The 72,089-nt window shown below is 36.2% G+C and overlaps 5 protein-coding genes across 8 annotated transcripts; 1 reads left to right on the top strand and 4 right to left on the bottom strand.

Annotated features, from left to right (window-relative positions):
• Nucleotides 1-22,483: 22,483 nt before the first annotated feature.
• On the top strand, nucleotides 22,484-31,379 carry LOC111397288 (50S ribosomal protein L4-like). 4 transcript variants are annotated; one of them, XM_023024137.1, is made up of 9 exons: nucleotides 22,484-22,595; nucleotides 22,740-22,925; nucleotides 23,123-23,184; nucleotides 25,335-25,455; nucleotides 28,415-28,563; nucleotides 28,807-28,914; nucleotides 29,004-29,123; nucleotides 30,402-30,575; nucleotides 31,078-31,379. In XM_023024137.1, the coding sequence occupies exons 2-9, from the start codon at nucleotides 22,835-22,837 to the stop codon at nucleotides 31,177-31,179; spliced, it is 927 nt and encodes a 308-aa protein (XP_022879905.1). In that variant the 5' UTR covers nucleotides 22,484-22,595; nucleotides 22,740-22,834; the 3' UTR covers nucleotides 31,180-31,379. The 4 variants fall into 4 exon arrangements, with proteins under 4 accessions (XP_022879905.1, XP_022879903.1, XP_022879904.1 ...); XM_023024135.1 differs by having other exon boundaries at nucleotides 23,120-23,184; XM_023024136.1 differs by lacking the exons at nucleotides 22,484-22,595; nucleotides 22,740-22,925; nucleotides 23,123-23,184 and adding exons at nucleotides 24,487-24,598; nucleotides 24,743-24,928; nucleotides 25,126-25,187.
• A 2,657-nt stretch (nucleotides 31,380-34,036) lies between these two features.
• On the bottom strand, nucleotides 34,037-36,622 carry LOC111397287 (subtilisin-like protease SBT1.9). Its single transcript, XM_023024133.1, has one exon. The coding sequence runs from the start codon at nucleotides 36,507-36,509 to the stop codon at nucleotides 34,224-34,226; it is 2,286 nt and encodes a 761-aa protein (XP_022879901.1). The 5' UTR covers nucleotides 36,510-36,622; the 3' UTR covers nucleotides 34,037-34,223.
• Nucleotides 36,623-38,339: 1,717 nt separating this feature from the next.
• LOC111397286 (subtilisin-like protease SBT1.9) lies at nucleotides 38,340-40,809 on the bottom strand. The gene has a single exon (XM_023024131.1). It carries the CDS (start codon nucleotides 40,791-40,793, stop codon nucleotides 38,448-38,450), a length of 2,346 nt encoding a protein of 781 aa, XP_022879899.1. The 5' UTR covers nucleotides 40,794-40,809; the 3' UTR covers nucleotides 38,340-38,447.
• A 3,005-nt stretch (nucleotides 40,810-43,814) lies between these two features.
• Nucleotides 43,815-46,306, bottom strand: LOC111397285 (subtilisin-like protease SBT1.9). Its single transcript, XM_023024130.1, has one exon. The coding sequence runs from the start codon at nucleotides 46,146-46,148 to the stop codon at nucleotides 43,875-43,877; it is 2,274 nt and encodes a 757-aa protein (XP_022879898.1). The 5' UTR covers nucleotides 46,149-46,306; the 3' UTR covers nucleotides 43,815-43,874.
• Nucleotides 46,307-61,711: 15,405 nt separating this feature from the next.
• On the bottom strand, nucleotides 61,712-65,128 carry LOC111397284 (probable serine/threonine-protein kinase At1g01540). Its single transcript, XM_023024129.1, has 7 exons — nucleotides 64,334-65,128; nucleotides 64,054-64,158; nucleotides 63,790-63,912; nucleotides 63,468-63,638; nucleotides 63,247-63,376; nucleotides 62,915-63,124; nucleotides 61,712-62,090 (listed from the first exon to the last, which is right to left on the bottom strand). Exons 1-7 carry the CDS (start codon nucleotides 64,963-64,965, stop codon nucleotides 61,926-61,928), a joined length of 1,536 nt encoding a protein of 511 aa, XP_022879897.1. The 5' UTR covers nucleotides 64,966-65,128; the 3' UTR covers nucleotides 61,712-61,925.
• Nucleotides 65,129-72,089: the final 6,961 nt, after the last annotated feature.

Raw genomic sequence — 72,089 nt, 5'->3', positions numbered from 1 at the left:
TGATCCTGCTGATCAATTCCTGCATTCAGGTAATTCTGTCCGATTGTTTTCGAAGGAGTGAATTCAAACTCTAGAAATAACAAATCTTTGCAAGTTCATCCAAAACAAAGCGAACGCCTTCTGATCAGGAGGATGTAGATAAAAGGCCAATAGCCTGATGTCCATTTCTACGATATAAGCTTTAATCAACATCTCTTTATGTCACTATAGGTTAAGAATTATTCTTCTTGTACAATCGGGATTGACAATGTACTCACAGGAAGGGGAATCCACGATTTTTTTATTCAACGTGGGCCTCCTCCAATGTGTCTAGTTGTCAACCGAGATTGTAGTGCAACTGATAGGTTAATCTATATATGATATTTTTTAAAAGGACTAACCTTATATAGTACAAGCTCCTCGCTACATAGATTAATATTGCTTGTGCTCATCTTAAACTTATTTTCAAGCTTAAATTTTAACTTGTCTTTATTTGACCTAATTTACTCGAGATGATAATTCCTTCTTGTAATCTTTAAACTATGAAATTATGAATAAGACGTAAAATGACTATTATACTACGATTTTGAGCAAAGTCCTTTGTGGTTAAACTAGTATGTCACCACCACCTTGGAATTAAGAAAAAAATTGACACCATTATTGATCTGAGTGGGATGAATAAAAAAGCCAAAAAAATCCTGCCCCATCCCCCCAATTACGGGGTTTGTCAGAAAGTGTGGCAGCATAGCAGAATTGTGGACTTAATCACCAACAAGGACGGTAATTGGACCTTCAACCACGTGCATTACTTTCCCGTTTTCAGGGTCAGAGATGGACAGGCAAACAGCAGGCTAAAATTCAAAAAACATTTTCAGAAAGTTTTTGAATTTAGGCCAGACCAAGTGAAAAAATTTTGAACTTTCGGCTAAAACAGGTAGCTTAAGGGAGGGGGGGGGGGCTTAAAGAGATCTTGAGAATTGATTTTTTGATCGTTAAAAAAAAAGTGGGATTCACCTGTGAGAGAAAAAATCAAAAATTACGATTGAAAAATTAATTTTTTTGGGTAAAAAATCTCTCCAAAGCAGAGTGTAATACTGCAAAAACAGTGAATAAATTTAAAAGTTCGAATTTTTTAACCAATCAACTAAAAAAACTGCAAAATTGGGACGTTAGTCTTCAAAGGTAGATTAAAATATTTCAGATTCTAATTTCACACAATTCATATAGACCACTCACAGCTGGAATGTGATGGATTTTTTTGACACTTTTTTATTCATATGGAATTCACATTCATATGAGATTTCTATATACTTTCTATGAAGGGGGGGGGGGGGGGGGGCTTAAAGAGATCTTGAGAATTGATTTTTTGATCGTTAAAAAAAAAGTGGGATTCACCTGTGAGAGAAAAAATCAAAAATTACGATTGAAAAATTAATTTTTTTGGGTAAAAAATCTCTCCAAAGCAGAGTGTAATACTGCAAAAACAGTGAATAAATTTAAAAGTTCGAATTTTTTAACCAATCAACTAAAAAAACTGCAAAATTGGGACGTTAGTCTTCAAAGGTAGATTAAAATATTTCAGATTCTAATTTCACACAATTCATATAGACCACTCACAGCTGGAATGTGATGGATTTTTTTGACACTTTTTTATTCATATGGAATTCACATTCATATGAGATTTCTATATACTTTCTATGAAATAAATTCTGTACATATGGAAAAACTCATTGGAACTTGCAAACACCCAAGAAATTCTATCAAATCAGGTAGAACTACAAGGAGGCCACCCGCTTGCTTATCTCACATCAAATAAAGATGATAATATAGATCGATTTATGGAACCCTAAGTTTTAATATGGTATCAGAGCCTATCAAACTCCAACGAACGAATTAATCTGATTAAAACTCAATAAATGAGCATATGGTTTTCAAGATTAATCTTGGAGTACTCCAAGTTTTAACATGCTTCACCACTGAGTTTCTATTGTCTTCTATTTTTTGGTCTGATGATCTCTTTAATGGAATCTGTTACTTTGAATGGACAACATTCTGATCAATCGTTATTGAATATGATATATTTCCCATAAAATTATCTTTAATGATCAGTGGACCAAAACGCATTATCAATTGTTACTGAATGTCATAAAATACTCAGCTGCATTATTTTCCTTCTGACGCTAGTCTAGAAGATTTCTGGAAGAGAAATTTCTTATTTGGATTAAATTAAATTAAATAAACACAACTCGAGTCAGTTGGGAATTCTTAATGGAAATATTTGAAGAGTTGTCTTCAATCAGAAATGGATTACTACGGTACGCATTGTATCAATAAATGTTAATTCTCAGTCCTCATAAATGGTGAATCGGATAGATTATTCAAATCAGAGTGACTGTCACATCAACGGGATCCGCTGTCTGTTTGAGGAATTCCCAGATTGAGATATCACCGTGATGGAAAAGCAACAATTCCCTTTGCTGTAACGCTGTTCAAAGATCCACTTGTTTGACGAGCTAATACAAAGAGAGATCTCCTTGCTTTAACGCTGTTCAATACCCTTGTGAACATGTGTCTTTTGCCAGAATGATCAACAAATCTCAGCCTACTCGAACGCCAATTCACTGAGCACAAAAGACAAGTAATTTACACTTCTTCATACACCGACATGCCTTGTTTTGGTAACCAATCGTACTGTATGCCTAAATCCTTACATAAGATGGTAAGTGTCTCTTTCCTAAGTCGAAAATCGAGTTAAAATTGCATTACATTTCTTTCCAATATCTCTAGAATAATATTAATAACAGTTCTCAAAGACGTTTGACATGGAGACGTCTCTAAATATTTTTAATATTAATGTTGTATATGAACCGTTGTTAGGCTACATTACTCCATCCGTATGTTATTGTCTTTTTCTACTGATCTTCATCATTTCCTTTATACTTTACATTATCTAGATTTAACGAAGTTTTATCTCATATTACTCAACTCTCTATTCTATAAATCTAAAATATTGTTTATAATAAGATTATCCTATTGTAATTGGACTTTGTCTCTTTTTCTTCTTAAAAAAAAAAAAAAAAAAATTCTTTTCTTTGTTGATTAGAATAAGATTTTTACTTTCTTTTATATTAGGATTTTAGTTTTCTTTCCTTTTAGGAGTTTAGTTATTTTTGTTTTCAGCAATCAATTAAATCAATTCAATTCAATACAATCAATCATTCTCTACAAATTTCGTGTTTGTTCGACTTTATTTTTATTTCAACAATTTCAGATTCGTTTTTGTAGGGAATTTATACCCAAAATCGAGAGAACACTACCAACACAAACGCAAAGTGCAAGAAAATAAAGGAACACAGAAAAATGTTCACCGAGTTTGGCCCGAATGGCTTAATCTGAGGGACTCAGAGTCAGCCCAATCCACTAGTGCAATTCTACCTTCCAGAGAGAGTATAGTACACAGAACCAAAGAGCACAACCAGATCAATCATCGATCCAAACGGATCTCAAATCTGGACACAACACACTGCTTCCTCACAAACCGGTCACAACTACACAAGTACAACAGATCACCTACACAAACTGTCTCCTAGTTATTGTAGCACACGAGATGAACAAGAATCTTACAAAAGAATAATAATCTCCAGATTCTAAGGGCTAAGAAGGATGAAGAAGAAAGTCTCCCAAAATAGAGAGAGAAAAACGAGAGATATTCAAACGCCAGTATGAAATCTGACTCTCCCAGCCGTGCACTCTAGAAACCAAGAGCCAACCATATTTTGATCTCCACCGTTCATTCAATCGAACGGTCCACACACGGCCAAAAGAAACACAGATCCAAGTTATATAGAATGAACGAATCAGGAGCTGCCACGTAACGTCCACTCACTTAAGGTGCCGAAAATGTCCAAATTACCCTCTCATAAGTTGCAATTTTGGAGAAACACGTTTTTCTCCTTCAATCTTCACCTAGGTTATCAAAATTGCACTTACTCTCTCAGTTGCTGAATTGCACATTTGTAGAAAGGCTTACCAACATCATTGCCCAAGGTACCTGCAAAGAAAATTACCCAGTATCAATATTAAGAAGCGACAGACAAGTTCTGAATTTACTTACAGGCAGAATTTTAGTGCCCATATTAGATGGATTAATGTCAGTATGAATTTTCCCAATAACCATTTCACCTAAAGAGAGTTTTTCTTTTATAAAATGGTACTTCATCTCAATGTGCTTAGACCTTTTATGGTAGACATGGTTCTTGCTTAATAATAAGGCACTTTGACTATCAGTAAGTATAACTGGTGAAGTTAACAAAAAATTCAGTTCACTTAAAATTCCTTTGAGCCATATACATTCTTTAACACATTCAGTAATAGCCACATATTCAACTTCAATACTGGATAAAGTGACGATAGGTTGAAGTCGAGACTTCCAAGTGATAAAATTATCACCAAGTGTAAAGAAATAAGCAGTGGTAGATTTTCTTTGATCTTTATCTCTCACAAAATCAGAATTCATGTACCTCTTAAGGGTTAATGATTCTGATCCCTTTTTGTACACTAAACCTACCTTTAGTGTCCCAGCTATATATCGTAATAGCCATTTTAAACCAGCTCAATGTGGTTTCCCAGGGCTAGCCATAAACCTGCTTAAAAACTGATTGAATATGCTCGATCGGGTCTAGTTGTGATCATAAAAAACATTACTGATCCTATTGCATTAGACTAAGGAATATTTTTCATGTCTTTAACTTCGGATTCAGTTTTAGGACATTGGGCTGAGGAGAGATTCATGTGAGCAGCAAGTGGAACATCAACAAACTTTGCCTCTTTCATGCCAAATTTTGATATGACTTTATGCAGGTAAGATTCTTGAGTTATTGTTAACCTGTCTTCTTGTCTATTTCTAGTTATCACCATTTCCAGTATTTTCTTGGCATTCCCTAAGTCTTTCATTTCAAATTCTGATTTTAGGAGGTTCTTCATTCTTGTCATTTCAGCCTTGCTTGAACTGGCCAACAGCATATCATCTACATAGAAGAATAGATATATCTCGCTGCCAGGTTTAGAGTTGTCGTAATATAAGCAATAATCATACTCGCTTCTCCTAAAACCAATTTTCACAACATATGCGTCAAACCAGACGTACCACTGTCTTGGACTTTGTTTGAGTCCATACAGGGATTTCTCTTTTTCTTCGAAACCTTGAGGTTGACACATGTAAATGTCCTCATACAATTCGCCATGCAAAAACGCTATTTTGACATCTAATTGTTCAAGTTTCCAATTAAACTGAACAACTAGAGCAAGCATTTGCCTTATAGTTTTATATTTGATCGCAGTTGAAAAAATTTCATTGTAATCAATTCCCTCCCTTTGGGTGAACCCCTTGGCCACTAGCCTTGCCTTATACCTCAAAGGGTCAGTGGTGAAAATGACTTCTTTGAGTTTATAAATCCACTTGCATTGAACCGCTCTCTGATTCTTTGGTTTCTTAACAAGTTTCTATGTTTTATTGTTAATCAGAGATTTCATTTCTTCTCTCATAGCCTCTTTCCAATTCTGAGACTTACAACTAACAATAGCTTCTTCATAAGATAAGGGTTCAACATGTTCTAAGTTTTCACCAGTGATAAGGGCAAAGTCAGTCAGATTGTTAGCTTCATATCTGGGATTAGGCTTAATCTGTCTCCTTTCCCTATCTCTCACAAATTGATAATCTTGGGTACTAGTTTCACTTACAGGATTATCTTGTGTCACAATTTCAGTTTCAGTTTTAGTTTGGGATGTAGTAGCTTCACCTTCATCTATGTTATCTGCTCCTTCATTTGGCTGTACATGTTCAGGTTCAGTTATATCAGTAGAATTGTGACCCATTCTTGCCAACTTCGCCTCATTCTGTGAAGTGCTATTTTCAATTGCATCCTGTTTATCCCTTTTATTCTTCAAGCATGGCATTTCAGATTCATTAAACACTACATTTCTACTATTAATGATCTTAATGCCTTTCTCACCTAGTACTCATAGCTTGTACCCTTTAACTCCTTCAGGGTATCCCAACATAACACATTTGGTAGCTCTGGGGTCTAATTTCCCTTCAACCTAATGTGCATATGCAACACATCTGAAGACCCTGATATTAGACAGATTAGGTGGCTTTCCAGTCCACAATTCCTAAGGGGTTTTAAACTTTACAGAACTACAGGGTGACCTATTTATAAGATAGGCTGCAATGCATAAAGCTTCTGCCCAAAAACCTTTTGTTAAATCAGAACTTATCAGCATACATCTAACTTTATTCATAAAAGTTTTGTTTATTCTTTTAGCTACCCCATTCTATTGGGGTGTATGCTTAACAGTTCTATGTCTAATTATTCCCTTTTGTTTGCAAAAGTTATCAAATTTTGTATTACAAAATTCCAACCCATTATCTGTCCTTAAGGTTTTCAATTTTCTGCCCAATTGATTTTCAACCATCGTTAACCACATTCTGAATTTTTGAAATGTTTCAAATTTTGCTTTTAAAGGGTATGTCTGGACCTTTCTAGAATAGTCATCAATTATAAAAAGAAAATATTTATTCCCACCAGAGGTTGAGTGGCTTTCTGGACCCCACAAATCTGAGTGGACATAATCTAATGGTCTATTTGTAGTGTGTGATCCCTTCTCAAAGCTGACTCTATGAAACTTTCCAAGTACACACATCTCACAGAAGTTAGGGGCTCTATCTTATCTTTTCCAAGCAATTTTTGACATTTAGATATTTTAAGCCCTTATTACCAATATTTCTCATCCTACAATGCCACAATTCAGATTTACTTTCAATAATGGTTAAGGATTTCGAATCCTGGGAATTGACAATCTCTCCCATCAACTAATACAAACCATTTCTTTTTGGTCTCTTCATAACTAAAAGAGATCCTTTGACAATTTTCAAAGTATTATTTTCAGATTTAAAAGTATGTCCTTCATCTTCGAGAATTCCTAGTGAGATGAGATTTCTTTTTAGATTTGGGACATGCCTTATAATCAATTAATGGAATTATGTAGAATCATCTACTTTTATGTAGAAGAATTGCCACCACGAACTTACCTCTATAAATAGGTGATGGTGCATGGTGAAATGAGAGTGAAGAGAGTGACAGCAAAGAGAATAAGTGGAAAATAGAGACATAGTAAGGTAGTGTAGTGTGTTAGTGAGGAGTGTCTCCATATAATCAAAGTGTGTCTAAAAGTGTGGAAAATCTATTTCATAAATAAAATATTATCTTTCTTTAAGTCCTAAATTCTACAAGTGATATCAAAGTGAGGCGGCCAGGGAAGGATTTTTGAGCTTCTTGAGTTCAAGCACAAAAGTAGTTTGTGAAACTTTTATAAAAACTTGCTTGATTACGATGAGGTAAATCGAGTCACGATGGACCACCTACAAGTCGTAGGCGGTGTAAAGAAGCTAAACAATCATAACTACACCACTTGGTAAACTTATATGGAGTCATATATCCAAGGGCAAGACTTGTGGGAAGTAATTGACAAAAGTGACGTGACTCCACCAGACGATGCCAGAGCTCTAAAGAAGTGGAGAATCAAAGCGGGCAAGACTTTATTTGTAATAAGACGACGATCGGGGAAGAATTATTGAAACACATAAGAGACAAGACCACACCAAATAAAGCATGAGACACTTTAGCCTCGCTAATCTCAAAGAAAAATTATCCGAGGTTGCAGCTTTTGAAGAATGAGCTTCTCTCGATTACTCAAGGAGAGTTGACGGTAAATCAATATTTTACTAAAGTTAAATATTTTTGTCGTGAAATTTCTGAGTTAGAAGCTTCAATTAACATTCCAGAGTCTCAAATGAGAAGAATAATTATACATGGATTAAGACATGAATTTAGAAGTTTTATTACTGCAATACAAGGTTGGCCAAAGCAACCTTCATTAGTTAATCTTGAAAATTTATTGTTCCACCAAGTAGCGCTGGCGAGGTAATGCGAACCCCGTAGCAACGGTGACTATGAAACCCATAACTAGATTAATGCGGAACCCAAGAATGCCAATTAATAACCTGATTTTGGATTTGAACCCGACAAAGTGAAATAAGAAACCCAAAGATAACTAAGATAAAATGAATCCCTTGTTTACAAGGTGAAGAACCCACGATTCGATGTTGAACGCCACAAAGATTTAATCCTTGATAAGTTCAATTAGTTGTTCAAAGAAGAACAATGGAAGAAACCAATAACCTCTCAATTATCAAATTGTCAAAAGTCCTTAATAGAATGAAGATGTAGAGTATTTATACTAGCCTCCTAAACCTAGGTAGAAATCGTGCATGATCTTTTAATTATGGTAAAAGTCGTGTAGATATGAAATTTTAAACAAATATGGAAATTCGCGAAAATAAAAAAAAAACACATCAAAAATTTGCACCATGCATACGAGGCGTGCATCGCATATTCTCAATCCACTCACACTGATTCAAGTGAGATTGAAACATGTGCACGATTTTTAGAAACTAATCCACCATACATGCGTAGATGTTACTTTGAAGAGCTGGGAACTAGGACTACAAAGTCAGTGTCATCTATTCGACAACCTCCCAAATTGGAACCCATGCAATTGCCACTACACCTTCGATATGCTTACCTGGGGGAATCTTCTACCCTACTAGTTATTATTTCAAATACTGTCAGTGGAATGGAGGAAGAGAAACTACTTCGGGTGCTAAGAGAGAATAAAACAGTCATTGGATGGTCTATTGTAGATATCAAGGGGATCAACCCGTCACTTTGCATGCACAAAATACTCATGGAGGAAAAATTCAAGCCAAGCATTAATGGTCAGCGGAGATTGAATCCTCACATGAAGGAAGTGGTTAGGGCTGAGGTATTGAAGTTGCTTGACGCAGGCATCATCTATCCAATATTAGATAGCGCATGGATCAGTATAGTACAGGTTGTTCCCAAGAAATGGGGTATCACAGTGATATAAAACGAGAAAAATGAGTTGATTCCTACAAGAACAGTGCCTGGATGGAGAGTTTGCATCGATTATCGCAAACTAAACGTTGCTACTCGAAAGGATCACTTTCCACTACTGTTCACTGATCAGATGTTGGAAAGACTAGTAGGGCACTCGCATTACTGTTTTCTGGATGGGTACTCCGGGTATAATCCAGTAGCACCTGATGATCAGGAGAAGACAACTTTCACCTACCCCTACGGTACCTTTGCATACCGTTAGGTTTATGCAACGCTCCTATCACTTTTCAGCGCTACATGATGGCTCTCTTCTCAGATATGATTGAAAAATTCATTGAGGTATTCATGGACGACTTCTCAGTGTTTGGGTCTTTGTTTGATGAGTGTTTGGAGCATTTGAGTCTTGTGCTACAGCGGTGTATAGAGACTAACTTGGTATTGAATTGGGAGAAAAATCACTTTATGATACAGGAAAGCATCGTGCTAGTACACAGAATCTCAACAAAGGGTATTGAAGTGGACAGGGCGAAGATTCAGGTGATCAAGAATTTACCACCATCTACATCAGTGAAAGGTGTTCATGTTTCCTTGGGCATGTCGGGTTCTACAGAAGGTTCATCAAGGATTTCTCAAAGATTACTAAACCACTGTGCTGTTTGTTGATGAAGGAATCCACATTTGAGTTCACGGATGAGTGTTTGCTGGCTTTCAACACCCTGAAAGAGAAGTTGATTTCAGCACCCATGATCATCACACTGGATTGGAACTTGCCATTTGAATTAATGTGCGACGCAAGTGATTTTGCTATTGGGGCCGTATTGAGACAGCGAAGAAATAAGATATTTCACGTGATCTACTATGTAAGTAAAACCTTGAACGACACTCAACTAAATTATGCGACTACAGAAAAAGAGCTCCTTGTCGTAGTCTACGCCTTTGACAAATTTCGATCATACCTTATGGGGTCAAAGGTCATAGTTTACACAGATCACGCTGCTATCAAGTACTTAATGAAAAAGAAGGATGCAAAGCCACGTCTCATTCGTAGGATATTGTTGTTTCAAGAGTTTGACTTGGAAATCAAGGATAAGAAGGACAGTGAAAACGTGGTGGCAGACCACTTGTCTCAACTCGAGGCCATAGAACTGACAGAGACAGTGGAAATCAAAGAAATCTTCCTAGATGAATAGATTTTTGGTGTGGGGGAAGCACCCTGGTATGTGGACATAGTTAACTATTTAACCAGGTCTATATGCCGCCAGATTACTCAAGTCACCAGAAGAAGAAATTTTTCATTGAATTGAAATATTATTTTTGGGAGGATCCCATTCTATACAGGTGCGGGGTTGATTAAATTATTCGTCACTGTGTACCTGAGGAAGAAGTGTCTTTGATATTAGAACATTGTCATTCTTCCACATATGCAGGGCATTTTGGTGCTTCAAAAATAGTGGCAAAGATCCTTCAGTCAGGTTTTTACTGGCCTACTTTGTTTAAGGATGCTTTTGAATTCGTGAAAAGGTGTGACCGATGTCAATGCACCGGTAATATATCCAGGAGAAACGAAATGCCTTTGAACAGTATCCTGGATGTGGAACTATTTGACGTCTGGGGGATCGACTTCATGGGGCCATTCCCCCATCCTTCTCTAATCATTATATATTAGTGGCTGTAGATTACGTGTCGAAGTGGGTAGAGGCCGTTGCATTGCCTACCAATAATGGGAAGGTGGTGATTGAGTTTTTAAAGAAACATATTTTTACCCGCTTTTGCACACTGAGGGCTATAATCAGTGACGGGGGCAAACATTTTTGCAATCGCCAATTTGAACAATTGTTGACTAAATATGACATTAAACATCATGTAGCCACTGCATATCATTCCCAAACCAAAGGACAGGTCGAAGTGTCCGATAGACAATTGAAGCGAATACTTGAAGTCACAGTAAACTCGTCATGAAAAGATTGGTCTAAGAAACTGGACGACAACTTGTGGGCCTATAGGACTGCATTCAAGACCCCTATAGGAATGTCACCATATCGACTGGTTTTCGAAAAGGCATGCCATTTACCTCTTGAGATAGAACACCATGCTTACTGGGCAGTGAAGAAATTGAATTTGGATTTGAAGGATGCGGGTGAAAAACGTCTACTATAACTTAATGAGCTGGATGAGCTCAGAATGGAAGCCTACGAGAATTTAAGACTCTACAAAGAACGCGTCAAGAAATGACATGATATGCACATTCAGAGGCGTGAATTTACGGTGGGGCAAAAAGTGCTACTCTACAACTCTAGGCTTAAGTTGTTTCCAGGAAAGCTACGATCGAGGTGGTCTGGTCCGTATACTATTACACAGGTTTTTCCACATGGGGCAGTTGAGATCACTCATAACAGCAAGGGGACATTCAAGGTCAATGGACAGCGTTTGAAGCACTATTGGGGCGGCGATTTTTCAAAGGAAAAGTCCACCGTTCATCTTAGACCACCAGAATGACGCAATTAGGTAAAGTCGAGCTATCGACTATAATTTAGCGTTGGGTGGGAGGCAACCCACTGTATCATTCTATTAGCTTACTTTTCACATTAGTGTTAGAATTATTTAATTTTCACATTTGCATTTTTCTAGGTCATCGTTCGGACATGCATGCTAATAGGATCGAATTATCATCCCCATAATTTCCTAGGCATTACACACAGGGTCGGTAAGTTTGAAATGATTTTGGGTGTTTGGGAGTATGGTTCACGATTTCTAGATAAAAGAAAGTTTTTTTTTTAAAAAAAAAATTCCGAGGAAAATATCTTTTTGCTTTTCAGTATGTTAAAAAAAAATTTTGTCTATGCGACCGCATAAACACCTGCCGAACGTAAAAAGGGGGCAAATTTCATTACTATGCGACCACATAGTTTAGTACTATGCGGCCACATAGTAGAGCTCGGTCATGGTTTTAAACTATGACCGAGCCATTTCCCTCCCCCATTTTCCCCTATTTGCCTCACACACTCCACACTTCACACACCTCACTCCCACACGAATCACACTCCACATTTCACTCGACTCCCCACCCCCATTGACACCATTTATCATCCCTCCACACCTCCTTTGAAATTTCAAGGTAATTTCTCATTCCCTCTTTTCTTTGACTTTCTTTCGATTTGTTTTGTGAAGAACCAAGAATATTTTGAGCTTACTTACGGAGAATGGGCATTAGGTTGTCGATGGGTTGTGGATTTTGAGGTTGGGTTGTGTATGGATTGATGGCATATCACACTTTAGGTGTTTTATAAGGTTCACAATCAATGCATGTTACATGTTCGATAAAATGCCTACTCGAGCTTCGTGGTGCATTATGTGGAATCTTGCATTTAATAATCTAAATATGTACACTACCATGCACATTGCGATCAAATGCCATAAAAAAATTGAGCTTGATACACGCACTCACCAACCACACACATGTAGGCACACGTGATAGGCTCACGTCACTTCAAAACACCCACTTCGTCCATTGCGTTAAGTACCCATACGACATCCAATGAGCTTGAAAATTGAATATGTGCCACTCCATACTACATACTTTCATATGCCCGGATGTTGCTCGGGAAATTTCGAGTTTTCTCGATGATATCTGGGGGTGAAAATGCTCACTTACTCACGGGTCACTTGACTCATTTTTGGTTGTTTTGAGTTTCATTTTGTGTGTGTATTATTATTTTGCCTTCCTTCTCTGTTCTTGAGCATGTTTTCTTGAAATTTGCATATGTCACATTCCTAAACACATGTAAAACATCACATCCATTTTGCAACACGTAGGCACATGGCTAAGTCACGGCACCCTACGTCCCCTACTTTCCACCATTATTTAGCATACCAAACGAAATCCATTTGCTTTGAAATTTGAATATATGATAGATCTCATTGAATACTTGCATATGCTCGGAGATTGCCCAGGAAAATTTCGATATTTTTCGATGATGTCCGGAGTCGAACATGCGCACTCAATCATGGGTCCAATTTTTCAAATATGCTTGTTTCGGCCTATTTTCAGTTTTTCATCTTGGCATTCTATTTACACTACCTTGTATGTCATATTTTGATAAATGCACACCAAGGTATTCTATATGCATGTTGAAGCAAGTTTGAGGAATTTGTGAAATACTTGTCTTACTATTCTCATTCCCCTATCATTTTTTAAAATGCAGTTTAATGACTGTTTTTATATACCTTTATAGGATGCCTCCAACGCGAACATCAGAAGGCAAGGAGAAGGTTGGTTCCACATCTGGCACAGCTCGGACTAGGGAACCCGAAAGGGGTGTCCGGCGTTTTCTATCTTTAGACCAAGCAGCCCACTATGCCAATGTTGTCCGTTAATGGGCACTCATCCCCGAGAGACCAGTTAAGTTGGATGATTTCCCGGGTTTTGAATTGGTTTATTTAATCCACAACTGAGGGTGGGAGAAAGTGATCGAAAGACCACACCCTGTTTATGAAAATTTGGTGTGGGAATTCTATGCCAACTTCAATGCTGAAATAGACACACCTGGATCCGATCATCTACATCAAATTTGGGTTTGGGGCAAATGGATCATGTTTTCACCTAAAGTGACTCATGACTACTATCAGCTCACCTGGACTAATGTAGTCCTAGTCCCGCATGAGTTCAACTAGGTTGAGGTTGCAGAAGTGTTATTGGGACGTGAAAATGCTTGGCCTCTTCCTACTGCTGATTGGTATCAAATTGACCTCACTCCTTCTATAGCCATCCTATGGTTGTTCATCTGCAACAACATCGAGGCCATTTCCCATAGGACGACATTCAGGAATCAGAAGGTGGGGTTCATCTATCACTTAGTTCAGGGCAACAAGATTGACTTGGCCACTTACATTTACAATCAGATACACATTACAGGCTCATGGGATGATAGACACACCTCACTGATTTTCCCGAGCTTGATAAGTGGGGTTAGTAGAGCTGCAGGCATACAAGTTCAGCCAGGAGAGGCACTGGAGAAACCAAGTCTATTTATCAAGCGCCTCACACTCGAGGCCCAGGACCGAGCCCTAATTAAACATCAATAAAAGTTGGAAAACGAGCGCCAGCGACAGCAACATGCTGAAGAAGGGCAAGCCGCTGAGGACTTTGAAATGCCACAAGCTCCACCACCACCGACTGACATGGACACATAGTTGTTGAGGCAGATGTTTGCCACTATGACTGGACACAGCCGAGACATACATCAGCTTTAGCACTCCTTTGGAGCACTAAGTACCACCATCCAGCAGGTGCAGACGGATATGGCATTTCCATGAAACTTCGCTTCCACTGCCAGTAGTGAATCCCTCGCGGCACGACGACGGATGAGTACCTTTGACGGGCGCTTGGGCATGTACATTGGCCGGATGGATGGTATACAGTGGCAGGTAAACGAGACTTGGGACCGTCTAAGGAGTTTGGATACCAGGGTTCAGGCCATGCAGGCATAGCAGACCCAACAGTCTGCCATATTACGAGAGATTTTAGCTCGACTGCCGTCCCTTCCAGGAGATGATGCTACCGGACCCAGCTTTCCCTCACCGCCACTGTTTTGATCAGGGAGTACTGTTTACCACACTCTGATTTTTCTTCTTCATTTTATCTTTAAAATTATGTCTTTTATTTTTTGTTAATCTTACATCGAGGATAATGTATTAACTAAGTTTGGGGAGGGTGACATAATTTTAAATCTCTATCTATGTTCATCATTATCTATTTTCCACTGTTTTCCATTATTGCATAATGTATGCATGATGAGTGCCAAAAAAAAAAATTTTTTTTGCATTTTATTCAGTTATTTTAAATTCTGTTCATGCATGCTTGTGTGGGCTTGATAACTTTGTTAGCTATAATGATATTATTGGACTAGTTTAAACTGCAAAAACTTTGGATCTGGTGTTAATTAGACTAACTGATACTTGTTGATGCAACACTTGACATTATCTATGCACGCTATTCATGCTTGACATATTAGAAGAATGACTGGATTTTGGGCATAATAGGAAAAGAATAGTAACCCTCTTTTGAATTAACCCATAAACTACCTTAAAACAGTTTGGTGATAGTTGATCTATTATAGGAAAGCATTGAGATGAGCGGGAGCTCCGTGCATAAAATTTATTGTGTGGATTGCTTAGACCAGTGGGATGAAGAGTAGGTGAAAATCTTAAATTGGGGGTTGATTTTGGAAGCTAAATGTCTAGAAAAATAACAAAGGGCACAAATTTATTATGTGAGAGTGAAACACTTTTTTTCATGCCTTTATGACTCGAGCAAGTAAGCCTATAATGATATTTCAAAATCTGGTGCCATAAAGCCAACGAGCCTGGGAGTCACCGGCCCAAAACTCGATACATGGGTCATATAGAAAGTAAGTGGGAAAGAAGTTAATAAAAAGTTATCTTATCGAGCCTTTATAACTCGAGTGAATAAGCCTGCAAGGGTTTAAAACCTGGTGTCCTAAAGCCAACTGATTTGGGAATCACCGGCCTAAAGCTCGTTACATGGGTTATATAGAAAGCAAATAAGAAGATGACAATCAATCATAAATTAAAGAAAGGTGAGAAAAACAAAAGAGAGACAATAACATGACGAAAAGCCCTTAGACATTTGGTTGAAGAGACTATACCTCTGAGGTGAGACAAGTAATCTAGTTTAATCTTGAGTGTCGAAGCAATCAAACTTAGAAGAACCTTCACTTTTTGAAATGTAGACTTGTGATAGTAATGCTAAATCTAAACTACGAGAGGGTGAGGATTACAGCTATGTAAATTCCTAATTTTAAGATACAACCCCGAGATAATTGAGTAAAAAGAATAAGTTTGGGGGGTTGTGTATCTCTCGAGCGAGTAAGGATATATTTGACCACTTGGGGTCGGGACTCAAATTCATCATGAACCTGATATGTTGGCATGAATTCACACACACACACGTCAATTTGCATTCAACAGGTAAAGGTTGATGTCATGTTTGCACAGATAAATTTTTAAATACTCAGTCCAATCCTGAGCCACAACAGGGTATTAAGTTATGTTTGTTTAGGATTAAATCACTATCTTATTTGAGGACAAACAATAGTTCAAGTTTGGGGAGTTTGATAAGTGTATTTTTGCACACTTATTTAGGTCACAAACATGACTGAATAACGAGCAAAATGATTAAATTGTGACTTAATTTCATTACATTTGTGAATTGTAGGGAACAACGATGAATGTTCACGAAATAGTTCTTTCGATTTAAAACTACCGTAAGTGTACGAATCGTAACAAGTAATAAAGTGGATTTTTAAAAGTCCGAATATCGTCCCACAGAGATTGAGTAGTTCAATTCTATATAATCTAGCCTTAACTGAATCTAATTGAGTGAAAATATGGTCCAAATGCAGAAAGCCCTAATTTCAATTAAAAACCCTAATTTCTCAATTAGAAATCCTAATCTCGAAATTTTTCTAATTAAACGACTCAAACACTCAAGTATATGAAATTATGCAAATTCAAAAGCTAATTTATGGAAATGAATCAAAATAAAGTCACTAGGATCACGAATCCTCAATTGAAGCTATAAAAACCCTAATTTCATAAAATCAATTACCCGATGGAAATTTGCTAATTCAATGTTCCTAAATCTATCCAACATATTCTCTCGATATATATTAGACCTATTCTTGCACACCACCGCCCTATAGCTCTATGGATTATGCAAATATACAAGAATGTATGTGGTTTTGTGAACAATTAGAGAATTGTATAAAGCATAGGGGTATATCTCTATTCCCTATTGGACCCTATGTTGATTTACACTTTATCGAACCTATTCCACTTCTCTCGAATGTAATAAATAATTCATCAACACTCACATAATCATTGGCCACTAATTGCGGAAGAAAATCAATGCATATAAACCAATCAAATTATCCAAACGAGTCTTTATATTAAATTCATGAAATATGGAATTAAAATAACAAACAATGGTTCATCGATCATCTAGTGAATTGAAAACCTAGCCTAGAATATTCATAATTACAGAAAAAAATGAAATTAATAAATTGAAAGAATAGCACCCGCGTGAAATTTTTTTGAAATCTTGAATAAAGCCTTAAAAACCCTCTTGAATTCTTGTGGAATCGGCTTCAAGATCGTGTTTCTTGCCTCCAAAAGTTGTAATTTTCTTCTCTCTGGACGTTCTACCCTATTTCTGATGAATTTAGGCTTTTATATCCTGTTCTCACGGAGCCCCGAAAGAGTTTCAATTAAAAATGCAAGTGCAGAATTTTTTTTTGGTTTTTATAGCCATGCGGCCGCATGGTGTTAAACCATGCGACCGCATGGTTCAAGTGAACTGCCTCTATGAAATCCCTGCAACCTTATGTGCGGCCACATGGCACAGTTATGTGCGGCCGCATGGTTGTAATTTTCAACCTTGCTGTTTTCGTCCTTGAATTTCGTTTTCTCTTTTCTTGATCTCTTTTCTTTCTTTCCTTTGTTCCATCATCAAAAATTGACTCCTAATTGACGTTTGGGCCAATCAATTCCTTGATCACTTGCTCGGCTCATCTTTTGATTATTTGCAATTTAATCCTTCATCTTTCACTTTTCTTCAATTCAGTCCAATATTACTTCTTTCTTCCTCCGATCGTCTTGTATCGTCCTCAATCTCATACTTCGTATATTTTCATTCTCGCTCTGCACTTTAGCTCAACTTTTCAATATTTGCACCTTTGGTCCCCGAACTATTGCTTTGTTCTGTTTTGGTCCTTTTTCGGCTATTTTCTTCTGAATTCCATCTTTTTCATAGAAACACCTACATTGCATGAATTTAATGAGATTAAGTCACAATTCAACTACTTTGTCCATATTTAAGTCTTGTTTGTGAGCTAACTAAATGTGTAAAAACACACTTATCAATGAACATGGTGACATTCAGGAGAAAAATGCGAAAAGGGACTAAAATGACGCAAAGTGAAAGTTCAGGGACCAAGGTGCAATTATCCAAAAGTTGATCCGATGAACAAATTGAGAAATTGATTAAGCCAATTGCCAATTAACGATACCATGGGATGATGGAATGAAAAGAATGAAAAGAAGATGCCAAGAAGTAAAGGATGCAAGTGGGAGAACCAAAATGAACATTTTTTCATAGTTGGTAGCACTATGTGACACTCTATGCGGTCGCATAGAGGTATACCGCAAGTAAAAGGCCACAACATTTTTACTCTATGCGATTGCATAGAGTTGCTCTATGCGATCGAGTAAAATCGTTGTTTCCTTTTTCCGCCAAAACTCTTATGGAAACAATATTTTTAGGGTTCTATATAAACAAAAATTCAACCAGAATGAAGGGGATGCCATTTTTACATGTTTTTGAGAGATTTTGAAGGAGAAACGAAGGATAGAACAAGAGAACAACATTGCGCCAAGTGAAGATTGAATTGAAGATTGATTCAGGTGATGACGTTTCTTCAAATATTTTTGTGTTTTCTTCTTTTTTGCATGTTAGGCTAGATTTATTATTGCTAGGAGATCATGAACCTCGTAATAGTACGTTTGATTGTTGATTTGGATTTTTGACATATTTAAACGCAAGTTCCAGATTTGATTGATTTATTACATTTTTATCTTCATATGATTATTGTGCACATAATTATATGATTGTGGTGGCTTGTTTTATGCATTCGAAAGAAGGAAAATAGGTTCAACATAGTATAAATTATCATAGGGTCTGATAGGGGATAGAAATATATCTCTATGCCTTGTGTGAATCATTGGATATTCATGAATTTAAATGCATTTCGGTATGTTAGTATTCATCATAGAAATATAGTCGAATCATATATTGAGATATGTTTGACATTGTTTGAGAGAGATTGCTAAATTAAAATAGGAATATCGATTCATCTTTTGTGGAATTGCGTGTCAAATTTGCATGATTGAAAATTGAATGGGTATTGCTTAGGGATTCGTGATCCTGGTGCGTTAGTATATTTTTTAATTCCATAAACTCGAGTTAAATTGCATCCAAGTTATTTTGCATTTAGTATAACTTTTCATTCATACTTGCATCAAAGTTTACATCTTTTTAGTTAAAGTACAAAACATCAATTTGATTTTCGTGTTTCGATTAAGGTCATAATAAGTTAATTTGAACCGATTCAATCCTCGTGGGATCGATACTTGGACTCATAGTCCATTTTACTACTTGTTAACGAACCGTACCCTTACGGTGAATTTTAAATCGGAACAAATAATATCGTGAACACTAGTGTGCATACACAACACAATCTCAGTTTTTCTTGTATTTAACTGGAAACAAGTAGTTTGAAGTAGTATGGAATCAGTCCTAATGGTAAGGTGCATGTACAAGGTGAAATGAGATGCAGTAAAATTTCACCAAAATCATCACCAGTTGTATGCAACAAGAGATGCCGAATTTTCCCATGTGAATCTTTCACTATTAACTTCAATTTTCCTTGAACCGTTGAGCCAAAAAGTTGTAGAACTAAGGTCTCATATGACTGAGTTTTGAAATTATCATATAACATTGTAGTACTTGTCAATGTTGCATTTTAATCTCTTTTAATTTCATTTCTCTTCTAGTAAGTATTAGTGATCACTTTTGAAGTGTTAAACTTCTAAGTACAAATGGATCAAATGTTTGTTTTATTAGAAGTTTTTACTGCAGGGATGATTTGATCAAAGAGTAAACAAAGTAAGTGTGTGTGTGTGCAGAAAATTGTACTCTTTTGTCGATTGATCCACCATAACTTGATGCTGAGGCCAAGGGGTGGAGAGTAGAAATGCTGAAATAATTACAAGAATTTCTTCAAGAAAAATTTATTGCTTTGTTTTCTTTGTTATATTTGGGTTGCCAATACTTCTTTCATGACCATCCATAACATGGAGACAAGCAAATTTTTGTGCAGAATCAGTGCCTTTCTTGCGCAGCTTACAATGTGCTTGTTTGGTATCCATTTTCACCACAATTTAAGAAAGTGTTTGCCTGTTGAAATACTAAGTGGGCCCATATATAGCCAATTTTTTTTATTTTTACTCAACAGCATGGAAATTTCCTAAAATGCCCCCTCCTTAACTTGAAATAAATGTTAAAATGGTAAAATAAATAAATCTGTTTTTCTGATGGACAATAAATGCACCTGCATTTTTATTGCATAACGGTTAGAATTCTTCTAAAAATGAAAACCAAAATGGCAACCAAACACAGGCAATGTGTCAAAATACACTTTGTTGGCTACAGAATGTGGTATGTGTTATTTTTTAGGACTAGTGGGATGAACATGTTTTGCACCTTGGTTGGCCAATATAAAAAATAAGTATACATAAATTTTAGAAAAAATCGTTTGTAAATGTGAAAAGTATTCATAATTTGGTTAAAATTGACTTACTTTTCATCTATTTTCTTTGTATATTTTTTTTATTCTTAGTACGAACATTTGGAGGCTTGCCTATACTAGGACCCGACATTTGCCTATACAAAAGTTTGTGAGTAGCTTTTTTTATATGTGGAATGTATTTCTATATATATATAACTTAATTTCCTAGTTCAACCCCTAATTCATACTATGATCATAATAAATAAATATCATCAAAATATACAATATAACAATATCCGCACTCTATTGCATCAGAAAATGGTTTTCCATGTTGACGGGCACCATGCGAAATCTTAAATTATAGCTTAAAATGTCCAACCATTTTTTCAGAGACTTGATTTTGTTGTCATTGGGACTTGATTGTTTTTACATGTAGTGAAGAGCATTGGAGGAAGTAGATCTCCTTACCTTCAAAGAATAACTTTTGTAGATGGAATTTTTTTTATTGATGTTCATTAGTAATAAAAAAAATAAAGAATATAAATAATATGCTCTAAAACATACCTGAATTACGACGATAGATATGCCAACCCACATAAAAATATCAGAATTTTCTGTATAAAATTTGAAATGGTTGTAAATTTCAAAGAAATTAAGAGGATAAAAGAAAATTTATAACCGATTCAAGCAAATATCAACACAAGCGATTTTGTAATTGGAAGCAAAAAATAGGTATAAAATATATTACCATTGGATATAGTGCACCATCTTCCTTACACATAATCCATGGAACCTTGGTACCTAATTTAAAGGCCATCTTAGAATCCCATGGAACCTTTCTTGCTAATGAGTCCACATTTTCAATCTACACAATTATAACAAGATAAAATGGCAACTCGGATTAACAAAACATTGATCAACTCTGATAAAGATCCAGAATTTCCCCATTTGTTCTTATTACAAATATAGCAATTATGAGACCCCAAAATATTGCCTTGATCAAAAGCTATGAAGCAAGTATAAATAATATAAAGCTAAAAAAAATAAAAAAATACTTGAGATAGAATGATTGGACTACCTTGAGATTGAAACAATCTTTCCTCCATTTTCTCGGCAAAATTCTGCATTGCTTTCTACAAACACCATACCAAAAACAACCAAATCGTTAAAATTTCTTAAGCCATTTTGAAAAGTGGCCAAATTTGACTTTTTAATAGGAATTTTACTAATTATCAGAATGTGAAAGGGACCTTGAAAGGTTCGTTATCGTTTCTGAAGCCAACAGGTACATATTTCAACCATATTTGAAACCCACTGGAAATCAAGAAATTAAACATTGAATAACAAATTAGAAGCAAATAATGGAACAAATCTAAGCACATTCAGAAATTTAACTACCCAAAGTTCTATTCTCCACAAACAGAGGCGGACCCAGACATTTTGAAGCCGCTTAGGGACAGCCCGGTGGAGGTCCAATGGCGAAGAGAAAACTGGAAAAGACTAGTGAAAAAAGAAAGACGAGTCACAACTCACATTTGGCAATTGGCAATTTGGAAAAAATGAGATTTGATTTGGGAATATTGGAACTCATTATATAAGTTGGATTTGATTTGGGTAAATGAGTAATTGATTATGGGAATGGGATTATGGATTTGGAAAAATGAGTAAATGGATTATGGGAATGGGATTATGGATATGGATATAGTGATTGGATTTAGACTTTTCATAAGTGTGAGCTACTATTGAGAAATTGAGTTTGGCAATTGGAGAGGATAGTTGTTAGGTTATAAAAATAATAATAATAAATAAAATAAATTTCAAAAAATTGTGAGGTTATTTGATCACATATGACCTCATGTGGGTCCGCCCCTGTCCACAAACGTAAGGCCCAATGAGAAGATGAAGGTATACTAGCTAAAATCATTGAATGATAACTGCAAACCTACTCTTAATATGAACATTCTGCATTCTGCATTCTGATTCTGATTCTGATTCTGAAAATCATAACTGCAGAGCAATGGTGTAATATTAGTTGCAGTTAGTGACAAAATGAGTAAACTTGATTCTTTAACGACCAATGTGAATGTTAATTAAGTTTATTGACTATAGATCGGGCAAAATAATACTTCAAGGATCAATTTAAAGTTATTCACAAACCTTAGCGACGAATTGTGAAATTAACTCAATTTTATGGACCACTGCGAAGTGCCTATGAAAGGGTTTCGTTTCGCGTAATTCCCCCATCTCCTCCCGATTCGATCTCTCTCTCTTTTTGGTGAGCTAATATTCTCTCGCCGTCTGCTCTCTCTCAAACAAATTGTATTGATTTATATTTAAATCCAAGTTATTGTTTAATGGTGTAGATGTAGACCTCATATTTTCAGCTCAAATGTGTAACATTTTTTTTTTCCTTTTTCAGAAGCTCAACCAATAAGGGGGTATGTAATGTCAGTTTCACTTTGGCCGGAGTATTTTCTCAGGGTTTGATATTATCTATTATCGGTGGCATTAGCAATGGCGTTGTCAGTTTCAAGAAGAATTTTTCGTGCCTTGGGTTCTTGTGATTATTTAAGTCTTTCACTTCGATCATTTTATATTTCTAATGGTATGCAATTTTTTTCTCAATTTTCCTTTTTTAAGAGATAATTCCTTGTTACTGCTTTATTTTTTATATAAGGACTTTTATCTTCCATTTTATGTTTTTTACTTTATAATTAAATTTTAGTTTATTACCAAAGCATAACTTTTGTCTTGATTTCTAATAGTATTTATTTTTCTCATTTGTTTTGCAATTTGAAGTAGGTTTGAATGGTCATGTTTCTGGGGGCAGTTTGTCTTCAGTGCAATCTTCTGTTCCTGGAAAGGTAGAAAGATACATTATACACATTGAATATGATTATTGATTGATAATTTCTATGTTCAAAATACAACTAAGATTTATTGTGTTTCTTTTTTCTATGTTTTTGTAATTATGGTCCATTGCTGAATAATTCTTTATATTTTATGTGCAGTAAAAAAAATAAAAAAATACTTGAGATAGAATGATTGGACTACCTTGAGATTGAAACAATCTTTCCTCCATTTTCTCGGCAAAATTCTGCATTGCTTTCTACAAACACCATACCAAAAACAACCAAATCGTTAAAATTTCTTAAGCCATTTTGAAAAGTGGCCAAATTTGACTTTTTAATAGGAATTTTACTAATTATCAGAATGTGAAAGGGACCTTGAAAGGTTCGTTATCGTTTCTGAAGCCAACAGGTACATATTTCAACCATATTTGAAACCCACTGGAAATCAAGAAATTAAACATTGAATAACAAATTAGAAGCAAATAATGGAACAAATCTAAGCACATTCAGAAATTTAACTACCCAAAGTTCTATTCTCCACAAACAGAGGCGGACCCAGACATTTTGAAGCCGCTTAGGGACAGCCCGGTGGAGGTCCAATGGCGAAGAGAAAACTGGAAAGTGGAAAAGACTAGTGAAAAAAGAAAGACGAGTCACAACTCACATTTGGCAATTGGCAATTTGGAAAAAATGAGATTTGATTTGGGAATATTGGAACCCATTATATAAGTTGGATTTGATTTGGGTAAATGAGTAATTGATTATGGGAATGGGATTATGGATTTGGAAAAATGAGTAAATGGATTATGAGAATGGGATTATGGATATGGATATGGATATGGATATAGTGATTTGATTTGGACTTTTCACAAGTGTGAGCTACTATTGAGAGACTGAGTTTGGCAATTGGAGAGGGTAGTTGTTAGGTTATAAAAATAATAATAATAAATAACATAAAATAAAATAAAATAAATTCCAAAAAATTGTGAGGTCATTCGATCCCACATGACCCCATGTGGGTCCGCCCCTGTCCACAAACATAAGGCCCAATGAGAAGATGAAGGTATACTAGCTAAAATCATTGAATGATAACTGCAAACCTACTCTTAATATGAACATTCTGCATTCTGATTCTGATTCTGATTCTGAAAATCATAACTGCAGACCAATGGTGTAATATTAGTTGCAGTTAGTGACAAAATGAGTAAACTTGATTCTTTAACGACCAATGTGAATGTTAATTAAGTTTATTGACTATAGATCGGGCAAAATAATACTTCAAGGATCAATTTAAAGTTATTCACAAACCTTAGCGACGAATTGTGAAATTAACTCAATTTTATGGACCACTGCGAAGTGCCTATGAAAGGGTTTCGTTTCGCGTAATTCCCCCATCTCCTCCCGATTCGATCTCTCTCTCTTTTTGGTGAGCTAATATTCTCTCGCCGTCTGCTCTCTCTCAAACAAATTGTATTGATTTATATTTAAATCCAAGTTATTGTTTAATGGTGTAGATGTAGACCTCATATTTTCAGCTCAAATGTGTAACATTTTTTTTTTCCTTTTTCAGAAGCTCAACCAATAAGGGGGTATGTAATGTCAGTTTCACTTTGGCCGGAGTATTTTCTCAGGGTTTGATATTATCTATTATCGGTGGCATTAGCAATGGCGTTGTCAGTTTCAAGAAGAATTTTTCGTGCCTTGGGTTCTTGTGATTATTTAAGTCTTTCACTTCGATCATTTTATATTTCTAATGGTATGCAATTTTTTTCTCAATTTTCCTTTTTTAAGAGATAATTCCTTGTTACTGCTTTATTTTTTATATAAGGACTTTTATCTTCCTTTTTATGTTTTTTACTTTATAATTAAATTTTAGTTTATTACCAAAGCATAACTTTTGTCTTGATTTCTAATAGTATTTATTTTTCTCATTTGTTTTGCAATTTGAAGTACGTTTGAATGGTCATGTTTCTGGGGGCAGTTTGTCTTCAGTGCAATCTTCTGTTCCTGGAAAGGTAGAAAGATACATTATACACATTGAATATGATTATTGATTGATAATTTCTATGTTCAAAATACAACTAAGATTTATTGTGTTTCTTTTTTCTATGTTTTTGTAATTATGGTCCATTGCTGAATAATTCTTTATATTTTATGTGCAGTCATCTTTTGATGTACAACAAAGGTATTTTACTTCCATTTTGACCTCAGATTCTAGTGAAAGTGCATTTCCCTTGGATATGTTGTCCAGGAAGCAAGTTTTGACTCCTGATCGGAAAATTGGTACGAGGACATAATGCTCCTATTGTTTATCATTAGTTCTATATTTGCTGCTAAATGTTCTATATTTGCTGTCCTTATACAGTTATATATCTTGCAGATCGGTATCCTTGTCAATTTATGCATCTGTGTTCTTGCATACTTGATGACAACTTAGATGATTGAAGGTCTTGATATTAGGGAAATGCCTTTTTGTTTCTGGAAAATGAGTTTTTGTCATTTTCTCTTGTATGAGAGTCGGATTAACGCAGTTGAATGCAAGGCAAAAGGAGAATATTGAATCTTTTCCAGTTAGAGTTGTTATCATCTAATTATAATTTTCCAGGAAATAATAGAGGTTTAATTATTATAATCTGCCCATATTTCTAGGTCATTAGTACATATTTTATAATCAACATGCAATATTTTATTGTTAATAGACCCTAAGAACTAAGCAAAACAGGCATTAACATTTTTTGGTGCAGAAGAACAGGATCTTTGGTAAAATGCTATAAACTTGATATGCAGAAGGCCCAAAGTATACATTTAATTTTTGCACTTCATTTTGTGTGTGTGTGTGTGTGTGTGTGTGTGTGTGTGTGTGTGTGTGTGTGTGTGTGTGTGTGTGTGTGTGTGTGTGTGTGTGTGTGTGTGTGTGTGTGTGTGTGTGTGTGTGTGTGTGTGTGTGTGTGTGTGTGTGTGTGTGTGTGTGTGTGTGTGTGTGTGTGTGTGTGTGTGTGTGTGTGTGTGTGTGTGTGTGTGTGTGTGTGTGTGTGTGTGTGTGTGTGTGTGTGTGTCCTTTTTCACATGAATGCTGGTTGTGTTTTACTTTTTAGTATGGTGTTCATATTTGTTTGCTGCAATTGGATTAGAGTCTGTGCGATCCTGTTTTAAATTACTCTAGCTCAAATTAGTGGCTAGGTAATGTAATGCTATTACTGAATTTTCTAAATAAATGAATCTGAAGTTTGACTTAAAATACAATGTAATTTTCACTTCAATTAAGTGCTCTCTTTTACATGATTCAAATTTATGCCCCAAGAGTCCTCGGTGCTTCAGTCCACTTTTACATTTGATAATAGAAAAACTTTGCTTTACTCATGCCTTTCAGTAATATATTGTCATGTTGAGAACAGTCAGTAATACTGGTATAGAACTTTTTTCTTTAGTCTTACAATTTTATTCATTGTACAAAAGTTAACTATATGCATGAAGTACCCATTTTAGGCACTTGACACTTTTAAGAAGGCTATCGAATGGTCAGTTGCAGTAAACATCAATATAAAGAGTATGTTAATGATAATTAATGGTTCTATATTTTTTATTCATGTATTAGGAAATGTATTTTGAACTTTATTTTTGGTTATTTTAGACATTGTTTTGCTATAAACATAATGAAAGAGAATATAATATTTTGCCTTGTCCATGTATCTAAATTTGTAAGGTTTGAGCGACCTGGCATTTAGACACATAACCGCACCTGTCACCCAAACTGTAGACTGTAGTGTAAGTATCATAACCAATAAGAAATGAATTTGACATTGTGAAAATAAAACAATGAACCATTTGTGATTGAGTTTAGTCTGATAAACCTTGTATGTCATGCTATGATGCTCGGACTCTCCAAAAATGGAGAAATCTCTGTGCCAACATGACATGAATACTGACATGGAATATGGATCGGATCCTTAATTTTGCACTCGGACACAATGGCAAACGGGAGAAGATGGTGAAGTCGAGAAGTCGTGCTTCTGGATTTGTGCATCTGGCTTTGTAGAAAAAAAAATAACAGAGAAGAGAAGACGAGAGGGGGAAGACGACGGATGACCTAATAGGTGGAAGCGGGTTGGACCGAATTTTAGAACTGTTATATGAGATGGACTTTTGTAAATCAAATTATTAATTTAATAAAATTTTATTGAAATAAGTTGTATGGTCAAACATATTTTATTTGGATTTTTTAATTAAAAAATTATATTTCTTATATTTTATTTGTGCGAATTTTTATTTTATAGTTAAACTAATTATTGCTATATCTTTTTTAATATCAAATTTAAATTTATTTCTATAATTGTTTTTAAATAATACATTGGAATTGATTTCTTTCTTTAATTTTTCTGAAAAGAATTTATTTTAGCTTTAAATATAAATTGATTTCAAATTATAATTCAATTTTTTAAATTAATTTTATCGAAAGAGTTGATGAACAAATTAATTTATGAGTTCATTTTTTGAAGTTAATTTATGTATAAGTAAATGAAAATATAAATTGATTCTATTCAAAACGTTGTCCGATGCTTATATCTGAGTTCCTTGGTGTACCAAAATTTTAATTTCTTATTTCTATTCATGTCAATTTTTATATATAATAATAAAAAATCACAAATTCAGTATTATTAATTATAAAATTATAGATATTTTTATTACAATAAAACAAAATAATTGTGGTGTTATTATTTATAATTTTTTATTTTTTAAGAAGTATCAACGTAGCCGTATCCCAAATTCGAATAATTTTTAAACGTATTCAAATATCTTAATTTCTAAAATAAGAAGGATTCGACTCTTAAATATGTATCCTTATCCAATACTCGTACTTGAGTTCAAGCATTTTAGATTTCATGTACAATGTATTGCACCTTGTGAATTTACTGTTGTATTTTGTTCCTGCTTTCTAACAGTTGTAAAAGTGAGAAAAGCAGGGATAGCTGTTACCTTCTAATTTTTTTAATTAATTATTCTGTGCAGTATATTAATATATTTTCTTTGAAGGTTAGAGTAAATTGATGTTTACTTTGGAAGTTAGTTATATAGATTACTTTCTTTTTCACTATTCTAGTTGTTATTTTTTAATTCCTTTGTCTATAGTTGATAAGTAGAAACGAAAGAAGAATATTAATATAATTTACTTCAAATCATTATACATAGTTCTTGTTCCAATACTAAAATTTTTTTGAACTATCTTGTTGTATTGATGTCTCAGGTCTCTATCAGGATCTGGTGATTCCAGTTACAAACTTCCACAAGGAAGACAAGGGCTTAATGGTTTTGGCTGGTGATGTTTTCGATGTACCAATTAGGAAGGATATTATCCACCGTGTTGTAAGATGGCAGCTTGCTAAAAGGCAGCAGGTGTGACATTCTTTAGCTGTTTGGTTGAGTGAAATTCATGCTAATTGTATGGTTCTGAAATTAAATATATAAATCTTTTGTCACGTCTTCATTGATTGATGCACCTTTTAGAAGCCATTAGCATGTTCTAGTAGAACACGCTTTCTATTTTCTGATACATGGATCTGGGTACTCTGCTACATTCTCTTCCCCAATTTTGGTTGTTATTATAGCTGAGAGTTGTGTTGTGTGAATGCTCCTCAGGGTACCCATTCAACAAAAACTGTTAGTGAGGTCAGTGGGACTGGGAGAAAACCATGGAAGCAGAAGGGCACTGGTCGAGCAAGGCATGGAACACTACGCGGCCCTCAGGTCATGTCTGGCATGCAAACTAACAGTTTGCATTATTATGCATTTAAGCTCCAAATTGAGTATTAATAGATTTACTCAATGGTAAACAGTTTAGGGGTGGAGCTGTTATGCATGGTCCAAAACCACGAAGTCACGCCATAAAGCTGAACAAGAAGGTGAGGCGGTTGGGACTGAAGATCGCTCTGTCAGCTCGTGCAGCAGAAGGGAAGGCAAGTCATCTTCCCTCCCTGGGTCTAAAAGAAAATAAAAAATTGAAATGGACAGATGTAACTCGTGTCACTAATATTCTAGGATTACGTTTATGCATTATGCACTGGAAATAATTCTCTTAGATGTGGGCGATTCATGTAGGATGGTGTATGTTTGTTATAATGATGAGATTTTTTGGCTGGAATGCATGTTTCCTGTTTGTGGAAACCTGAGATTATTACCTGGCCTTACATATGAGTTTCATAAAATTTTGTTATGCTTGTACTGTCTCATCTTAATACAGAAGTTCTCTGTCCAAGCCAATGAGTTTCTTTAAATGAATTTCTGCTAGCATTACATATCTGGGTGTATGGCTGAACTCTTACCATTATGACTTGAGGTGTCAGTCATATATGGGAAAGCTTCTGTATAATATCTGGAGCTCCTTTTTTTTTTTTTATGACACTTAATAAATGCACAACATTTACCATAATTTAGATGATTGGACATGCTGGTGGTAGTACTGTTCATCTTCGTGATCTCTGGCTTGCCTTGAATCTTTCGTTGCAGTCTTGTTAGAGATTTTTGTTGAATGTCGCTTAATAGAAAACCTGAGAATAATTTATTCCAAGGGTAGTAAATTAGTCAAATGCCAATCTGTCCATCCCCCATCAACATCCTTGCCAGTTTTGTTACCATGGTGGCATGTTTGGGTGGGAAGATTGAATAGTATTTAACAATCTTAAGGAAGGAAAAAATGATAAACTGAAATCTTGTTTAATTATATCATCAAGTCATATGCAATAGTGTACCAAACATGTTATGGCCCTGTTTGAGCCCCATTATTTTAAAAAAATACATTCTTAAAACATCATTTCAACCACATATTCCTCAATAAAATAATATTACACGCAAATCTAAAACTTTTCCTTATTTTTTAACCACACATTCTTCATCAATCTACTATTCCAAAATATGTTCTTCAAAAATAATGGGCGCAAACACACACTATATAAGTTTATCACTGGATATTTAGCATCTCTATAATCAACCTGAAATTTCTCATGTGAGAAGAGCTTTTTACGATCATAAATTTTTGTCCTGTTACTTTTACTGTTATCTTCTCCACTGTGAACTCTCTTGTTGTGTGTTCTACAATATATTTCTATAATTTCTCGTCAGAGAAGGCAGAAGTTTTTAGCGCCATCTATTATATAATTATGAAGTATTCTCTTGTAAATGATGTTAATTGGTTTTTATTTCAAACTTATATCTGATTAAGACTGTCAAATATACAGCTTATGGTTTATGAGGATTTCGAGCTCCCTTCACACAAGACGAAGAACATTGTGAACCATGTCAGTCAAATGGAGAATACCAAGAAACTTCTTATGGTTGATGGTGGTCTGATTGATGAAAAGCTAAAGTTAGCTACTCAAAATCTACATTATGTAAACATTCTGCCTTCAATTGTAAGTATCATACTCTGTATGTCTAAGTATTCATTTGTGTAGGTCATATGTGTGGGCTTGTCTGTTTTCTCTCTCTTTCCATTCTGGCTTCACTTTGGTGGCAATTGGAGGGTCTGACACTGTCCTGACTAATGGTGTTGTAGTAAGATAATCCATTAATAGTGACTGATTAATTATACTAAAGTGCTGTTTAGTTTAATCATAATTTTTTTTAAATATTAGAGGCCTTAGTTATGTATACAGATGATATGCCTAGCTCTTGCCTGTATTCAGCAGTTAACAATTGTAACATCTAAAATATTTTCTTTTAGAATAGTCGTGGTAGTGAACAAGCACAGGATTGCTGTTGGGTCCATGAGTTTCTGACATTATTCACTCAAAACTGTTCTTTAAACTGCTCTTGAAACCTTGGCCTTCCACACTGATCGGTGACTGGCGTATTTTACATGATTGTAGTGTGCTAATTCAACAATTAATCATCTGTATGGGTTTTATTTTACAGGGTTTAAACGTTTACAGCATCTTGCTGCATGACACACTCGTAATGTCTCGTGATGCTGTAAATAGAATAGTTGAAAGGATGCATACTCCAATCAACCGCTGATGTAGTTTCTGCAGGTTGAAATCAGAGAAGGTTTTGGTAGTTTGTTTTGGAAGATTCTAGGGGCATACAATATTTCATGTATTTGTTGTTATTTTCAGAAACCTTGCAGATGCACAATTAATTATGCGATTTTACCATTTATCTCATTTTTGTAACACAATTTAACAAGTTTGAAAAACACTTTATTTGTTGACCTAAAAGGGATCTGAATTATAGTTTAGTCAATGATATTCTTAAAGGTTGAACCCCAATCTTGAGGGTTCCCACCGTCCTGCCCCTAGAACTTTGTGAGGGAGGTAAATCGCGAGATGTGTCTCAGCGGGCTAGGGAACAAGAGCTGCTATACACTGTGCCTACAAGGAATTCAATTTCATATTTCAGGAATCGAATCTTCATACTGCGACTGCCAGCAAGGCGTGAAATGACATCACTTCTGTCCTTTGTACTACTAAGCTATGCCTCGGGGACTTAGTTAATGATATTTTTGATATTACGCTTATCTAAAGGGTGCAACATTTAATGTCTTTAACGTTATTTAGTCCTTGTTTGAGCCTCATTTTTTTATGAAAGTACATTTTTCAGCAGTGATTTAACATCATTTCAATCATACATTTTTAATAAAATATATTATATACAAATTTAAAATTTTTCCTTATTTTTTAATCATATATTTTTCATCACAACATTATTTCGAAGTACATTTTTTAAAAAAGGGGCTCAAACCACTCCTTAGTGTGTGAATTGTGTACTTTGGAATATTAAAAAAGGCTGGCAAAGAGAGTGAAAAGGTAATGGCTGAAAACTGAGAGAGGATTGAGAGATAAAATGTTTTCTTGCTTTAAATTCTCAACATAAGTGAAATGAGGTAAATAAATAATTGAAATCACTTATGTGCATTAAGGTGAAATTTACACCTTCCATTTCCCCACTAAAACCCAACTATGACCATTTATTTCACCAAATGACTCTTTATAAACGGTAAGAATTCGATCCTCATCTCAGATGGAAATTTTAGAAACAATCCCTTCACCACATAAAAATCGAGCCATGGAAGAATACAGAAAAATCAACATTTGACCTTCTTACCAAAGTCAAAAAAATACGAGCTTGAAGAGTTGGAACAGTACATTTTTCATTGATTTTTTTATATCTTAAAGTCTGCAAACTCAAATTAACTACGATGATTCTAACTTTCCGAAAAATCTCAAACTTACTCTAGAAAATTCAAATAATTTTCAGTGTGCACCTTCAACAAATATTATTTTAAGACTTCTATAATCCTTTAAATCATTCATAGGTAAAACGACGATTTTGCCTTGTGTTCTCAAAACATCTTGAACTTGCCCAAAAACTTCTCAAATGCTTTTCCAAGGCTTAGATTCCAAATCATACTTATAGTGACTCTCGAGGCTATTTGATTTAAACAGGAAGTTTCCGCATATTCGTATTTTTGTCCTTGAACTTTCAAATTTTTTAATTTAGTCCTTCACAATTTAGTAAGCACAGCGATGTTTTCCTAACATATAATTGACATCTGGAGTATTTATACCACATTAAAAGGACTTAAAAATTCTGGAGCATTGCAGACTCAGACACAAGAACACAATTAGCGAAGCAAAAATATTATTTTGAGGTCAGAATTGGAGGTAGAACCCGCTAATTACAACAGATTTTTCTAATAGTTCCACATTACATAATGATGAAATGAAATCTTCACTGCCGGCCAGTACTCCACATATGCAGGAATTCCAGGCCAGCCATATCATCATCTCTAAAGCTTCAACTTTTCCCGTAGAAATCAAAGCCAATAACACAGTTAACCACATACTTTATTAAAATGCTGACCATATTGGTGGTTGAGAGAAGGAATTTACAAGTGCACTCATTATCAGTTGTGGTAACAGCATGTAATCAATGGTATGGACTAGCTTTGGCACAACTTACGCGTGTCCGGTGATTTGAAACTGACTGATAGATAGAGTACCAGTCATGGTAACTAGCAAAGGCCTTGGACATTAAAGTCTTGTCCAGATACACAAATAAGTAGAGTTTCTTCTGTAGCCTGAGAAGAGAAAAAGATTAGTGTATCCTCAATTTTTTTTTAAAATCATCATTGTTCCTTGTAAGTTGATTGTGTTATAGAAAAAGTGGCTGCTTGTAGTGACTTCTCTTGTTTTCTTTAATTACTATATCTTCTTCAAACATAGCTTACTCCTTATTTATTTAATCTGCTGGTTATAATGGATCAAGTATCCTGCGTAACTGTGTAAGTAATCAAACTTGGGCAGTGTACTCCCCCCTGAAAAGTCTCGAGACCATGAAGAGAAGAAAAAGGACATATTATGTAGACAGAGCCTATAGTGCACAGCTATAGCCTTTCAGGGTTCTTGTTTAATTCAAGAGCTTGCTTGAGGCTGCAAAGAAAGATATGCATATTGCTCTGTGAAATTTTTCTATTGCAAAACTCCAATCAGTCATTCCATATGACATTTTGGCCTGCAAATATTGTGGAGTGTGAGCCATTGGAATTTAGAAATGACAGAAGAGAACTATTTGAAAAGAATTCTAAACAGAAACTGTGAATTTGTGCTGACACATGAGACAAGTTTGTTGCCTACTTTCTATGGAAGGAAACAAAGACAGAAGAAAGAACTACTATATGATGTGTAAAATTTTGTTGAGATAAGTATCTTTATATTCGAATTTTATCTATTAAAAAAAAAAAACTTTTTTTTAATGTCCCAGACGTTGACAACAAAAAGTTGCTGGTGAAAAAGTGAATCAAATTTCAATTATGGAGCAAAAAAGCTAATAAACTTGCATATTTTGAATTAAGAAAATAAATAACATTTCTGAATGGAATGAAATCTTGTAGGAGTAAAATCATCATTGATCACTGCCAATGCTTATTGGATTATGACGAGATTACACAGTTATTGGAAATGGTAATAAACTCGATTTATGCAGCCTAAAATTCTTATTGGATTATGACAAGATTACGCAGTTACATGCAAACAAAAAATGATCACAGAAAAGCCATAGAACTAGTCATTAAAGACTCGTTGAGTGACCACAATAGGACTCCTTACTGTGTGCTCGCCATTTTCCTCAAGCCAAGTGAGCGAACCATCATTAATAACAGTCCTACTGTAACTCCTATAACGGATGGTCAGAGAATAGCTCTGCTTCTCGTACTTCTTTTGGAAGACCAACTTTTTTGGGAACACTGAGATAGTAGATTCCTTTGGCTGTTTCACTTTAAGATTATATGTTGCTGCACCATTCCCTACATTTGTAACAGTCCTCTGGAATTTTTGAGTCAATGTAGTCGTATTTTCTTGAACATTGTACAGAGCAATGAATGATGGGTAATTCAGGTCTGATGATGGATTTGAGCAATTGTAGCTTGATCTTAAGATTGATTGAGTTTGTTCACGAGTAAAATTCATGGAACAGACTAGGTTTACATAGTCTAGCAGGGTGGCATCATAAATAAGACCTGGATCAAGGGCACGATTAGGATCAACTTGTCCTGCCCCCATGTCAAGTGGTGTAGCAACTTCATAGTCGCTGCCCATATCTTTGATGGGTTTTCTTGTATTATCAAGTGGATTTGCAGTGGTCATCATGGCAGATCGAATTGCTGCAGGACTCCAATCGGGATGTGCAGCTTTCAAGAGTGCAGCAATTCCAGATATATGAGGACAAGCCATTGATGTACCTGACAAGAGTGTGTAGTCACTGGACAAGAAAATGTTGTTACCAATGCTTGCGACATTAGTATAAGGATAGTAGGCTGCTAAGATTAACACTCCTGGTGCCATTATGTCGGGCTTTAAAATGGCTGGATAGCTTCGTCCAGGACCTCTAGATGAGGATCCTGATACAGCTGGAGCAGGTCTGGGCTCTGTTCCCAAGATTGTTTGTTGGAACTCAATGCTAGCAAGTGGGTCAGCACTATTAGATGCGTAGTTGATTACATCTTTCGCATCTTTGGGGGTAATTACCACTCCTGGGTAAGGAAAAGTATCTGATCGAAGTATACTAGTATCTTCGGATATGATTATAGCTGCACGAACATTGGACGCTGACAGATACCGCCACAGTGAAAAGAAGTCTACTGTTTCATCAGATTGGTTACATATGATGATACCTCCTTCAGGGGCTTCAGACAATAATTCAGTTGAATTGCAGGCAGATAATGTCTTATTGTATGTGAGTCTCAGGTTTCGGACCGTGGCCCTAGCAGGAAACAAGCTCCATCCAGTGATGGACAAACCATTTCCAAGAGTTAAGGTCCCAGCAAACCAACGATCAACAGTTCCTGAAGCAACAATGACTGCCCAGGGTATTCCCTCGAGTAAAGTTGCAAAATTTGGACCACGATTTCCTGCTGAAACGGAAACAAGGATTCCCTTCTCTGTGGCACCAAAAGCAGCTATTGCAATTGGATTATCGTATAGATCAGTCCTACGATAACTCAGAGAAATTGACAGAATATCAACACCATCTGCCACAGCCTGGTCAATTCCTGCAAGAGCATCAGATTCATAGCTTCCTTCATTCCAGAGGACTTTATATGCAGCAAGCCTAGCACGTGGAGCCACTCCTCTTGCAGTTCCTGGAGCGTAGCCGAAGAATGAAACACCATCCACATAGTTTCCAGCAGCGGTGGATGCCACGTGGGTTCCATGACCTGAATCATCCCTTGCAGAATTCATCGTTATTGTAACTCCGGGATTTGCTTCCCGAACTCCCTGATTGAAGTATCTTGCTCCAATGAGTTTCTTATTACACAATGAAGAATTGAACTCTTCACCTGCCTGGCAAATTCCCTTCCACCTAGCTGGAATTTCTGTCATTCCGTCATCTTTAAAGCTTGGACTTTCTGGCCATATGCCGGAGTCAACAACCCCAATAATCACATCCTTACCATACTCAGATGCTGGCCATATACCTGTGGCAGTATTGAGAGAAAGAAATTTGTAACTATGTGTGGTGTCAGGCGTAACCATGCCATCAGGATAAGCCGAAAGGAAACCCGGCGACTTCTTCAAAGAATCCAATTCATCTTCGGACATTGCTGCACTGAATCCATGAAAGGCATGGTCATATGTATAAACAAGCTTTGGTGAAGGATTTTGATCATCTAATGAGGTGAGTCCAACAGATTTGCTGGATTGAAGAGTGTAAGAGTACCAATAATGGTGACTGGAAAAAGCTTTAGGCATCAAAGATTTGTCCATGTGGACAATATAATTAGATCTTTCTGCTGAAGCCAGCAGAAACCATGAGCAGAGGAGGACATTGAAGACCTTAATCAAGCACATTTTTCCTTTTCCAGAAAGAAGTTCTTTTCAGGTACCTCAGAAGCAGATCTTATGATAATAAAACTAAAAATTGGTTGCTTGAAATGAGTTCTTTACAATTTTGTTGAATTATTAGACCTTATCTTCTTTTCAAATGGCTGTGTCATTTTTCATCATTTAATATATTCCATGTGCCGTTAAGAATCGAACTTAATAGTACTGTTTTCATTTAAGACTCGAGTTAAATTTGGTCGTCTTAAATAATGAAAAGGATGCCTACTTAAAGTTAACTTTGTCTCAGATTTGAGCGTATGCCATTTTTAAAGGATTTTGATGGGCGTAAACGGTCAATCTACGAGCGTTTTATAGATTCCTCACATGCAGTGGATCCTACCTCATTAAACAATTATCCCATAAATTCCCACACCCCAATGTTTGTGTGTTTTCGGGCCCGGCTCGGTTCTTTCTTAAATTGTTAGCTGCAAAAACGATGCCTCGAGATTCTTTCAACATGGAAAAAAGAAGTCTTGGGTTCAGATCAATTAGTAGATTATTAATTTGTATTTTGGGTCCTAATTCGAAGATAAAAAATAGTCAACAACAATAATGGAACCAACTTGCAAGTGTGGGTGCAAACTTATCTTAATTCCCAATACTTAAACTAAAACAAAAAACACAGCCGGGACATTGTGTAGGTGTAATGTCATCATCAAATCATACGAATTTTCACACCTTAGACTCTTTTCTTTTTTTCTTTTTTTTTTCCTGGAATATATATAGTTCTTTATGAGGTCCTTCCCTAGGTGATTTTTATGTTTATATTAACAGAGAAAGGTATTAAGGGATAAAATACGACATTTAATAAAGATGAAAACATAGACTATTTTATAAGAGATTGAACTACTTTTAATAAGATTGAACTCTTAAGATAGAACTACAAGTCTTAACATGATATTGGAAATTATGAAGCTCTAACAAGCAACTCAATCCAATTAAGATTAAAAAATGAGTATACGGATTTCAAGATTGATCTGTTCAAACGAGTCATTATCTAACCTCATTCAATACTTTTCATTGAATCTTTCTAAAAAATGAACAATCTTGCTATAGTGATAGGTTCAGCTCAATGATATAGGGACACGTATCAATACATGATTGGACAATTTGAAAAAAATAATAAAAATAAATTCTAATCACTGTATCTTATTTTTTCCCTATCGGATCATGGTACACATACCGAATTTTTTTATTTAATCTTTTACCTACTACTCACAATAAGAGATGGGGGCCACGGCTTTGCATTATTTAATACACGCGGGACCCACGTGTTATGTGAGAAGGGGGACACGACTCGGTAGTCCCCCCTCTGTACATACATTTTTTCTCCTATCCTAATCCTATCACCCCCATCCTTGTCATCACCCTGTCCAAGGAGCATTATTCAAAAATGAGAAGGAGATTTATTCAAAGTCACTCCCGGAAGTCACTTTATAAAGACAGAATCATAAGGCCATTTATAGATCATTATAATGGAAAATATAGAAAAGAATTCCTTTTAGCAACTGAGAAAAGAAATTATAAAGCGATTGTCTTAAATGTAATGAATAACACGTATTTTCTATAATTAGAAAGAATTCAAATACAAGAACTCCGTGAAAGTTTATTACACAGTCGATTAATGGCTTGAAATGAGTGTAAATTTATTAGCTCGCCAGGAACTTCTATTTAGCTCGTCATTCATCTGATTATATATCCTGATTAGTGACATATTGCATTTTCGTGAACAAATGCATGGGTAAAATGAAGATTTTTTTTTTTTTTCAAATTTTAATATAATCCATGCACTTTTAATTTAGCCATACCAATGTTTCCTGTAGTTGGCATTAGTTTTAAGAATTGGAATAGGATTATGTTCTACTAAAATGATGAAAGATACATATCGTTATAATGCCATAAAACCTACTCATTAAAGACTCGTCGAGTAACCACAATTGGACTCCTCACCGAGTGCTTGCCATTCTCGTCAACCCAAGTGAGTGAACCATCGTTAATAACAGTCCTGCTGTAACTCCTATAATGAATGCTCACAGAGTAGCTTCGCTTCTCATACTTCTTTTGGAAGACTAATGTTTCTGGTGATACAGTGATGGTAGAATCCTTTGGTCTTTTAACTTTGACTTTGTATGTAGCAACACCATCTCCTACATTTGTGACAGTCCTGTGGAATTTTTGATTCAATGCACTTCTTTTTTCTTCAATGTCGTAAAGAGCGATGAAAGATGGATAATTCAGATCCAATGATGAATTTGAGCAACTGTAGCTTGATCGTACGATAGTTTGAGTTTGTTCTCGAGTAAAATTCAACGCACAAACAAAGTTTACGTAGTCTTGTCGGGTAGCATCATAAATGAGTCCTGGATCAAGAGCGCGATTAGGATCAACTTGTCCTGCCCCCATGTCGAGTGGCGTAGCAACTTGATAATCGTTTCCCATGTCCTTGATGGGTTTCTGAGTGTTATCAAGTGGATTTGCGGTGGTCATCATGGCGGATCGAATAGCTGCAGGACTCCAGTCGGGATGTGTGGCTTTGAGAAGGGCTGCAATTCCAGATATATGAGGACAAGACATTGATGTACCTGACAAGAGTGTGTAGTCACTGGACAAGAATATGTTGTGACCAATGCTTGCAACATTAGTATAAGGATAGTAGGCTGCTAAGATTAACACTCCTGGTGCCATTATGTCTGGCTTTAGTATGCCTGGGTAGCTTCGTCCAGGACCCCTTGATGAGGATCCCGATACTGCTGGAGCAGATCTGGGCTCTGTTCCCAAGATTGTTTGTTGAAACTCAATGCTAGCAAGTGGGTCAGCACTCTTAGATGCGTAGTTGATTACATCTTTCGCATCTTTGGGGGTAATTACCACTCCTGGGAAAGGAAAAGTGTCTGATCGAAGTATACCAGTATCTTCGGATATGATTACGGCTGCACGAACATTGGATTCCGACAGATACCGCCACAGGAAAAAGAAGTCTACTGTTTCATCAGATTGGTTACATATAATGATACCACCTTGAGGGGCTTCAGACAGTAATTCAGTTGAATTGCAGGCAGATAAGGTTTCATTGTAAGTGAGAGTCAAGTTTCTGATTGTGGCTCTAGCGGGAAACAAGCTCCATCCGGTGATGGACAAACCATTCCCTAGAGTTAAGGTCCCGGCAAACCAACGATCAACAGTTCCCGAAGCCACTAACACTGCCCAGGGGATTCCTTTTATTAAAGTTCCGAAATCTGGTCCGCTGTTTCCTGCTGAAGTAGAAACAAAGATTCCCTTCTCTGTGGCACCGAATGCAGCTATGGCAATAGGATCTTCATACACATTAGTCCTACCATAACTCAGAGAAATTGACAGTACATCAACTCCATCAGCCACAGCCTGGTCAATACCTGCGAGAACATCGGATTCAAGGTTTCCTTCATTCCAGAGGACTTTATATGCAGCAAGCCTAGCACGTGGAGCCACTCCTCTCGCCATTCCTGGAGCGTAGCCAAAGAATGAAACACCATCAACGTAGTTTCCAGCTGCAGTGGCCGCCACATGTGTGCCATGACCTGAATCATCCCTTGCAGAATTCATTATTATGGTAAGCCCGGGATTTGCTTCCTGAACTCCCTGATTGAAGTATCTTGCTCCTATGAGTTTCTTATTGCACATTGAAGAATTGAACTCTTCACCTGGCTGGCAAATTCCCTTCCATCTAGCAGGAATTTCTGTCATTCCATCATCTTTGAAGCTCGGACTTTCTGGCCAGACACCGCTGTCAATAATACCAATAATCACATCTTTACCATACTCAGATGCTGGCCATATGCCTGTGGCAGTATTGAGAGAAAGAAATTTGTAAGTATGCGTGGTGTCAGGCATGACAATACCGTCTGGATAAGCCGAAAGAAACCCTGTTGACTTCTTCAAAGCTTCCAATTCATCTGTGGACAGCACAGCACTGAATCCATGAAAGGCATGGTCATATGTATATACAAGCTTTGGTGAAGGATTTTGAGCACCTAATGAGGTCAGTCCAACTGATTTAACGGATTGAAGAGTGGAAGAGTACCAATAACGGTGACTGGAAAAAGCCTTGGGCATCAAAGATTTGTCCATATGGACTATGTAAGTAGATCTTTCTGCCGAAGCCAGTAAAAACCATGAGCAGAGGATTGTGAAGGCCTTGATCAGCCCCATTTTCATTTTTTCCTTTTTTTTTCCTCCTGGAAAGGAGTTGTTTCTGCTATCTGAGAAGCTCATTTTATGATAGTAAATGGCGAACACTGGCGACTTGAAATGAATTGTCAAAGTACACCTTATCTTCTTCGGACGTTGTTGTGTCATTTTCTATTAACAATAATACTTTGAACTGTTAAGAATCAAACCTCGTTACAATCAATGTGTGAGCTTTGTTTGGTTCGTTTTTAATAATGAAAAGGACAGCTATTGGACCTGAAACTTTATAATAGGCCATTTATATTTTCCTGCGTGTCGGCATAGGGGCGGATCCACATGAGTCATGTGGGGTCAAATTACCTTTCAAAATTTTTTCTTTCTTTCTTTCCTTTTTATTTTTTTTTCCCCTTTTTTTTGGCCATTCTACGATCTACTTTGATGCATTCACTATGGAACGTCAAATGAAGTCGAAACATTGTATTCTTAATGCCATTTCGAAGTGCTCATGACCAATCGTAACAAAAGTTACGACGAATTAAAGTAGGCCAGTTCAAACTACTATTTCAGTAATAAAAAGATCTGGATTACTAATTAACTTTGACCTCTCGCCCGGAATTAACATAATTAAAAGCAATAAGTCAATTTTTAATTGTTTCTAGATGGTTAATCAAACAGTCCAATTATCCTAAATAGAATTGTAGCTGTTTGTAATAAGAAAACAGTAAATAACACTAAATATGTTGACGGAGAAACCCAATTGGATAAAAACTTCGGGATCATACCAGTTACCTCCACTATAGAAAATATGAATTTACAGTTAGATACTGCATAGCCAACTCCACTAGATTTCCTTATTTACTTCTTGTAATATCTAAGATCCCGTTGAAACCACTAGCTCCCAATATCCAACAATTATCTCTTCCAAGTGGATCACCAAAAATGACCAATTTTTGTACTCTTTCTATGCTTGTAGTCCAACCCCTCTCAATCTTCATGAGCCTCTGAAGTTCAATTGAAAAAGTACATTCCTAAAGGTGTTTTTGATTTAATGAATTTGATGTTTTCCTCAACGTGGTTGTATGAATTCAAGAATGAATTGAATGATCTCACCAATGGATTGTGTTCTCGATTCTTCAAGGAATAATGTGGTGATGCAACTCAATGAAAAACTACACAAATTTCGTTCAAGGCATTGGGTATTTATACTTGAAGACAATTGGGTAGTTTGGATCACATAAAACTCTTCAAAAATGTAAACTATGATTTTCCATATATTACTGTCACTCCTGCGAGATTTGGGCGATAGGTGAGCGATAGGGTTTTTGTTTTTGTCACTCTAGCAATGTCCAAGCGATAGGTAGGTGAAATTGTAGCGTCTTTTCTTTCCTTATTCCGAACTCAAACCCTAACCAACCTAACTCAACTATACGATACTAAGTGTAAAAGTGCGTGGTATAGGAAATATAGCAATATAGGCACATTATCATACAATGATATAGATGATATTGATATAGTCTCTCCACTATATCCTCACCCCCATCAAAATAATCACTCTCCCCCTTTTGTCACAAATGACAAAGGGATTAAAAAAAATAATAAAAAAAAAATATATATATATATATATATATATAAAATAAAATAAAATTTAACATTAATATACAATAACTCAAAATATGCAGTTGATAACATTCACAAGCACAATCAATAATCAGTAAACCTTCCCACATACTCAGTTCAAGTTAACACGGACTAAATTATATAAGTGATCCATGTGTGTAAAATGTCACTTATCCTTTGTAACTAGGACTCCAAACCTTATTTTATGATAAAGGACATGCTAAATATCACTACCAATAAGTTTTGAGTATACATAAATTTTTCATATCTTATAATATTTTTAAGCTCATCAAATTTTTTATATCTAAATGTAAGTCCTTCTCCATTAAGCGACTAAGATGATTCCTGTAGTGAATTTTAGGCCGATTACCTCAAGTCAGTTGATTATAGGCATCAATAATTTGTCGATGTGGATAATATAAGTAGACACGAGCAGAGGAGACAGGAAGAGCATTAATCAACCCTGTTTTTCTTTTTCTGTAACGGAGATCTTTATGGTATCTCAGAAGCTCATTCTATGATAACAACATAAACAACTTGAAATGAAGAGGAATGTTATTCATCTAGAGTGATAATCATAATCACAAAATAATTTTCCTATTGGTCCATCGAAGAAAAATGAATTCCAATTTCATTGAACAATAGGACAGTAGCCCTAATACTACATATAAATCAATGATGGCTTATTTTTCTGCTTCAGTTTTGGCATATTTGTGTCTGAGTCCACATTCGAGTGGCTTTACAAAAATTTAAATTTCTTAGGTTAGCTGCAAACCAGATTTCCGAAAAGTCTAATAGTAAAGCCAAGTTCGACAAATTAATCACAGTTATGGCGTATATTGGATCTTAATTTGAAATTGATATCAAAATGGTCCCAAATATTAAGTGTGGGGCAAAAATAACTTAATTTCTTATATTTTTAAATCAAAGAAAAGAAATCAGCTTGAATGCTTGGTAGGTGTAATGCGAATAACATCATCATATCATTTGAATTGGCACCTTTACCTTTAGATATTATTAGCACGCGTGTCCCTTTCGATTCAATCATGTTTTGTGGTGACATTTGTCAAATTAATTAAGTTAAATTTATTTTTTAGCTTGTAAATAACTTTTTGGATTAAATAATTGTCTAAATTTATAAGTTGTTTTACACCAGTTTGTTATTAAAAGAGAGGTCACCTACATATTTTACATTTTGACAAATAGAATCCTCCATATAATTTTTTTTTATTTAAACAAATATTAATGAACAAAAGTATATTTAGAAAAGTATTATTAGCAAATACAAAATAATAAATAATTATGGATAAATTTAAAGAATATTCCTGAACCTCCATGCTTTGTGCATTAATCTTCATAAATTCTTTTTGAGGAAATGCATTCTCTCGATGGATGTATTTGGGTTTCGTATAAGAAAATAGGTCTAATCCTACTGAAGAGATATCGTTAAATAAATTTGGATGATTGATTATTATTATGAGAATGAACTGGACTGATAATGGGAATTGGATAATTACACAAAGTTACATGCAAATTGCAACTGTAAACCTAATCATATGGCTTTGAAGTGACAGTAAATGGACTCCGTACCGTGTGCTTTCCATTTTTCTCAATCCAAGTGATTGAACCGTAATCAAACGGTCCCTGAGTCTTATAACGTATGGTCACTGAATAACTCTGCTTATCATACTTCTTTTGGAACACCAATGTCTCTGGAAATACTGTGATGGTAGAATCCCCCGTTTTTTGAACTTTAACTTTATATGTCACTGCGCCATCCCCAACATTGGTGACAGTCCTCTGGAATTTCTGAGTTAGTGTACTTCTTTTTTCTTCAGGATCAAACACAGCAATGAACGATGGGTAATTCAGGTCAGATGATGGATTTGAACAATTGTAGCTTGACCTTATGATTGATTGAGTTTGTTCATGAGTAAAATTCATGGAACAAACAAGATTTATGAAGTCGAGTGTGGTGGCATCGTAAATGAGACCTGGATCAAGAGCACGATTTGGATCAACTTGCCCTGCCTCCATTTCAAGTGGTGGAGCATCATTATTATTGTTTCCTGTGTCTTTGATGGGTTTTTGTGTATTATCAAGTGGATTTGCAGTGGTCATCATGGCAGATCTAATAGCAGCAGGACTCCAATCGGGATGCGCAGCTTTTAGGAGCGCAACAATTCCAGATATATGAGGACAAGCCATCGATGTACCTGACAAGAGTGCGTAGTCGCTGGCCAAGAATATGTTGTTATTAATTCTTGCTGCATTAGCATAAGGATCGTAAGTTGCTAAGATTAACACTCCAGGTGCCATTATGTCAGGCTTTAGGATGCCCGGATAGCTTCGTGCAGGACCTCTTGATGAGGATTCCGCTAAGGCTGGAGCAGCTATGAGCTTTGTTCCCAAGATTGTTTGTTGGAACTCGATGCTTGCTCGTGGGTCAGCACTGTTAGATGCATAATTGATCACATCTTTCACATCTCTCGGAGTAATTACTACTCCAGGGTAAGGAAAAGAAGCAGATTGATGTATGCTAGTAACTTCATTAATGATTATAGCTGCACGAATGTTGGACTTCAACAGATCCTGCCATAGGAAATAGAAGTCTGTTTTTACATCAGATTGGTTACATATGATGATACCACCTTCAGGGGCTTCAGACAATAATTCAGTTGAATTGCAGGCAGATAAGGTCACATTGTAAGTAAGAGCCAAGTTTCTGACTGTGGCTCTTGCAGGAAACAGGCTCCATCCGGTGATGGACAGACCATTGCCTAGGGTTATGGTCCCAGCAAACCAGCGATCAACAGTTCCTGATGCCACTACCACTGCCCAGGGGATTCCTTTGATTAAAGTTGCGAAACTTGGACCACGGTTTCCTGCGGAAGTAGAAACAAGGATTCCCTTCTCTGTAGCACCGAAGGCAGCTATGGCAATAGGATCCTCATACAAATTAGTCCTACCGTTACTCAGAGAAATCGACAGTATATCAACTCCATCAGCCACAGCCTGGTCAATACCTGCGAGAAAATCAGATTCAAGGTTTCCTTGACGCCAGATGACTTTATATGCAGCAAGCCTAGCACGTGGAGCCACTCCTCTCGCCGTTCCTGGAGCATAGTCAAAGAATGAAACACAATCAACGTAGTTTCCAGCTGCTGTGGACGCCACGTGGGTGCCATGACCCGAATCATCCCTTGCAGAATCCATTGTTATTGTATCCCCAGGATTTGCTTCCCGAACTCCCTTACTAAAGTATCTTGCTCCAATGAGTTTCTTGTTACACAATGAAGAATTGAACCCTTCACCTGCTTGGCAAATTCCCTTCCATCTAGCAGGAATTTCTGTCATTCCTTCATCTTTAAAGCTCGGACTTTCTGGCCGAATTCCGCTGTCAATAATCCCAATAATCACATCTTTACCATACTCAGATGCTGGCCATATACCCGTGGCAGTATTCAGAGAAAGAAACTTGTAAGTATGGGTGGTGTCCGGCGTGACAATATTATCGGGATAAGCCGAAAGGAAACCCGGTGACTTCTTCAAAGCTCCTAATTCATCTTTGGACATTACTGCACTGAATCCATGAAAGGCATGGTCATATGTATAAAGAAGTTTTGGTGAAGGATTTTGAGCACCTAATGTGGTTGGTCCAACTGATTTAATGGATTGAAGAGTGGAAGAGTACCAATAATGGTGACTGGAGAAAGCCTTAGGCATCAAAGATTTATCCATGGGGACAATATAAGTTGATCTTTCTGCTGAAGCCAGCAAAAACCATGAGAACAGAACTGTGAAGCCCTCAATCAGCTCCATTTTTCTTATTTTGGGAAGTAGTTTTTTTGTGGCACCTCAGAAGCTGATTTATTGCTGATAAAAGTAAATTTTGGTTAATGATTGAACCTACTTGCAAGTGTAGGGCAAAAATAATTAATTGCATATTTAATTTTTAGGAGGAAAAAGCCTGATGGAATGCTGTGATACTTGGTAGGTGTAATGTAATATTAAATCATTTGAATTTTCACGCCTTAGTTATTGGCTTGTGTATCCCTTTGCATTAAGTCATATACCGTGGAGATATTTGTCTGAGTTTACTCTTTTTACTATAAACATGTTTTTTCTAAATCTATCAGTCAATTTTTCTTTTTGTTAATAAGATAGGGATCGCAGAAATCTTTAATTTGAGAAAAATAAAGAATATTAACAACTGAGATTATATGGCTTAAAAAATTCAACAGATTTCATTTACTATTTCTTTAGCATGCCCAATTTTCTTTTATAATTGGATTATATGGCTTAAAAAATTCAGTCTACATGAGCTTCTTAAAATGGATTACATGAAAAAAGGGAGACCTCACTGTGTGCTTATTTAACCAGACCCTGTTTTCTTTAAACTAGAGATCAATGAAATGTCATAAGAACTAGTTTCAATAATTCAAACTATGCAGTATAAACTGCTTCTAGGATTATGCCAAGATTACACAAAGTTACATGCAATTACAATAATAAAACTAGTCATTACGGACGCCATTAGTCCTCTAGCATCATCGTGCAAGGCGAATCTGTTATACGAAAACTGTGAGCAATACAGGCCTCGGTTCCTTCCATTTCCGCTTTTGCATGAACAATCATTTTTTCCTCTATTTTATTGTTACTCTATTTATTGTAATGTTTCTTTCCATTATTTTATTTATATAATTTCAACAGTATTTCTAATTTTCTTTTTTTATTTTTCCTAACAATTTATGGCCATATGCTGTTGTCAACAACCACCCCAGTAATCACATCTTTACCATACTCAGATGCTGGCCAAATTCCTGTGGCAGTATCAAGAGAAAGAAACTTGAAATATGCGTGGTGTCGGAGCTCACAATACCATCGGGATTAGCTGAAAGGAATCCTGGTGATTTCTTCAAAGCTTCCAATTCATCAGTGGACATAACTGCACTGAATCCATGGAAGGCATGATCATATGTATAGATAAGTTTTGGTGAATGATTTTGACCATCCAATGAGGTGAATCCAACTGATTTGATGGATTGAAGACCAATAATGGTTACTGGAAAAAGCCTTAGGTATCAAAGGTTTGTCCATGTGGACATTATAAGTAGATCTTTCTGCTTAAGCCAGCAAAAACCATGAGAAGAGGAGAATTGTGAAGGCCTTAATCAGGCCCATTTTTCGTTTTCGTGGAAAGTAGGTCTCGATTTCTCGTGGCGCCTCAGAAGCTGATTTTGTGCTGTAAGAGTGAAAATTGACTTCCTGAAATGGGTTCTCTGTATTATTACACTTCATCTTCTTCTCACATGTCTGTGATTTTCCATTATTTTAACATGTATTGAATCCAAACTCATGGCACAGTTTTGGTGATTTAGTTCACCACTCCTTTGGTGAAACTCGAAGTTTATAAATAAGTCCATTTTATGTACCTTTACTTGTTGAACATTTATTTCTTTGTAAATTGGTCGCATGTGTGTGAGTATATAGTCACCCATTTGCTAAGTAACAATTTTTTAACTATCTATTTCTGAAAATTTTATTATATATTTCAAACTTGCAATTTTCTTAAAGTTGTTTATGGTGCAATGCCAAAGAGTATTGTCTTAATATTATCTCAACATGGCACGACACTACAACATGTCAACTCATCTCTAACTCGCAAAGAATAGGGTACAAAAGGAGAAGCCAATATTTAGGTGAAATATGGAGAGAAGTAATTTGTTGCTAATTGAATCAAAACACTAATAGATCGTAATTCATTGGAAATTGCTGAAAATTCCATACTAGGTCGGCATTATCAAAAAATTGTGATCGAGTCTCTGACTTGACCTGCAATTCTCTTCGTTCAATTGTTCAACCTTTGTATTTCTCACTGTAAGACATCTGTTGTCAAACGACCTCTCGGACGATGATGACAACCAGTTTTATCAGTCGACATGAATGACTGAACGATAAATCAACACCGAATAATGGGATGACCCGGCTTAACGTGGTTTTACCTATTGGATGGCTAATAAACCTTTGTGGCTTGTTAGTGTGCTATTGGGCTATAACCCTAGTCGAGCCTACTTACCATATGTATAACTTACCTTAAGTTTGTCATTGGACTATTATATATATTGGTAACTCTCTTTCTTCCTACTTGTCCCGATTTTTGATAGAACCCGAGAGAGAGTGTGGCTGCCTTCTTCTTCTCCTTTGTGCATCCTACTGATTGATCTTCTCTACCTCTTGCTTGTGTCTTTGTGACCCTTACCTGTGTGGTATTCACCCTAAGTGAGTGAGGAAACAACAAGCAAAAGGAAGAATAGCAACCATAGGAAGCAAGCAGCGCCGCCGGTCGGTCTCTTCAATTTTTTTGGTGTTGATTCGGTGTTTAAAGGCTAACTGAGCCCGGAAATCACCTTGAGCAGCTAGAGGAAGATCCTAACATCTAGTATCAGAGCTTGGTTGGCAAAAACCGGCTCAAAATCGGTTGATTTTCGCGTTTTCAACATTGCACCCGAATCTGAAATTCTTCAATTACTCACAAACCAAAGCTCGGTTGGACAAACAAAGGCCATACCCATTACCAGCAGGTCGAGGCGCCCCTGGTGAGGCGGCGCGTGGGCGACGGTGGCGGTGCGTGGGCGACAGTCCGACGAAGCTGTCTTCAGGTAACTTGCTTGTTTCGATCTCCTGAACGCGCTGATATACTTTGTTTTGTGTTTTAGGTTACACAGAAAAAGTTGGACGATTTTGCCCCTGATGCGACGCCGACTGAAATTGAACAGCAAGCTCGTTTTTCTCCACTCTACGGACTCAGATAGGTCCGCTCTGGTAAATTGGCTTAATCCATTTAAATTCAGCAATAGCAAGATCATCGTGTGGGGTGATCGTTAGGTTTTGGGGTTACCGTGAAGGGGTAACCATTGCTTGTGCTAAAACTAGGATTACTTGCGTTAATTGAGTGCTTGTTCTTTTGATTTAAAGTGCTTTGTATTTCTTGGTGGACGTAGCATTTAGGTTCATTGTTACTTTTGCTAAGAATTAACAAGATATTACCTCATCACGCTTCCCAATACTACTTCGTGTGGTTTAATTAGTGTGTTAACCAATGACAACACATAATTTTGATTTGAGAATATTTAACGGTAAAGGGGACTTCTCTATCTGGCAACAAAAGATGAGAGACATATTAGTCCAACAAAAGGTGTCAAAAGCCATCGAAGGCAATTTTGCACCTGACATCTCAAAAGAACAAAAAGAGGAAGCCGATGAGCTTGCCTATACCTCAATAATATTACACTTGTCTGACGCTGTCTTAAGAAAAGTGGGAAAACTAAAAACCATCAAAGAACTTTGGAAAAGACTAGAAGACTTATACTTGCTTAAATTTACACCGAATAAACTCTACCTACTCGAACGATTCTTCAGCTTTAAGATGGATCCTTCAAAGGATCTCGACGACAATTTAGATGTATTTAACAAATTGGTGCAAGATATTGTCAATTGTGATGAAGCCGTGTCTGAGACCTATAAGGCTATAATCTTACTCAATTCAATCCCGGACTCTTACAAAGAAGTTAAGAATGTCATTAAGTATGGTAGGGACACGTTAACACTTGAAATTGTCGTAGATTCTCTTAAGAGTAAGGATATGGAAATGAGGGCTGAAAAACAGGATAGGAGGAGTGGAGAGTTGCATATGATACGAGGTAAAACTCAATTTAGGCAAGTCAGTCATGATGGATACCAAAGTAGTGGCGAATCAAGTAGTAATAGTTGGAAAAAGAAGGGGAATGGTAGACCTAGGTCAAAGTCTAGAACTAAGGCTAGAAAATGCTATGGCTGTGGAGGCACAGGGCATTTTATAAAAGACTGTCATAAAGAAAGGGGAAAACAAAAGGTTAAGGAAAGAGATGAGGTAAATGTGTTATCCTCTACCTCCGATACCGAAAACGGTGAAGTCTATGTGATCACTAGTCCAGTCGCATACACTACTGAATTGAATCTAACTACTAATTCTCACATGCATGAATGGATATTAGATTCTGGTGCGTCTTTTCATGTGACGTCTGAAAAGAACTGGTTTGAAAAATTGCAAGAATCTAATGATGGGCAAGTAGTTCTGTGTGATAACTTTGCCTATACAATTGCTGGAATTGGAGATATAAAGATAAAATTTAACACGGGCTTTGTGTACATGTTAAAGAAAGTTAGATACATTCCTGAATTATCTAGAAATTTGATTTCAGTAGGAAGACTTGAGAAAGACAACTTCACTGGTAAATTTGGAAACGGTATGTTTAAAATGATGAAGGATGCGTTAATCTCTATTAAGGGAATCAAGAAAAATGATATATACATCACTACTGGGGAAGTAATTAGAGGATTAAACTCTTCTATTTCTTCCGCCAAAATCGATCACACACATACGTGGCATAATAGGCTTGCACACGTAGGCATTAAGGGACTTAAGCTACTTAATGAAAAAGGTGCATTTGGTAATGACTGTGTGTCTGACCTATCGTTCTGTGATCACTGTGTACTCGGAAATCACCATAGAGTGTCGTTCTCCACTAGTACGCATAAGGCTAAAAGCATGCTTGAATATGTGCATTCTGATCTGTGGAGTCCTGCTAGTAATCCCACATCGGATGGGAATAGGTATTTCCTATCTATCATAGATGACTACACCAGGAAAGTGTGGGTCTATCTATTGAAAGACAAAACTGAAACCTTCCATAACTTTAACAACTGGAAGAAACAAATGGAAAACCAAACTAGCAAGAGGATCAAATTTTTAAGGACAGATAACGGCCTAGAATTCTGTAATGCTGAATTCGATAGGATGTGTAAAGAAAGTGGAATAACAAGGCACAAAACGGTTCTTTATACTTCCCAGCAAAACGGGGTAGCAGAAAGAATGAATAGGACCATACTAGATAAAGTGCGCTGCATGATGTTAAGTTCTGGGGTTCCTAAGTCATTTTGGGGTGAAGCCGTTGTAACTGCCTGTTATCTGATTAATTTGACTCCATCGGCTGCATTAAATGGTGATACTCCGCATGAGAAATGGTCTAAAAAATTGGGTGACTACTCAATGCTTAAAGCGTTTGGCTATGCTGCCTTCTCTTATCAAAGTGAGGGAAAATTAGAACCTAGAGCCAGGAAGTGTGTCTTTCTGGGATATCCCGAAGGGGTTAAGGGCTATAGGCTATGGGATAGAAGCCAAAAATGAGTTAAGATCATCATGAGTAGGGATGTCACATTTAATGAGAGTGAGATGCCTTATCTAAGGAATGAAACCGAACCTGTAAGTGAAACTGAATCAGGTGAAGAAAGAAATCGGTTTAAGGTGGAGTTAGGAAAATTTAACACATCAATACCTAGTACTTCGAGTGAGGTGGAGATTCAGGTCCAAGAACCTGAAGAGGAAAATGAAGTAGTGATAGAAGAGCATCCTGAGGAAGAAAATCCATTAGCTAACTATAATTTAGTTAGAGATAGAGAGAGAAGACAAACGAGAGAACCTAGGAGGTTCGGGTTTGAATTTGAATTGGATTTTGCATACGCTAGTTACGAAGAACTAGTTGATAGGGAGCCGGAAACTTTTGAAGAGGCTATAAATAGTGGTCAATCTAAGGAGTGGCTTAAGGCTATGAAAGAAGAGATGAGTTTTCTAGAAAAGAATCAAACTTGGGAGTTAGTACCGAGACCTAAGAATAAATCAATCGTTGATTGCAAATGGGTCTTTAAGGTTAAGGAAGGTACTAGTAGTACAGAACCCTTAAGATTTAAGGCTAGGTTAGTAGCGAAGGGTTACACACAGAAAGAAGGTGTTGATTATAACGAGATTTTCTCACCAGTTGTCAAGTACACTACTATTAGGGTCATGCTCGCATTGGTTGCGCTCTTTGACTGGGAACTTGAACAACTCGATGTAAAAATCGCTTTTTTTTACATGGAGAGCTTGATGAACAAATCTTTATGAATCAACTAAAAGGTTTTAAAGACAAGTTAAAATCAGATTATGTGTGTTTTCTGAAGAGATCCCTATACGGTCTAAAGCAATCACCTAGACAGTGGTACAAGAGGTTTGATTCTTTTGTACTCACTATAGGATTTCAAAGAAGTAAATTCGATCACTGCTTATATTTTAAACACAACGAGACTGATAACAATTATTTGTTCTTGTTGCTCTATGTGGATGACATGCTTTTAGTTGGATCATCTCCTAAGTGGATAAATAATATAAAAGCAGACCTTAGTGGAGAATTTGACATGAAAGACCTAGGAAAGGCTAAAAGGATTCTAGGCATGGAAATAGAACGAAATAGGTCAAATTCCATCGTATTCTTGCATCAGTCTCCATACATATCAAAGGTGTTGAAAAGGTTTAATATGAGTGACTGCAAACCTGTCACGTTGCCTCTTGCAAACCATTTTGTTCTATCTAAAGAACAAGCTCCCTGCAATGAACGTGAAGTGGAATACATGAGTAAAATTCCATACTCAAATGTGATTGGTTCCATAATGTATTTGATGGTTTGCACTAGATCGGACTTAGGATTCGCTGTTAGTACTCTCAATAGGTACATGTCTAATCCAGGTCCTGAACATTGGGAAGCATTAAAGTGGCTTTTAAGATATTTGAAGGGTACAAGTGACGTAGGTCTAAAATTTAGTGCTAATAAGGAAGGCGTGAAATTAAAGAATTTTGTAGATGCTGACTATGCAGGAGATAGGGATAGTAGGAAATCAACTTCCTCTTACGTATTCACCTTATCAAATTCATGTATTAGTTGAAAATCACAGTTACAACACATAGTTGCACTATCCACTACAGAGTCGGAATATATTGCCACCACTGAAGCAATTAAAGAGGCTCTATGGCTTAAAGGTCTACTTCATGAACTAAGTGTCTTGAATGAGTATGTGGTTGTGTATTCTGATAGTCAGTCATCCATAAATCTGTGTAAGAATCCTGTTTTTCACCAACGCACTAAACATATCGATGTTAGGCTACACTTCATTAGGGATATAATATCACAAGAAGTAGTAAGACTTGAAAAAATTCACACACAATATAATCCTTTGGATATGGGCACGAAAGTGTTGCCACTGGTAAAGTTTAGAAGTTGCAAGGAGCTTCTAAACATTGGTACAGGTAAATGATTTCCAATTTTATCGGTTTTCTGTTAGAGGTGTCACTAATGGAAAACGTTTTCTCTTTGCAGGTCCTTTGACACCAAGGTGAAGGTTGTTAGACATCTGTTGTCAAACGACCTCCCGGGCGATGATGAAAATCAGTTTTATCAGTCGACATGAATGACTGAACGATAAATTAACACCGAATAATGGGATGACCCGACTTAACGTTGTTTTACCTATTGGATGGCTAATAAACCTTTGTGGCTTGTTGGTGTGCTATTGGGCCATAACCCTAGTCGAGCCTACTTACCATATGTATAACTTACCTTAAATTTGTCATTGGACTATTATATATATTGGTAACTCTCTTTCTTCCTACTTGTCCCGATTTTTGATAGAACCTGAGAGAGAGAGAGTGGCTGCCTTCTTCTCCTTCGTGCATCCTACTGATTGATCTTCTCTACCTCTTGCTTGTGTCTTTGTGACCCTTACCTGTGTGGTATTCACCCTAAGTGAGTGAGGAAACAACAAGCACAAGGAAGAATAGCAACCATAGGAAGCAAGCAGCGCCGCTGGTCGGTCTCTTCAATTTTTTTGGTGTTGATTCGGTGTTTAAAGGCTAACTGAGCCCGTAAATCACCTTGAGCAGCTAGAGGAAGATCCTAACACTCACGTTATAAGCTCTTATAGATAATTTTTATTCATTTTTCTGTTAAAAAGAGACGTGACTCTAAGAAAGTCTACTTTCAGAGGGATCAAGAAGATTGGGTTTGATTTCAATGCAGAATTAGAAAACAGAAAAAGGAAATAAAACGAATTGAAAAGAAGAAAAAATAAATGCATTTCATCACTTCCATTCATTTTCTTCTTAAAAGGGAAGAATGCGTGAATTTTGCTCAAACCAGACCATAGCCTGTCTAGCCTAAAATCATGTCTATTATTCTGCCATTTAATTATATATTTACAACAGTTTCTAAGTTTGTATTTTATACTTTGTAACAGCAGCATAGATTCTACCTTACCATGTATATACTTCTTAAATCAGCTTCTCAATTATTCTGTATATAACATAGAATTTCTATCAATAAAATGTGTGGGGAAATTATTCATTGATCACAGAAAATATCTGTTCATTCACAATCAGTTATTTTACATTTCTGTTCCTCTATAATCTGCTCTTTTATATGGTATCAGAGCTGTTGACCTCCAACGAGCCATTGATCCAAGTCACCACCATGTCTTTCTCCTCTGATCAAACTTCAAATTTTAACCTCAATACCCAACCTCTTTCTGGAGCAGATAAGCCTCTGATTGCCCTCAATATTACAGCCCAAATCAATGAAAAATTAGCTCCCTCCACCTTTCCTCAATAGCGTGCTCAATTTGAAACACTCCTTATTGGTTATGATTTACTCGACTATGTCGAAGGCACCCTTCAGTCCCCCTCTTCCGCTGGTACCTCCGTTGATGAACTGTGCAAGACCCATTGAGTTCAACAGGATAAGCTTATCTTGAGTGCTATTCTAGCCTCCACATCTCCTTCAATCACCCCACTCATTGCTACATGAAAGACCTCTCATAAAGCTTGGAAAAAGTTGAAAACTCTGTATGCCAGTCGATCAAGAACTCGTGCTATGCAGTTAAAGGAGGAACTGACCTTAATCCAGTGTGGAAATCGGTCGATCACAGAATATCTCCATGCTGTGAAGGCCTTGGCTGATGAATTAGCCATTATTGATCACTCAATTTCGAATGATGACATAACCCTTTATGTATTGAATGGTTTAGGTCCAGATTTTCGGGAGATTGCTGCCCCTATTCGTGCCCGAGAATCATCACTAGCATTTGAGGAGTTGCACGACCTTTTGGTTGGACACGAGGCTTATTTACGACGTCTAGAAGCTACAACGCAGAACCTTGTGGTTTCTCCAAATTACACAAAGATGAAGCAACTTGCACAAGGGGGGAGTCACCCATGGTCTTTCAAGTAAAATGGGCCTCAACATGGACCTCAAGGCTCTAGCCTAAGCCGAAACTCAAACGGAGCCTAGCGTGATGGACGTCACTACAACAATTTTGGCTGGCCCAACAATTCCAATCGGCGTTATCAGCCCAAATGTCAAATTTGTGACCAATTGGGCCATATTACCAAGTCCTGTACTCAATTCCATTCACCGAATGTTTCCATAAATTGTGCTACAACCTCTACTGGAAAAGATAAAGATTGGTTACTTGATTCGGCCGCCTCTCATAATATCATGAATGATCTTTCCAATTTATCTATTCACTCTGAATATGATGGAACTGACGAAGTAATTCTCGGTGATGGTTCAGGTTTGGTAGTCTCACACATTGGTTCCTTGGTTTTGCACTCTCTTCACCGAAAATTTGCATTGCAAGATACTCTTTGTGTTTCAAATCTTTGCAAAAATTTAATATCTGTTCATCATCTCACCAAACAAAATAATGTCTTTGTTGAATTTCACCCTTTCCATTTTCTTGTGAAGGACAAAATCACGGGGGCGACCCTGCTAAGAGGAGCATGTAACAATAGCATCTACACCTTTCCAAAACCAATGGTGACATCAAAAAAGGTTGCTAATATACATGAACGGACTTCTATTAATGGATGGCACAAGCGTCTTGGGCATCCTTCCACTAAAATTGTCCACCATCTTGTCAAACATTTTTCTCTTCCTATTTCATCGAATAAAAACTTATCTTCATTATGTACTTCATGTTCTATTAATAAAGCACATCAACAATCCTTTCGTGACACTAGTCTCCAGAGTCATGAGCCACTTGAACTTATTTACACGGATGTGTGGGGTCCCGCAAGTTATACTGGAATTGATGGATCACGATATTACCTTATTTTTGTTGATCATTATACAAAATATATATGGTTTTATCCAATGGTCACTAAATCTAGTGTTTCTAATATTTTCCCGCGTTTCAAAAAGGTTGTTGAAACCGCTTTCAAAAACCTATCAAAACACTATACTCGGACAGTGGTGGTGAGTTCATCGCTTTAAAATCATATCTATTACTTCAAGGCATAACTCACTACACCACTGCTCTACACACTCCACAACAAAATGGTGTCTCAGAACGTCGTCACCGTCATCTAGTTGAAACGGACCTTACACTTCTTCATGATGCAAATCTTAATTTGTCATATTGGCCTTATGCCTTTCAAACAGCATCTTACCTCAAAAACTGCCAACCTACTCCTCTTTCGCAAGGAAAATCACCTTTCGAAGTCCTTTTCGGTCAAACGTCCAGTTATTTGAAATTAAAAAAATTTGGGTGTATCTGCTATTCTCTCACACGATCCTATAACTTAAATAAATGCAACCCAAATCCAAATCCTACATTTTTCTCGGTTATTCACCTACTCAAAACGCAAACAAGTGTTTTGAACCTAAAACAAAAATATTCTTTAAAACAAAAATATTCTTTATCTCACGACACGTGTTATTTGATGAAAATCAACACCATTCCAGTCCGTCCGACCTCGAATTTTCCATGACAATCCTAAACACTCAAGAGTCTTACAAATTCCCCTCTTCTTCGATGCTCAGCAGGCTGTCGTGTCTCCATCAACGTCGTCTAGTATGCCACCCTCATCGCAACCTCCGGAAGGTTTTCCTGTCATTATTGCACCCTCCTCAGCTCCAGATCATAATACCACAAATCCCACTTTTCAAAACCCTACAGAACCAAATAATCCTCCCCAACATACTCATAACATGACCACAAGATCAATGAACCAGATTTTCGAACCTAAACAAATCCATCCCGTGTCCAAACATCCCCTCTCCCAGACCATTAAACCAACGAGTGTGAGCGAAGCTATTTCTCAACCTCACTGGGGTGAGGCCATGTCCAATGAGCTTACTGCCCCAATGAAACATAGGACTTAGGACCTAGTTTTACCACCTTCTAACTGTAAACATGTGGGTTGTAAATGGATATTCAGAGTAAAATGGAAAGCTGATAGGTCAGTGGACAGATTCAAAGCCCGTCTAGTTGCTAAAGGCTATAATCAACGACCTGGTGTGGACTACAAAGAAACCTTTAGCCCTGTAGTTAAACCAACAACTATCAGAGCTGTTCTATCTATTGCAGTTATGAATGTATGGGATTTAAGGCAAATGCATGTCAACAATGCCTTTCTAAATGGTGAATTAACTGAGACAGTATTTATGACACAATCCCTAGGGTTCAAAGATTTGTTCAAACCTAATCATGTTTGCAGATTAAAAAAAGGTCATTTATGGGCTTAAACAAGCTCTGCGGGCTTGGTACACAACACTAAAAAATCCCATTCTTCAACTGGGTTTTCACAATTCCAAGGCAGATCCATCTCTCTTTATTTACAGCCAAGGTTCCAATCTTTGTTATCTACTTGTTTATGTTGATGATCTTGTCATTACAGGAAACAATTCCACACTTGTGGCCACCATTATTAAACAGCTAGGTGACATGTTCTCTCTCAAGGATATGGGTTCTCTTCATTTTTTCTTAGAAATTGAAGTAATTCCTACCCAAGCAGGATTATTCCTCTCACAACATAAATATGATCGTGAACTATTATCCCACACAAGTATGAGTGGTGCAAAAGACGTCTCAACACCTCTCTCTACCACTCAATCCCTTCAATTAGTTGATGGCACTGCTGCTGTGGACAGTTTTGAGTTTCGAAGAATTATTGGCAGCCTTCAATACCTTTCTTTGACGTGTCCAGATATCTCATTTGCAGTCAACAAACTCTCTCAATTTATGCACAAGTAAACTATATATCACTGGCTGGCAAACAAAAGGCTCCTACGCTACTTAAAACAAACCATTTTCTATGGTATTCAAATCAAAAAATCTGGCTCCCCGGTATTAAGAACTTACTCCGATGCCGATTGGGCTGGAAATGTGGATGACCACACATCAACCTCTACTTATATCTTTTTTTTAGGATCTAACCCCATTTCTTGGAGCTCAAAGAAACAAAGAGCCGTTGCTCGATCCTCAACAGAGGCTGAATATCGAGCTCTAGAAAATGCAGCTTTGAAGATAATGTGGCTGTCAACTCTTTTAAAAGAACTAGCATTTCTAGTCAAAGAATCCCCTCAACTGTTATGTGACAATCTCGGAGCCACACATCTCAGTTTTAACCCAGTCAATCATTCGAGCATGAAACACATTCAAATCGATCTTCACTTTGTGCGTGACTCAGTGCAAAAAGGGAGCATCCAAGTCAGACATGTACATACTCACGATCAACTAGCTGATCTGTTATCAAAGCCTTTGTCAAAACAGCGAATGGAATTGCTATGTTACAAGATTGGTCTTGCCTATGGAAGCTCAATCTTGCGGGGGCGTAAAAGGGAAGAATGCGTGAATTTGCTCAAACCAGATCAGAGCCTGTCTAGCATAAAATCATGTCTATTTTTCTGCCATTTAATTATAAATTTACAGCAGTTTCTAAGTTTGTATTTTATACTTTGTAACAGTAGCACAGATTCTGCCTTACCGTGTATATACTTCCTAAATCAGCTTCTCAATTATTCTGTATATAACATAGAATTTCTATCAATAAAACGTGTGGAAAATTCTTCATTGATCATAGAAAATATCTGTTCATTCACAATCAGTTCTTTTACATTTCTATTAATCTATAATCTGCTCTTTTATACTTGTTTCCCCACCATGTTGGCTCTCCTGCCCTTAGGCCTTACCCCTATTTTCCAAAAGTGAAGGAAAAAAAATCAGAAGTTAGAAAGCAATTCCATTTTCCAGTAGTGAATAAAAAGAGCCTTGTCTAAGGTAACAATTGACACTCTGGGGAAAGAAATAACAGCAATGGCCATCAGCCATCCTATCATCTACCTTCAGTCAGTTGTTTTAACAATCAAAACTGAGTCCATATGATAAGGAATAAATATCTTTATAGACCAGAAAAATAGGTGGTTGAGACAGCCAAGCTAAGATTTTTGGTAACAAGCCAGCTCCCAACACAGACCTAGAGAACTCCCCTATCCATATGGTATGTTGAGAGTGCTTATTGTGGATTTAATGCTAAACTATCGGAAGTGCACTAACTATGTCTCATATACAGGTACGATGGCAAGCTTCCCACATCCTTATATTGTGCTTATATTTCATATATATCTTAGCTTGCCAGCCGCATGTGTGGGAAAAATTGCCTCAGGGAGAACTTCGAGAGCCGAATAGACAGTCCATTACATTATGCTGGCTCACGTGGTGGGCTGAGTTGAGCGGCTTAACTCAACCTATTTAACATCTTCATTCAACATTCATGGTGCGCATACACACACACACACACACACACACAAACACATATATACATACACATATACAAGTTGCTCGCATAAGCACATGTAGCATGAATGATCCTTAGATACCATTAAATGTAGTTGTGAACTAATTCCGACAGCTGTTTGGTAGACTAAAATAAGATTTTTAGCAGATTTTGATAAAAGTTGATGGAATGTGTGGTAGAAAAGTTATGGATTCTATAAAATATGTAGTTAAAATTATTTGTTGACTTTGAATTAGATTTTAATCAAATTTTTTAATGGTATCAAAAAGGGCTAGTATTAATAGACCTAAAGTGATTTATTGAATTTGAACATTAAAATGTCTCGCCCAACCATCTAGTTCATTTGTGTACTGCAGAGCATATCGAATCTAAGAGATTTGAATGAATATATATGTCCAAATTATTCATAGAAAATGAAACTTTTAGTACATTAACTATCGATCATCTCTCGTAAAAAATGAGATCAAACCATTTCTTTTACTCCTTTTCGTGTGACCTAATGAAAATATTTAATTGAACAATTCCTACTATAGTTTTCATAGCTAGATTATGATGCAGACAGATGCTTATCGAAATGGCTAATCAAGTAAAGAATTCTGATTCATCATTAGGAATTTTAAATTTTCACTTTTATGTCTAGATGAGAATAAATTCTCGACCTACAAGTATTTATGTTCATGAACTTAGTTTATGACAAACATTAGATGTCATTCGATGATTGTAGTGGCTGCTTTTACTAAGAAAGTTGGGGGATGTTCATGAACTTAGTTTATGACAAACATTAGATGTCATTCGATGATTGTAGTGGCTGCTTTTACTAAGAAAGTTGGGGGATGCTTCTTGCTGGGAGATGCCCAGGCACTTGCTTCACGGGAAGGCCTTTGCTTTGTCAAATTAAATGCTATACATGTTGATGGAGCGAAATGTGATGCTCTTTGCGTAACACAGTGAAAAATTTAGCTCGTCTATCTCCAAATGCTACAATATTTTTAGATATTACAATTGCTATCAAAAGTTGGACGTGGTACCTGTTACTTTACGCCCCGTAGAATGGAATATCCCCACAATCTCGCTTTCATAGCTACTAGTTTGAGTGCCAAATTACAACTCTAGACTGAATGTATTCCGTTATATATATATATATATATATAGTATTTAACATAGATTTTCAATACTTCATATCAATATTCAGTAGATGGGTCCATAAAGATTCAATTTTTTTCCACATTTATCTGTCACTAGTCCGAAATGTCGCTAGTTAGGACACCTAACCTGACCATCTATACTCTCTCTCTTTCTCCCCTTCGATGGCTTATCCATGTGAGTTGTAGGACCAGTCTAATTTATTATCCCATTTAGTCCCCATCTAGAAAAATAATAGGATCATTCTACTTGTACACTTTTTTTTCACAGCGCATACACATGTAAGAGGTTGGGGTCCACGATTAAAATAATCATGACTCCCACCTATTTGAGAAGAGTATGAAAATTGATGTGAAAAAAGTGGCGCATAAATAGGATAATTGAAAATCACAAAAAGTACATTGTATTAATTAATGTGGATACTTTTGAAAGATTCTATCCATAGAAAATGTTACTCCATTTCCTTTATATATTGATTGGATTGGTTAAATTTTTCCAAAAATCCCCATTTTCTTGATGTTCAAATTTAGCAGCCTCAAGAAAATGAACCAGTTTGACCAGCAATTCATCCGAGAAACTACAGCCACGGCATGTGTGTGGGGGACACAATTATTATGAGCAATTACTTCTTTGAGGAAGCCACCATACTAAAGGTAATGCTTGTTTGCTAATGCGTTTAAATACTTGTAAACACTACGAAAAATGTATTTATAATAAGTTTTACAAAATGTTTGAATAAAATAAAAAAGGATTGATAGGCTTGAAAATGAAACCCCAACTGAATCATCATAATTTATATGCATGGCAAGTGAACTCAATCTGCTACAAAAACTTCAATGATCATCAATATTGTAACTTAAATCCAAATCCAAAGGTGTAATGAAGATATTTACATAGCCAAGCAATAATCAAACATTTAGAAGACATTTGAAAGGATGAGATATGTCTTTTGAACTTCGAGCGTGATTGTGAGGCTACTTTTCTTCGTCGGTTTCTTGCTTCCTCAACAAAGACCTGTCAGTTTGGACGCTGCTTTCATATCCACTGCTGTCGCCTGGTTCCACAATGTGTTTCTCTACTACACTCTCCTTGAGGCTATCATGATGTGATCGACCATGTTCTCTTCCAGCTCTGCGGTCCTGTAAACAGTTCGAGAGGACAAAAACGTTTTTATTGAGCTCACCAGCTAAGAGATATGCCAATATGCAGGACAAATTTAATATTTCAATATCTGGTCATATGTTCAATGGAAAGCTATTGTCGATTCAATAACAATATTGGGATCCATATACATCAATCTTCTTCACTACCTTAACTGGAAAAGAGCACCTGGATCGTTATGAAGGTTTACAAGTCGTTATAACTGTAATTATACTTGCAGTCGTCTAATCAAAACATTCCGATTCATATTTTCGAAGATTTAAGGTACAATTCATATAATTCACTCTCCCAATATTTTTTTATGGACACACAAGAATTGAGATAATCTCCAAACAGGAAAAAACATTCGTAATGTATTTGAGACTGACTAATCCCTTGTTTGAAAATCACTTTTCCTCCACACGCATCTTCAACCACACATTCTCCTAAAATAATCACTCACATTTTCCATAACTTCCCCCTACTTTTTAATCATACAATCTCCTAAAAATTCACTTTTCAAATAATCACTTTCACACAAGCCCTAAAAACTCGACCGTGACGTTGTACGAGTTGGAACTCATTATCCTGAAATACGAACAAGTCGAGTTCATTTTGTGATGCAGAATAAATGTTTCCCATAATTTTATACTTTGAACAAAAAGGTTCCAAGTGTTTCATAGCTTAAGAAGGATGCGGGAAAAAACTACAGGATGGTCAAGATACAAATGCATAATGTCACATGCATTTAGCTGTTTCCAGCAAGAAGATAGGATGTACTTTAAATGGCATTAGAATATTGATTAGAGGATTTTTAACTTACATCACGGAAAGGGAAATCATCACTCTCAAGCATATGTACCACATGTCCCATCTTTGGCCTCTTCTGGGCATTTGGGTCTACACAGCGTAAAGCCACTAAAAGAGCACGCTTCAATGCTCTTGAAGAAGGTTTCTCAGCTAACTTGGGATCCAAAACTCCCTCTGCATTCCGGTTTGAAACCATTGTTTTAAGCCACTCAACTAGATTCACCTGAGATTTTTATCTTACGATTAAAATCAGAGAAAGTCCTTATAAAACTTAGAAGCAATTTCAAAATCAGTACTCTATAAAAATGAAGCAATAATAATTAACGTATACATATGTATACATACCTCCCCCGGGGGGCGGCTGTAATCGACTGGGTTCCTCCCAGTAATGATTTCCATTATAAGAATCCCAAAACTATAAACGTCACTTCTCTCGTTCAACATGCCAGTGCTAGCATACTCTGGAGCCACATAACTATAAAACAGAGAAGAAAATCCAGTAATCAATATCGTTTTGTTAATGGTAGAAATAAAAGCCACAAAGTATGCCCACATATTTGATTTACCCAAATGTTCCCATAACTCGAGTGGTAATATAACTCCTCTCTGAGCCCAAGAGCTTTGCCAGGCCAAAGTCAGATACTTTAGAGTTCCATTGTTTGTCCAGTAAAATGTTGCTTGATTTAATATCACGGTGAACGACCTTAGGTTCAAGCCCCTCGTGCAGATAGGTTAGTCTAAGAAATTCACCAAGTTTCAGTTATTCCAACTAAAGGATTAATAACAAGTTCAAATCCATGTAGCAGTTATACCAACTAAAGGATTAATAACAAGTTCAAATCCATGTAGACGTACACAAGATTTAATAGGTATGAAGATTTTCATTACCCCTTCGCAGTTCCAAGTACGATTTTCATTCGAATGTCCCATGTGAGAGGACTGTATGGCCCTACATCCCCATGAAGCCATTGCTCTAAGTTACCATTGTCTACATATTCATACACAAGCATCCTGGACAAAATACAACACAAGAATCAAGATTGAGAAATCTACGGGAAACAGTCCTATAATTAAGGTCAATTTCAAAAACAAAACAACCACAAACTGCAAATTTATCTTGAAGATGAAATGAAATACAAACTTGAGATGTACCTATGTTCTCCTTCAGCGCAATAGCCCAGCAATCTCACCAAATTCTTATGCCTAACACGTCCAATTGCTTCAACTTCAACCTTAAACTCTCTCTCTGCTTGACCCCTGAACAGAAAGAACAGAGTTGAACATACAAACAACAAAGCAACAACATCCCACATTAACCATCATTTGAGTCTAAATCCTAAAAAACAATGTCCAATTGTCCAACAGCAGTTCAAGAAAATACACTACCATGACCATATGAAATAGAATTAAGCAATAAATTTGAAGTAAATACCTGTTATTGAGCAAATTTTTGACAGCAACTCTAGTGTTATCTTCCATTAGACCATGATAAACAATGCCATAGCCACCTTCACCAATCACATTGTCATTAGCAAATCCATCAGTGGCCTCTTCAAGCTCCCTCAGAGTGTACCAATGACCCCATCCCAAATGCGACACCTCCGGCACAGCCATTCCAGCCCCAGACTCTGCAAGGGGTCGGGCCTCGCCACTCCCATGGCCCGATCCAGAGCCCGGTCCGACCTTTTCCGGGTATGCAATCCGGTGACCCTTGCGAATCTCAACATGGATTCTCTGGTCCTCAACTGGGTCGGGTTCAGGAAGCGGTAAGGGTCCCGGGGCAGGAAGGAGCAGCTTGGGGTTGGTTTCAGGGTTCCGGGTAGGGTCGAGCCGAATTTCTTGGATTTCTCTAGAGACTTTAGGGATATTGGAATTTTTGTGGGTCAATAGCAACGTTTTCTTGTTGCTGTTGCGCCTTGAGGTGATCCACAGAGAGATGAGAAAGAGAAAAATGACAATTGCAGCACCAACGCAAATTCCAACAACAACCCACAAACGTAAACCAAAAATTGAGGTCCGTTTTGATAATTCATCGCTTAGAAACCCTGGTTTACCATCAGACATAATCTCTCCCTTTAATTTTCTTCTTCAACCGGCAAAAAGGCTGAGGTTTTGCACATTTGACTGAGCACAATTGTGTGAAACGAGAATTCCTGAGTGTAGCAGAAGATGACACTGAAGAAAGTGGAGGTGGGGCTTGGGGTAAGCTGTAACGATGGGACTTCTTGAAATTGAGACAGGTCCCACTCTCACTACTGGTATTTTATTACAATCCATGACATAAACATAGATGTTTTCTTTTTGTCTGAATCGATTTAGGAATGCAACAAAAAAGTACATCTTTTTGTGTACTATACTGGTTAGTATTCGTATTTGTTTACGTATTTACTATTTAGGTAAGATTTTTGGTGGATTCTTTGGTCAGATATATGGATTAATGATGATTACTTTTGCCTGTGGGTAGGTGTGAGTTGATTTATTGGTATTTCTTTATCTTTTATAAAATTGAATGAGTTTATGTGGGGTCGATTATATATTTTTATTTTATACTTTATGATAAAATTGAAGTTAGTGATGGAAGAATCACGTGAAGAAGTGATGCGATTAGCATATTAAGAATTAGGACAAAGCATCGTGAATTTTCGATCCATATATTTAGGGTTGATGTTTTCTTTAGTCAAGGTTGTTTACTTAACTACTTATGGTCGTTTTGATTGGTGCAATAGGCGAGTAACTAGGCAAGCCACAAAATATTTGGATGTTTCAATGCATTGGTGGTGGTTACAACAATAGCGACTTTAAAATATTAGAACAACTTGGTATAGGATGGATGAGAGACGGTGATGAGTTAGAATTTTTTTTTTGTTTAAATTTTTTCTATTATTTTTTTTAATATTTTAATTAAAAAGTATAGTATGGGGATGGTTTTGTCTCTCATATAATTTGATATGTGTACAAATTCCATGTTAGCAAAAGAATTGATTATTTCTATCTAAAAGAGTCGCAAAATATGTTGATATTACAATACATTGGTTGTGATTATAGCAATAGCGACTACAGAAAGGTTAGCATGACTTGGTGTGGGAAGGATGAGAGACGACGATGAGTTAGAATTTTTTTTTTTTTTTTTGTCTATATTTTTTCTGTTAATTTTTATTTCATTTTTCTAATTTTAATTAAGGGTAATAGTGTGGGGATTGTTTTGTCTCTCATATAATTTGACGTATGACCTTCAAATTTAATTTTAGCAAAACAGTTTATTGTTTCTATCTAAAAGATTTTCTCTCTCATCTCCAGCAAGGAGACCTACAAAAGTAGTACATTGTCTTGCTATCATTCTGGACTTTGGATATATTCCCATTTTTTTTTTTTTTTTAATTTCGTTGAATGTTCTTTCACAAGTAATTACCTTCGTTCCCTTGTGTCTACGTAATAAAAATTTCTTTATGTAGTGCAGCTGAACGCTGTATATACTCACATCTTTTTACGGCATACGTTTAATGTCGTAAAAATACTAAAAAACCATGGTTAACCAACTTTAATATTTGCAAGTCATAAATTGTTTATTTCCTTTCATCACGTATTCAAAAAGTATGCCATAAATATTTTAAGTAATTGGTCATTTACAAAAAATTCATGTATGCTGTAAATGATGTATTTTAGCTGCATGCTTTATTTAAACGCCATAAGCCAATGTTGCAAAATACTGATTTTATTTTGGATGAAGCTGTTTGTACGGCACCCTCACTGTGCTGTGGAGCCCGAGCCATTTTTGTTATTGGCACGGGCCCCCTAATGTGAGAGTGCAGTGAATCGAGTTGTGTACCATGTTGTGCACACAACTCGATCCTTCTGTTTTAATGCTCAGGGTACAAGCAAGACAACCAAACAATTAGATATTTTTATCTTCTTATCTGAAGAAAAAGGATTTAAATTCTTCCTAGATAAATTTATGCTGATTTATCTGAGAAATACTTAGCCAACCGAACAAAGAACCAAATGAGAAGCCAACAAAAATAGTGGAAATTTTACATGATACCCCAATTAAGATATTTATTCCAATATTACATTTTCACATTTTATAAGTAAAAAAAAATGAAAAGAGAAGTCCATGTATGCTTCCCATGATTTACGCTCCAAGGATAAGATAACCACATCTTCTCAAAGACTTTCCTTTATCGAAATCCATTTTTTCAAGCCTTAATTTTTATTTTTATTTTTTATTTTTTGGTGATTCATTCAAGTTTCCTTTGATCGCATACAAATTCCATTTTCAAGTATTATCCTGCTAGAATCCTAATCCCTAAAGCCAAGAAAAAAATATGGAGTCTCGGCTAATTGTGGAATTGAACAATGAAAAAAATATGAAATTTAACTTTTCCTTTTCTTCTAATATAGGGGATTTCACCTTTTTATCAATGTATAACGGGCCAACAATTTATGACACTTGTGAACTGTTCATGCTAATAATGGATCCAATTTTTCCTATAGACAACACTATCATATAAGGAACAAAAAATAATTCAATCAGATGCAATGGAATTGCTACTAAAATATTGTGTATCTTGTTATAAAACTGGTAGAATATAATTGATAATGTTGACAACCAAGCAACCTAGTTGCTTGTTCTCTTGTTTGCGTTCCCTGGAACATACAAATTCGTGAATTGCTTTTTCTACGAGACAAACTTTCCAGTATGACGGTTTGTTTTGCCACTTAAGGTGTTTTAAAACCCTTCTATGTTTTGTTTCCTATCTTTTGCATAATGTTCTACGCTAGAATTTAGTTATTTGTATAATATATATACCAATTGGTATCCAAGGCATCATGTTTATTGATCGGAGTTTGAGATTCTACTGGTGGAAATGGTGCTTGTCATGACTGAAGATATTTAGATATTCAACTTCTTCCTGAGAATATGGCCTTTGTTGTCATTATTCCTAATAATACTTTATGTTTCTTAAATAATAATAAAAAAAGGTTAAACCCCAACCTTAAGGGCCCCCACCGTCTAGCCCCTAAAGCTTTGTGAGGGAGATAAATCGCGAGATGTATTCCAGTAGGTCAGGAAACAAGAGCTGTCTCTACACTATGCTTACAAGGAATCCAATTTCATGTCTTAAGAATCGAATCCCCACACTGCAAATGCCAGTAAGGTTAGAGATAATCTAACTGCTGTCATTTACACCATTGGGCTATGCCCGGGAGCATACTTTATGTTTCTTTCAACTATTGAGTATTGGTCTTTGAGGAAATAAGTCCAAAATTTGATTCAGAAACGTAGTATGGAGGAACTTGTCAACAATTCTAGAGGGCAGGGGAATGGGAATATCAAGAAATGCTTTTTGCTGAACAAGTTGACAAGTGATGGGAGAAGAATTCCTTTATTTGAGGTTTCACACGACTTTAGGAAATACACAATTCACTAATGTATATCTAGGCGCGTGAAATTACACAATTCTTCAAGCTCTGTACATTGTAAAATTTCAAAACCTTCATAGCCCACTTAGGAGCTACTTTACATATCGTCTCCTCGAGTTTAGCTTGTCTACTGCATAACCTAACAAATAGCAGTCCAACTTTGGTATTAATATTTTCCTACCCAAAAACCGAATAGTCAGAGAAAATTGGTAAAAAAAAAAGAAATAGAGTATAAAACATTTCTATTGTGTATACATTAGGGCTGAATCGGACTCAAAATTTTCGAATATTTAGTAAGTGGAATCGTCAAGTTCAAATTTAATTGGATTCGTTAGAGTTCGGCTCTATTCGATTCAATTTGATTCAATTCAATTACATTCGATTCTTGGGTTCCGTATTATAATTAAATTTTTTAATATTTACAAAGTTACATAAATTTAACTAGTAACATGTTCAATTTTAACTCTTACAAAATAATGTGGTCTAGTCTTATGTGTCTTTTGCGTATTTCTTTGTTGAGTTCTTCATAGATTTGATTATTAAAATAACAATAATAAGAGGATAACGATCTCACAATAATTAAGAGATACACTATCGAGCTTCAATTCGATTTATTCAGAACTATAGAAACGATACGATTTGAATACTGCTTAGGTCAATTTGATTAAGTTGGCTTGGATTGAAGATTAGAAACAGGAAAATCATATTTTTTGGTTTAAGCTAAATAACTAGTTAGCAAATTTATTTAATTTTTTTTGGCTTTTTAAAAATAAATTAATTAAAAAATTAGAGAGATTCGGTTCTTGATTAGAACCGAGAACCGAATCAAAACCATCGATTCTAGATTCAGATACCCGTTTGAGTATTTAACTTAAAAAGAATTGTTCAGTTCGATTCAATTCAATTCGGATCCTGTTTGATTGGTTCAATTTGAGACTTTTGTCCAGCCCTGATATAGATTGATGTATAGAGATGATACAACCAAGAAAACTTTGTAACAAAGCTCTTAGTAGCAGTTTCATCATAGGATGGCATCTAAAACAAATTATTAAAAGGCCTAAAAGCACCTGAACTTGCATTTGAGTTCAAGAATTGAGTAGGTACTGCAAAATTGAACATTTGAAATATTCCTTCTACTGTACCATCTCTAACGAGAATTCAAAAAGAATCCGTATTGCATCTTATGAAAACGTTCGTAGAATCCATGGCTGCATCCACACAATAACAGATAATGTCACATTGATGGTTCAAAATAGAATGACAATTGAACTGAAATTTCTAATTCCACACAAACAGTAAGATCATGGCTATGTCGAGAAATCACAGATTTACTGAGAAATTAAATTTTAAAGAAAACAATAAGTCAAGGAAATTCTCGAGTGGTGACATTACAACCAATTCAAATTCTTCTATGTGTAATGGTGAATATTCTTGGAAACCAATATATAAAAAAAGATTAATTGTTTAATGCAGGTGCATCAATCAAAATCCACGAAACTTTATTTATGGTTAAAGATGAATTAAAGAATGGTTGATGCAAAATTAGAATTACTGCAAATAGACGGAAAGTTAATCCATTGCAATGCCTGATTACTCAAAATTAAAACTCAAACTTCATAAAATAATTCACTCAAAGCAGAATATTGCAAACCTGATAAACCTTGATTTTGCTATATATGTCTATATCTCATATGAACAGTGATCGTGAATCAGGATCCAGATTCTTGTTCAAAACCTCAATAATTGAATTTGAATATCGCATATCTATTGCATCTACAATTAATGAAAAGTATAATGTAAGCAAATTTCAATTTCAATTACATCAGAATATGAGAGAGTTTCAAAATAGTATTATTGGTGTATTTCTCAAAGTTATGCAGTACATTATAACTCTGAGTCATATAGTAGTATATTATGAAATCTTTTATATTTAATGCTTGTGGGGAATTTTACGTCAATTCCCTTTATTTCTATTTATCCGCAGGATTTTTTGTTGTTCAAGAGAATATGAGCAAACAGGAAAAATAAAGAATATACTACACAAATTAAACGGACTGTCAAAACTTTTTACTAGATGGAAATTGTTATAACCATATAAAATTTCACTCACCAACTCAATCCCCAAGTAATTACAAAGAAAAATAAACTCGAACTTTATCACACCCACTTTTTTAGTTTTTGTATAAAAACTCTCAAGATACTAAGCTCACAATATTTTCATCTCTGATCAACTCTCAGACCACACCCAAAATAATGAAATACATCTTCTATTTATATATATATTACAATGTAACATCCATCAACCCAAAAGCTAAACACGTTCCAGTCAAAACAGTGATAATTCAAAGTTTAATTAGGGGGTGTTTGGTTCCACTTTTTTGCCCAATTTTCAGCCTTTTGGACAGTTGGAGACTTGTCAGATGGAATTATTGACTTCCATATCTTACAAAGGGCCCACACACAAGACAATAACGATCAGAACATCTGTTTCTTCTGGAAAAAAATCGGAACCAAACACACTCTAAATCAATTTATGGCCTCAATCAATCAATCACACCTTGGTAACTTATATATGAATTTAACATTTTTTATTAATTGATTTAATGTTGGAATTCAATTTGAAAACGTGTAACTGTAACTATACCATGTTGTTTTAAATTCAATTTGGACAATGCCTCTATCATGGCAACTGACAACATGCCATGAGGATGTTTTCATCTTACTTTACAGCACCTCATACGCGTCCTCCTCCATTAGGAAAGACGATTGTCCGACCCCAAGCAGTTAGCCGAACCTGTTCCACCTTTTGAACAATTTCTCTTCATGTGGCCGGTTTGACCGCAATTCTAGCAAGTTACTTTTTTCCTCATGGAGTTGCCCTTCTTTCCCTTTTCACTCACTCAGATGGAATATTCTATCCCCCTAATCTTCTTTTTTTCTGAGATCAAGTTGCTTGTCACTTCTACAAAACGTACAGTTTCCATCTCATAAATTAAGATTGGCTTGACATGTCATTGATAGACGGAAGAGACCAAATGAGTCGTATTGTTTTATCCTCATCATCTATCTTCACTCCAATAGTCTCCAGTTATGAAACAATCCCATTGAGAACACTCAGGCGGTCTGAGATTTTTGTACCTGCCTCCATATGCAATGAATGAAATTGCTCCTTTAGGTACAACCAATTTGGGAGGCTCTTCATTTTATATAGTTCCTCTAACTTCTCCCATAGTTCCTTTGCAGTAGATATCCCATGAATATTTGCAAGAATGTTTATAGCCAGACAATGACGTATCATGCTTGCAGTCTTCAAATCCAATTCTTCTCAATTTTCATCGCTCATACTGGATTTAACTTCCTTATCATAACTCTTAGTTGGTTTTCCTTTCAAAGCCTTGTGCAGACCAACTTGAATCATTAAATCCCTAACTTATACTTACCACAAGCCAAAATTGATTCTCCTGTCAAAATTCTCCACGTCGTATTTCAACAACGACATATTTTTCTGTTGCTCCAATACTTCGAACCTCATCACGCTCTAAACCCACTTGTGGAGAATTTTACGCCAATTCCCTTTATTTCTATTTATCCGCAGGATCTTTTATTGTTCAAAAGAATATTAGCAAACAAGAAAAATAAAGAATATAACGCATAAATTAAACATACCGTCAAATTTTTTTACTATATGAAAATTGTTACAACCATATAAAATTTCACTCACCAACCTAATCTCCAAGTAATTACAAAGAAAAATAAACTCAACTTTT

The sequence above is a fragment of the Olea europaea genome, chromosome 7 (assembly GCF_002742605.1).
Source record: "Olea europaea var. sylvestris chromosome 7, O_europaea_v1, whole genome shotgun sequence".
Classification (NCBI taxonomy): domain Eukaryota; kingdom Viridiplantae; phylum Streptophyta; class Magnoliopsida; order Lamiales; family Oleaceae; genus Olea; species Olea europaea.
This window is presented reverse-complemented; position numbering and strand designations above follow the sequence as displayed.

Bases quoted from the DNA above. Each gene is read 5' to 3' on its own strand.
- LOC111397288 (XM_023024135.1), top strand. From the start codon at position 22,835: ATGGCGTTGTCAGTTTCAAGAAGAATTTTTCGTGCCTTGGGTTCTTGT. The intron at 29,124-30,401 runs GCAAGTCATCTT...TCAAATATACAG, and splicing joins CTCGTGCAGCAGAAGGGAAG to CTTATGGTTTATGAGGATTT. The intron at 30,576-31,077 runs GTAAGTATCATA...TTTATTTTACAG, and splicing joins TAAACATTCTGCCTTCAATT to GGTTTAAACGTTTACAGCAT.
- LOC111397286 (XM_023024131.1), bottom strand. From the start codon at position 40,793: ATGAGCTTCTCAGATAGCAGAAACAACTCCTTTCCAGGAGGAAAAAAA.
- LOC111397287 (XM_023024133.1), bottom strand. From the start codon at position 36,509: ATGTGCTTGATTAAGGTCTTCAATGTCCTCCTCTGCTCATGGTTTCTG.
- LOC111397284 (XM_023024129.1), bottom strand. From the start codon at position 64,965: ATGTCTGATGGTAAACCAGGGTTTCTAAGCGATGAATTATCAAAACGG. The intron at 64,159-64,333 runs GTATTTACTTCA...CTTTCTGTTCAG, and splicing joins AAAAATTTGCTCAATAACAG to GGGTCAAGCAGAGAGAGAGT. The intron at 63,377-63,467 runs GTAAATCAAATA...TCTGTTTTATAG, and splicing joins CGAGTTATGGGAACATTTGG to TTATGTGGCTCCAGAGTATG.
- LOC111397285 (XM_023024130.1), bottom strand. From the start codon at position 46,148: ATGGAGCTGATTGAGGGCTTCACAGTTCTGTTCTCATGGTTTTTGCTG.